General features: G+C 32.4%; 5 protein-coding genes and 1 non-coding gene across 9 annotated transcripts; 3 read left to right on the top strand and 3 right to left on the bottom strand.

The window, feature by feature from the left end:
* Positions 1-19,027: 19,027 nt before the first annotated feature.
* Positions 19,028-23,099, bottom strand: LOC25502267 (transcription factor bHLH68). Of its 2 annotated transcripts, none has more exons than XM_039829468.1 (9): positions 22,514-23,099; positions 21,895-22,180; positions 21,422-21,484; positions 21,032-21,097; positions 20,282-20,347; positions 20,111-20,173; positions 19,904-19,948; positions 19,649-19,693; positions 19,028-19,519 (listed from the first exon to the last, which is right to left on the bottom strand). In XM_039829468.1, exons 1-9 carry the CDS (start codon positions 22,750-22,752, stop codon positions 19,385-19,387), a joined length of 1,008 nt encoding a protein of 335 aa, XP_039685402.1. In that variant the 5' UTR covers positions 22,753-23,099; the 3' UTR covers positions 19,028-19,384. The 2 variants fall into 2 exon arrangements, with proteins under 2 accessions (XP_039685402.1, XP_013447321.1); XM_013591867.3 differs by having other exon boundaries at positions 20,108-20,173; positions 22,514-23,092.
* A 9,880-nt stretch (positions 23,100-32,979) lies between these two features.
* On the top strand, positions 32,980-40,780 carry LOC11409614 (NADPH:adrenodoxin oxidoreductase, mitochondrial). 2 transcript variants are annotated; one of them, XM_003630715.4, is made up of 13 exons: positions 32,980-33,290; positions 33,384-33,488; positions 34,271-34,384; positions 34,488-34,541; positions 34,632-34,748; positions 35,212-35,321; positions 35,400-35,473; positions 35,966-36,027; positions 36,213-36,411; positions 37,074-37,134; positions 37,496-37,563; positions 38,641-38,783; positions 40,212-40,780. In XM_003630715.4, the coding sequence occupies exons 1-13, from the start codon at positions 33,162-33,164 to the stop codon at positions 40,461-40,463; spliced, it is 1,488 nt and encodes a 495-aa protein (XP_003630763.2). In that variant the 5' UTR covers positions 32,980-33,161; the 3' UTR covers positions 40,464-40,780. The 2 variants fall into 2 exon arrangements, with proteins under 2 accessions (XP_003630763.2, XP_013447319.1); XM_013591865.3 differs by lacking the exon at positions 38,641-38,783 and having other exon boundaries at positions 40,212-40,372.
* On the top strand, positions 36,601-36,698 carry LOC112417604 (small nucleolar RNA R41). Its single transcript, XR_003008205.1, has one exon. It is a non-coding gene; the product is annotated as a small nucleolar RNA R41 (small nucleolar RNA).
* Positions 40,781-51,875: 11,095 nt separating the features above from the next.
* LOC11408105 (auxin-responsive protein IAA27) lies at positions 51,876-55,353 on the top strand. The gene is made up of 5 exons (XM_003630713.4): positions 51,876-52,517; positions 53,587-53,810; positions 54,449-54,593; positions 54,797-54,858; positions 54,962-55,353. The coding sequence occupies exons 1-5, from the start codon at positions 52,105-52,107 to the stop codon at positions 54,997-54,999; spliced, it is 882 nt and encodes a 293-aa protein (XP_003630761.1). The 5' UTR covers positions 51,876-52,104; the 3' UTR covers positions 55,000-55,353.
* A 1,031-nt stretch (positions 55,354-56,384) lies between these two features.
* Positions 56,385-64,868, bottom strand: LOC11416732 (tRNA-specific adenosine deaminase TAD3). 2 transcript variants are annotated; one of them, XM_003630712.3, is made up of 11 exons: positions 64,028-64,868; positions 62,484-62,990; positions 61,464-61,579; positions 61,307-61,358; positions 61,155-61,228; positions 60,585-60,706; positions 59,218-59,300; positions 58,217-58,313; positions 57,566-57,994; positions 57,106-57,263; positions 56,385-56,834 (listed from the first exon to the last, which is right to left on the bottom strand). In XM_003630712.3, the coding sequence occupies exons 3-11, from the start codon at positions 61,531-61,533 to the stop codon at positions 56,657-56,659; spliced, it is 1,263 nt and encodes a 420-aa protein (XP_003630760.2). In that variant the 5' UTR covers positions 61,534-61,579; positions 62,484-62,990; positions 64,028-64,868; the 3' UTR covers positions 56,385-56,656. The 2 variants fall into 2 exon arrangements, with proteins under 2 accessions (XP_003630760.2, XP_039684634.1); XM_039828700.1 differs by lacking the exon at positions 62,484-62,990.
* A 434-nt stretch (positions 64,869-65,302) lies between these two features.
* LOC112417569 (sugar transport protein 14) lies at positions 65,303-67,516 on the bottom strand. Its single transcript, XM_024773897.2, has 4 exons — positions 67,369-67,516; positions 66,858-67,180; positions 66,130-66,759; positions 65,303-65,991 (listed from the first exon to the last, which is right to left on the bottom strand). Exons 1-4 carry the CDS (start codon positions 67,508-67,510, stop codon positions 65,548-65,550), a joined length of 1,539 nt encoding a protein of 512 aa, XP_024629665.1. The 5' UTR covers positions 67,511-67,516; the 3' UTR covers positions 65,303-65,547.
* Positions 67,517-70,486: the final 2,970 nt, after the last annotated feature.

The following is a 70,486-nucleotide window of genomic DNA, read 5'->3' as shown; positions in this document are numbered from 1 at the left end:
CCAGGAAGGTAAGATTGGAACACGACTCTTTAAAAACCTTGAAAGTTCCATGAACTCACAGAGTTGAGTGAAAGGTAAGAACTGAAACATGGCTCTTTAAAAACCTTGAAATGTTCCATGAAATCTCCTCTTAAGGGAGCTGCGAGGAAGACACTACCTGAAATGTGACTCTTTAAAAACCTTGAAATGTTCCATGAACTCGCATGTTAGGGGAGTTGCGAGGAAGGTAAGTTCTAAAACATGGGTCTTTAAAAACCTCAAAATGTTCCATGAACTTGCATGTTGAAGGTGTTGCAAGGAAGGTAAGACCTGAAACACGACTCTTTAAAAACATCGAAATATTCCATGAACTCGCATGTTGAAAAAGTTGCGAGGAAGGCAAGTCCTGCAACATGACTTTTTAAAATCCGTGAAAGTTATGTTCCATTAAAAAAAGTAGGGTCTTGTTAACTAGTGCCCCCGAGGCACTAGTTAAGGAAACAAAAAAAGAAATATTTATATTAAAAACATCATTTTTCACACTTTTTAAATTTTGAGTACACAAGTTCCAAGATACACTTATACTATATTTTGTTTACTTAACTTGTGCCCCGGGATACTAGTTAACATTTTCCTAAAAAGTATGCCAGAAAGGGGATGTAAACACCGCTGAAAATGGTTTCTTAATAGTTTCGGCTAATGACAAATCCACTGGTAGTATGAATGGGATTACAATAAAAAATAACAAAGAACGATTGTCATCTCAAGAAATTGAAGAAATGATTAGAGAAGCTGAAGATTACCGCTTTAAAATGAGAAATTTCTTAGGAAGGCCAATGTAATGAATGCATTAGATGAATGGGTTTTACAGGTTGAGGAATGTTGTAAAGAATAAGGATATTAAATTAAAGCTCTCGTCTAAAGTAACTGACAAGATCAACTATGCAATTACAAAGACCACAAATTTGCTTGAGGATTGTTGGTTTTATGACTGAAAGATGAAAAACGTAGAAGAATAGAAAAGGAAGTTGCAGGTTGAGTGGAAATAGGAATTCAGTTTTTTATTATGGCAGAAACAGTACACTTAATAATTTAAAAAACAAAACTAAACAACACACGTTGCCAACACTTCAGCAAGTAACAACTACTTGCTCCTAAAAGGTAGGAACCACTAATTAACTGAAAAAAACCTATATAGAATAAAATAAACATAAAGAAAAGCCACATAATGCAGTCCTAAAAGCAAATAATTAACACTCCTCCTTGCTTTAGGATCTGCAAACTCCAATTTTCTGCCTTAAGAACTCAAACTTGCTAAGAGGAAGTGGTTTTGTAAATAAATATGCCAGTTGCTCTTCTGATCTGCAATAAACCAAAGTGACTTCTCCACTTTGCTGAACCTCTCTTAAGAAGTAGAACTTGATGTTGAAATGTTTAGTCTTCCCATGACATACTGGATCCTTTGAAATTGCAATTGATGCCTGACTGTCGACAAAGATTTTTGTCTTATCATTCTGCTGGATATCTAAATCACATAAAACCTTTTTTAACCATAAAACTTGATTTGCAGCAGCTGTTGCTGCTATGAATTCAGCTTCTGCAGTGGATTGTGCTACAATCTCTTGCTTCTTTGTGCACCATGAGAATATTCCTGAGCCTAGGCTGAAACAATAGCCCGAAGTACTCTTCATGTCATCAACAACTCCATCCCAATCACTATCAGAGAATCCATACAACTTGAACTCTTGACATTTTTCAAATTTGACGCCAAAATCAATAGTACCTTTAATATACCTCAGTATTCTTTTTGCTGCTATCAAATGCATTTCACTAGCACAATGCATAAATCGAGAGAGAAGACTTACATCAAATAGAATATCTGGTCTTGTTGCTGTGAGATACATTAAACATCCAATCAAGCTCCTATAATATCCTTCGTCAATTTTATCAACACCATCTTCCTTGCTAAACTTTTCCTTTTGGTTCATTGGTGTGCTAACTACTTTGCACTCCTCCATTTGAAATTTCTTCAATATTTCTTTTGCATATTTTTTTTGGCAAATGAACACCTCATTTTCATTTTGCTTGATTTCAATACCAAGAAAGTAAGTCATAAGACCAAGATCTGTCATTTCAAAAGCCTACATCATTTCTTGTTTGAACTCTTCAACCAGCCTTGTACCATCTCCGGTCACTAACATATCATCAACATAGAGAGAAACTATCAAAACATTGTTTCCCTTATGCTTCACATAAAGAGTTGACTCGGATAAGCTTTTCTCAAAGCCTATGTTCAACAGATGATCATTTATCCTACTGTACCAAGCTCTTGGTGCTTGTTTTAAGCCATAAAGAGCCTTTTTGAGTAGATAAACTTTATCTTCTTTACCTTGCACCACGAATCCTTCAGGCTGCTCCACATATATTTCTTCCTGTAAAACTCCATTTAGAAAGGCTGATTTGACATCTAACTGAAAGACTTTCCAGCCCTTTTGAGCAGCAACTGCCAACACCAATCTAATTGTATCCAATCTTGACACAAGTGCAAAAGTGTCAGAATAATCAACACCAAAAATCTGTGCATACCCTTTAACTACAAGTATGGCCTTGTATTTATTGATTGAGCAATCTGCATTTAGTTTTGTTCTAAAAATCCATTTAACTCCAATGATTTTTCTATCTTCAGGCCTATCAACTAGTTCCCATGTCTTGTTTTTCTGAATCATTGACATCTCCTCCTCCATTGCATTTTTCCACTTTAGATCTTTTAATGCTTCCTCACAACATGCAGGTTCACATATTTGCTACATTGCACCTTTGATATATGTCGGACAGCAGCCTTGCGCCTCTAATGGGAGGATCATCTTCTAATTCATTCTGACACAACTCTGTTATTTGCTTTTCAAGATGATCATTTTCAATATTGTTGAAAGATCCAATTGTTCTTTGCGGATTCTTCCAGTCCCATTGTTGATCTTCATTAAAATGCACATCTCTAGAGACAGTCACCTTTCCACTTTGAGGATGATACACTTTGTAGGCTTTGGAAACTGAACTATAGCCCACAAAGATGCCTGGAATTGCTTTCTTGTCAAGTTTGTCACACTTAACTTGTGGAACATGTGCAAAACAAACACAACCAAACACTTTAAGAAAGGATAGTGAAGGCTTATTATACCCATACCAAGCTTCAAAAGGAGTTTTATCTTTCAAAGCCTTTGAAGGAAGTCGGTTTTGAAGAAAAACTGATGTGTTTGCTGCTTCTGCCCAAAAATGTTTAGGCATCTCCTTCTCATGCAACATACATCTAGCCATCTCCATTACATATCTATTTCTCCTTTCACTAACTCCATTTTGTTGTGGCGTATATGGTGTTGTGAGTTGATGTTCAATTCCAGCTTCTTCACAAAACAAATTGAATTGTGTTGATGTATACTCCTTGCCATTATCAGACCTCAAAAATTGAATCTTGCAACCGCTTTGATTTTCCACCATTTTTTTGAACTTTACAAATACTCCAGCCACTTCATGCTTGAATTTCAAGAAAAAAATCCAGCACATTCTTGTAAAATCATCTATGAAGAGAATAAAGTAGAGACTACCTTGTAATGATGGTGTTCTTTGAGGTCCTGCCACATTAGTGTGAATGAGTTGCAACTTCTGAGAGGCTCTCCAAGTTGTTTTGGGAAATGGTAATCTGTTTTGTTTACCAAATTGACAAGCATTGCAATTTGGCAAATGATTGGACAGTATCGGTAGACCTCTCGTCATGTCTTTCTTTTCCATGTTCAACATTCTTTGAATATGACAATGACCAAGTCACTTGTGCCAAAGTTTTGTCGAACTAACATGGGTGACATAAGCTGTTTGCTCCTCATCGGTTGGATCAAATGAGAAGCTTTTAAGCCTCATTTTAACCTTTAAAATCTCTTGACCAGTTGTGTCAAAAATAGCACAATGTTGATCTTCAAAAGATACTTTAAATCCTTTTTCTAGTAACTGACCCACACTAAGCAAGTTTTGGTCAATATCAGGTACATAAAGAACATCTGAGATTGTTTTTATACCTGAAGTTGTTGAAATTAGGATGGTTCCTTTTCCTTTTGCAGCAATATAACTACCATTCCCAATTCTGACATTTGAAACTTTGGTAGGCTTTAAATCCTTGAAAAGAGTTTTATCATGTGTCATATGGTTTGTACAACCACTATCAATCAACCAACATTCTGAGCTGCTCCTCGTTGAATAACAAGATGCTGTAAACATATGATCTTCTTCATCTTGCTCAACAACTTGGGCATTGACTTCATTTTATTGAGACTTGCCTTTGCATATCACCGCTTCGTGTCCAAGCTGATTGCACTTGTTGCATTTTGCATTTGGTCTTTTCCAACATCTGAATGGCGGATGACCCAATTTTCCACAGTGCTCACAAGGAGGAAAATTTTTCCTTTTTCCCTTATCTTTGCTTTGGTTGCTTGCAGTACTTCCAACTACATGATGCTTGGCTGGTAAAGCACCTTCAGCCACATGAGCTTGCCTCATGAGCCTTCGTTGCTCTTGAGCCTGTAAAGCATGTAACACTGCTGCTAAGGTGATCTTTGACAAATCTTTTGGGTTCTCCAAGGTGGTTATTGATGCTTCTGTCAGAGTAATCTTTGATTGTCTCAGACTCTTTCATTTTCTGCATCTCAAATTCCCTCATCAAATTCAGCACTTGCATGCCTCGAATCCTCTCATCCCCCGCGTATTCTTCCTTCAAATAGTCCCAGATTTCTTTGACTGTTTTGAGGGTCATAATTCTGGTGAAAACATTTTGTGAAACACTGGAGTAAAGAACTGATTTTGCCTTTGCCTTCCGAGTTTTTCTCTCCTTGTGATATTTTAATTGAGCCATGGTAGGATTATTCGGCAGCGGAAGAACTTCATAATCCTCTTCAACGGCCTCCCAAACATCCAAAGCCTCTAGGTAAGACTCCATTCTTACTGCCCAAAGGTCATAGTTCTCCCCATCAAAGACGGGAGGAGCAACATGTGACAAACTTGTTTCAGTTTCCATTTTCACAGGTCCCGTAAGATGATAGCTCTGCTACTAATTTGTTGGTTTTATGACTGAAAGATGAAAAACGTAGAAGAATAGAAAAGGAAGTTGCAGGTTGAGTGGAAATAGGAATTCAGTTTTTTATTATGGCAGAAGCAGTACACTTAATAATTTAAAAAACAAAACAGAACAACACACGTTGCCAACACTTCACAGCAAGTAACAACTACTTGCTCCTAAAAGGTAGGAACCACTAATTGACTGAAAACAACTAATATAGAATAAAATAAACATAAAGAAAAGCCACATAATGCAGTCCTAAAAGCAAATAATTAACAAGGATAACCAGCAAAGTGAAATAGATGTTCTTGAAAATCATCTGAAGGAGCTTGAGAGTGTATTCGAACACATTATAAGAAAGTTTGTCTAGATTTTTATTCTCTCAATTGGTTTTTAAATTGTTGCAGCTGAAACTATGACTTACATGCTTCTTTTTCATATTAAGTTTAGAAGTTTTTTTTTCATTTTTATTTACGAAGCCAACCTCTCCTGACAGGCTTCCATTTAGTCTTCTTCAAGATTCTCTCCACCTTTTTCATATTATGTTTATATATTTATCTGCTTGCTTCAAAAATTGATTGGAGTAATACATTTAAAAAGTTAATCTATATTTCTGAATTAAAATCTAAAATCTTAATCCTATATTCAGCAATTGTGTAATAGGTGTGTAAATACCTGAAATGTCAATAATATTAGCATTGATGGGCATGCTGATATTAATATACCGTTAGGCGTAGAGATAAGAAAATTTGTAGGAAACTGTTGGTGCTTTATTGGCTATGAAGTCATTCTATAAGTGATACTAGTTTGTGTTTGGACATTATAATATGATAATATGATGATTAGGGTAAATGAGCATTGATTCTGTGAGTGACAAGCCACTCTTTATATCATTCTATATTTGCAAAAATCTATCTGGTGTGTTTATGCTGATTGTCAGTTACCTATCATACTTGTGTTTGCTTTGTTTGCCTCAAGTTGTTGACTACTCAACCCAAACCATAGTTTTGGTAAATACTTAATTTGGTCACTCAAATTAGGCACTCATATCAACTCAGTCCCTTATTCAATATATATTTTAGAATAGTCCCTGATTTATCAAAATATTGATCAGTTAGTCCTTCCATTAGTTTTAGTGTGTTAAAGGATGATGTGGTATGTTGAATTAGTATACACACACACACACACATACAGAACAATTACCCGTTCGGAAGCTGCCTTTCTATTCAAACAGTTTTCATTCAGCAGCTATAACCATAAAATGAAATACAGTGAGAATTTGATACGCATTCAAGTTGTAATCAGGCCGGTCGGACATAATACTCAGTCTAAAGCGAAGTGTGAGACCATTCTCTAATTTCAGTAGATGGTGAGACCATTGTCTCAGAGGTGAGAGTTGACGCCGTTATTTAAGAGGTGGGACTGAATTCACAGTTACTTTTAAATTTTAAGAGGTGAGGCCTAAAACAAGGAACTTGAGTGACCTTTCGCCCTTGTGTCGGCCTTGGTTGTAATGGAATAGTTTATCATCATATATACATTCAAGTGACAGAAAAGGTTAGCAATGCATAAAGAAAAAATAACAGAAATGGAACTAAGATTGACATGAAGGAAGGAGCCTTAAAATGAGTTCTTGTGATACTTTATATTTGTTCCATTCCATAACTCAAAATCAATTTAAGCTTCGAACATGTTCAAAAAGTTGTACATTACAAGTTTAAGCACAATTAACACTGAACCAATTATTGCTGGCTTACAACGTCTATAAATCATGGACTCAAATAAAACGAGCAGCCTTGGTGATGACTCATTCTGCATGAAGTGCAGACAAGCTTGCTGATCAGGCCTGAGAGCAGAAAATGACGCGACAGAGCTGCAAGACAAAATTCAACTCAAACTAAAGATTTTTTATGTGAAAACAAAGATAACGGGCCTGACAAGATCAATGTTATGAGATCAGTTGTTCCAGGTTGACCAAGCAAAATGCTTTCTGGTTTTACAACTCTATGAACAACACTAACTCAATGATACTATAACCTTCTTCAAGTATTTACACACCAATTACACAATGCTGGTTTTATTTGCTTGCTTTAAAAATGGTGCTTTCTTACAGGGGTAGCTCATTCCATAGGATTCCAAGCTCCTGATTTTGCACATGGCGATAGAATGGGCGGAGAATCAATTTACGGAGAGATCTCCTGTAAATGATAAGTTTAAGTTAAAACTTGTTTGCTATGTTTACAAGTTGTTGCTAGATGCGGTTGTTGTGAGTCGACTCTGGCACTGGCAGGGTGGAAGTAGATGATAAGGTGATTGGAGTTTGAGTGGTTTTTAAGAAGTTTCAGAAGGGTTAAGCATTAAACATTGTAATATGTGGGCCACTATTTTGATTTTATTTTAATTGAAATTAAGAACTGCCGGATCATTCTTCCTTTTAAATGATGCTAGTTTGTGTATGGATATTATGGTGTAACATTTTAAATGAAGCAATTTGAGTGATTAATGAACATCATTAAAGATTAATTTTTTAAGGAGTCTGATTTTGATTATTGGATGGAATAATTCTTTGTCAGACTTTACTTACCTCTCGGTCGAACTTTGGATTACTAGGGTCCTTTTTCCTAGAGAACCGAAAGGTAACACAAAAATTAGCATTGATTTTGTCATTGACAAGCCACTTCGTGTCATACTGTATTCAAAAATCTATCTTGTGTGTTTCAGGGTCGGCCCTAAGTTTTTTGATCTCCTAAGCGAATCAAGAAAGTTGGGCCCTTTTAATGATTTGAACAAAAAAGTTTTGGTAAGTGGCCACTAGTTTGTTGCAGCTGACTATTATATTTTCGCACTATTAATTAAAGAGATTTTGAGTACATGAACGGGGTTGGAAAGACTCATGCCGGTAAAAAGTTTTCTTCTTCTTCTTCTTCTTAAAAATGCATTAATAACTTAGTATACTTAATTAGACAGTAATGATACTACGAACTAACTTGTACTTAAGCTTTATACCCTTATCCGTATGGAATTCTTCACATATCGCATACCGTGAATATGTACTCGTACCGCATACCAGCACAAATTGTAAATTATGTGACTATGTAAGTGATGATGATGTGTCATGTTTGCAAGTTTAGAGAGATAGTGATGGGAGAACTTTGGAAAAAAGGAATGAGTAAATAGAGAAAATAGAGGACATTGGAAGGAGGTGGTTTTTGGAGGTTCATTTTTCTTTATAATACAAAATTCTTCCCATTTGAGGAACTCAAAAATTGTATTAGAGCATAATTTTGGAGAGTTTATATGAGTTCTTAAAATTTAAACTATATTGTTATAATATTCTTAAAATTAAAAATATTATTCATAAGTATTGATTTATCATCCAATAAAAAAATACTCTTTAAAAAAATGTGAAAGATTTATGTATTTCCCTTATATTTTCCACCCCCAAAGTCCTCTCTTCCCCTCCCCTTGCCTTCCCTCCAAACTCCCAAACAAAGTCTAAGTGAGTCATCCATTTGCTTAACAAATCAAGTCAGAGATTAAAGTTGATTTGGAAAAGCAAACCCGCTAAGCGAGCAACCAATTCACTTAGTGATTCAAGACGGTTTTAGTGATCTCAGAGACGAGCTTGAAATTACTTCACTCTAAAGAAATGTTTAATCGCTTAGTGGTCCCCATATTTTTCTTAATGAGTCTATACTTTTATGCCAAGTATAAAAGGTAGTTCAGATTCACATTTTGTGAATTGTTTCACGCATAGAAGAACCTACAAGATGGAGGAGCATCAAAACTTGGATTATAAATAAATATTTCATGCAAATTCACCTTTATTTCATTTTTTTTGAAAAGCTACCATGAGTATGTGTAGCTCATTTCCTTTTGAGTTAGGATTCTTGCTAACTATGATTTTGATATAAAATCTTGGTTTGGTTGGTTATATATAATCTCTTCATTATATAGATGAGTTGTTTATGTTCTTAATGGTTTTCCGACTTAAACTTCAAAATTGACTATTTGATTTAGAATGATTTTGACAAAGACTTTTTATCTAAGGATCTCGAATAATTTGATCTATAGATGCTATATGCTAGACATATGGTTAGACTTACGGTAATAAACCACTATTAAGTATTAATTTTATTCTAATGATTAAGTGAGTGAGACATCAGAAGTTAATTGATACATAGATCTCTCGTCGCTCCTCGGACATAAAATGTATGGTGAATGAATGTGAAGATATAACTAAAAGTGTGGGACTTTATAATCGATCAAAAGGATGCATTAGAGGAGTAAACCAAGTAACAATAGAAATTTAATCCAATATGTCTTTTAATCTGCGAAACTTTCATTACTTTATTGCATTTTAGTTTACTAGATCGCGCTCCCGTGCTATCGCACGGGTCAATTATGGTGCTTCATTTGTTGCATGGCTTAAGGGATATTTTCTATAATTCAAGATTTAAGTTGTTAGTAAAGACAGTTCTTGCAAGAAACCTCAATATGATTATGACATATCTTAATAGGTGAGTTTAAAATAAAAACATGGCTTATCATATTTGTTTTGCAAGAAACCTTGATTATGGTCATGCGATTTACCAAGTGTCACAATTTTTTTTTATGAAATAGACTGAGATTTTGTTGGAAGTTTTGTTAAAAAAAACGTGACAAAAAAAAAATAGAGTGGAGGTGGGTATGAAATAGCCTGATCTTAGATATTATTATTAGAATTGTGTTGACTAAAATGAGATTTTTTTTTGGAAGATTTGATAAAAAAAAAATGACAAAAACCAATTAAGCAAGCATAAGATATATTGATTGCAAGTTTTCTTCCTCCCAGAGATCTATGCTCCATGTGAATTTAATTAGCAATTAAATAAATTAACATACAATGCTTTTTTTTTTTTATAGATTAAATTAACATACAATGTTATAACCTAACATGACTACATGTAAATATGCAACATTAACACTGGTAACAAATGTGGCCAATGTATGAATATATAATCCACCTTTTAAGAAGGCAATGAAAGGAAAACATTAGTATACCACCTAGAAAATGCCTATTAGTAACAAAGACAAAGAGGATGTAAGTCCTTCTGTTGGCCACCATGGCAACTGTGAGCAGTGGTTCCCTAGAATCTTCATTAGCAATCTATTCCAGTTGAACACAGTTCGTGACTGTTGTAAGCAGCGCCTTAAGATATCATTACAACAACGATGTCTGAAAGAAAAACTCACCTGCACTTGAAGCAGAAGATGCTCTTGGTATTATATGCCTTCGTCTAGCATCTAAGCTTTATCTCTCACAATACTTATTGAGTTGAGTAATGATCTTGCCTAATAGTATATGAAATGCATTGAAAATTACCATATAATAACAAAACTTAACATCGAAAAGATGGTCGTCGTCACTCGATTGATAGAAGAAAATTGCCAAGGCACAAAAGACTTCCAAAGTTTAACTAAAAAAGCCTAAATCTGCATAAAAAAGCAGCAAAAAAAAAAGATAATTCTACGATAATTTTTTTCATCAACAGGAACAACAACATCAACAAAAATGAATACAGAGTCATAAATTAAATTCAATTAAAGTAATAAAAAGGGAAATCAACACATTCAAAAGGACAAATCATAGATTGAATGAGAAAAACAACACCCTCAATCTAGAACTTCCACCACAGTATTCTACCATTAGTCTACTAATATGTTCTTCGCCCACCGGTTCTCGTTTGAGAAAAAATGAAACTTCTTGCAAAGAAAAAATGAGTGTGGAAAAGATCAAAATGATAAGAACACAAACATTACTCATTAGAAGCATCTTTAGATCCATATCCATTTGATTTTCTAATTAGCAGAAAATCTACCAACTGAATTAAATAATATAAAATATAAAAAAGGAAAATTTTCTTCATAATAATATATTATACATATATTATGTTACCCATTCTTAAACTTCTCAACTTGTGGACGATCTAAATTAATGAGCAACTTTGAGTCAAACCATGCATTTGATAGATTTGGCTTATCATTGTCTACATTTAGAAAGGAAAAAAATTGTTTGAAGTCTAAACATTTGTATTAGAGTAATTTAATGAATAAGGTAGTGATGATCTAACCTGCTAGCTTGAACATGGCACTTGTTAAAATCAAGACAGTTGCACCCTTTTGTCCCTTCTGGTGTATCATAAGTAAAATATTGAAACAATGGTAAGCATGTCATAATTAGACTATTAATGAAGGTGCTGTCAGCATTATAAGATGGTTTTTTTTTTAATTAGAAAGAATGGTAGGATTTATATAAAATGGATGCATATGTTCAATACCAAACGAAATATGCAAGCAAAAGAATTAGAAAAATCAACACAGGGTGTAAAGGTAGTCAGCTGAGAACCACCACCCTTTGCCTGTGTAGCAAATTAAATGTCAAAATCAGAATAATGGAGGATTTTTGATGTTGTAGGATTTTTTGATAGATTTTGATGTTTTGAAGGTTACAAAGAACATTGCGGAGGAAGTGAGAAGTGCTTGTAACACAAATAATTTGAACATCATTCATCAAGATCAGTCTTTCATGCGACATTTTCTTAAAGTAAGCTAACAACATAACATATCATCTTACAAACTCATATTACAACTCAAAATAGAACCATGACTGTAATATTAAAAAGCATAGATAGCAAGAGGAATAACAGTCCTAATTAGATTGATATTGAGCAACTACAGATTGAGGTCAAATACATAAACAATATCAGTGAATTCAGTTTCAATCCCAAATCTCATTCAATCAACTCTACCCTATTCTCGTCAGATACCCAAACCCGATTGTGTTGTGACCCTAATCCCAAATACATTACAATTGATCAAGGGTGGCATTTAACATGGGAAAGGTGAATCTTTTCCCACCATGGAAAAGTTCACTCTAGCCATTAGATCAATTAATCTTATCATAGACTTCCAGCACTGGATTATTTATTTTACATCTCCCACCACCATTCTCTCATCCCCACCATCAGCAACATCAAACACACCACCAGCTGCTTCCACCCAACATCTCATCCCACTTCTAATTCCCATCTCTATCGTAGTTGTTGCACCTTTCCAACCCCTAAATTAATCATAGTTCTTCCAACTCTCTAACTCAGATCTGTTTCGTATTTTTTAATTTCAATTTTCTCTTCAATTATTATGTTAATTCTGAGAATCAAAGCTTTTCATCAAGGAATTGCAACTTGATACCAAGGTAGTCATAATTCACAACCTTGGTTAATTTTTTATCAAGGAATTGTAACTTTTCATCAAGGAATTGCAAATTAATTTTTCTCGCCTGCAATTTTATAGGTAAAACAAAACAGGAAGTGAAGAGGATCAATGGCATAAAGAAATTAGAAATGGGTTTGTTTCGTTGGCCATATTTCTAGACCCGATTCCAATATTCATTAATTCATTCATTCAAACATAGAACAACAAACTAATTGTGTCGTACTAGTTGTTATGCAATTCAAGAACAAACTAAACACAAAAAAATAAAGAATTGTGGCGGACAAGTTGTCACCGAAATTAAGCATTCCAAAATTTTATTTCAATTAATTAATCTAATTTCATTATCGTTATGAATTTGTTACGAATCTTCATGCATGTTTGATGTTACTGGTGGTGGGGGAGGAGAGAATAGTGGTGAAAGATGTAAAAGAAATAATATAGTGTTGGAAGTCTATGATAAGATTGTGTTCTTCAATTCATCTAATGGCTAAAGTGAACTTTCCCATGGTGGGAAATGATTCCCCTTTCCCATGTTAAATGCCACCTTGATCAAGGGGTCAGGGGTGGGGTTGAGAAATGAGTAAATAGTCAATTTCCCTTCTGAAATTGTAAGTTTCATCAATTACCCCCCTGAAATTAACAAAACTTCAATTACCCCCTGAAATTTCACAACGTTAGTCAATTTACCCCCTCCGTCAAATTTTTCTGTTAGTGAACATGACGTTTTGCAAATATCCCTGAAGTTTTGCACTTATGTGCAAAATGCCCCCCAAACTTAAAAATTTATATTATTTTTTTCTTAAAAACAAACAATTAATAGTTAAATATTAAAACTAACTATTAATTTTGGAATTTGGAAAAACTACATGCATATATACATCAAAATAGGCTCCAAAATGGGGGAAAATATGTATTTTTTAAAGTGACAATAATGGGATGATTTGTGGATTAATATTGGGGGTTGTGTAGTTTAAATGGTTTGAGCAAATTGTTGAAGGAGTTGGAGGAGTTAAAAGACTAAGATGGTGAAGGAGAAAATATAAATTTAAATCTGATTATTAATTTGTTTATAAACCTCTAAAAATAATAATTTGTCTATTAGAAATAACCATTATTGTCACGTTAAAAATACACATTTTTCCCTATTTTGATGTATATATGTATGTAGTGTTTCCAAACTCCAAAATTAATAGTTAGCTTTAATATTTAAATATTAATTGTTTGTTTTTAAGAAAAAAATAATATAAATTTTTAAGTTTGGGGGGCATTTTGCACATAAGTGCAAAACTTCAGAGGGGGTATTTGCAAAACGTCATGTTCACTAACAGAAAAATTTGACGGAGGGGGTAAATTGACTAACGTTGTGAAATTTCAAGGGGGTAATTGAAGTTTTGTTAATTTCAAAGGGGTAATTGATGAAACTTACAATTTCAAGGAGGAAATTGACTATTTACGCGTTGAGAAATCCAAATACCTACCTTTTGTGTCACATCATCGTATTTATGCATTTGCTACTTTATTAGTGGGTGAAGTGAAATGTGTATGGGTGATGAAGGATCCTTTGAAAAGTTTTGAGTTGGCTTATTAATATGGACAAGGCTTTCCTTTAGCCACTGATTTCTATTGGAAAATCAATTCAAGTTTTCATATAAGTGCAACGGAATAGAAATTCGATATGTGTCTTCAAAGAATATGAGAGATGTATCTTGACAAAACGAAGAACATGATGAATTTTGAAATAAATGCAAGGATTAGAAATTTCATGTTATTATGATATTAGCGAATATATCAAAATGAATTTTCATACCTTATATAGAGATTTCATTTACTTTATAGAGATTAAATTCAAATCATATTTTTGAAATATAAATTAAATATTGAAGTTAAAGTTTAAATAAATATAGATAACATGAATATTGTAAAAGCTAGCGAAATGGGGGGCACTTTCTTCTAAAGAGAAAAAAAACTAACGAAATGAGTGGCACTAACGTGTTTGTCTATATGTTTGTTTTAGTGTTTAATTGTATATATGTAGACATACAAATTTGGGTATATACAACAATCAAATATTTATGTCAAAATGTTTTTTTTGACATAGATAAAATAAGGTTTATAGTGTCTTATATTGTTTCTATTATAGTTAGGTTTTTCCTATTGCAATGAAATTTAACTAATTTTAAGTTAATAATTTTAATAATATTATTAAAATGATAGAATAATAAATAAATAATTTAAATGAAGGAAATGAATGAAAAATAAAAGTCACATCAAAACTACCCTAAAAATTTACACCAAAACTATGTATTTTTTTTTACAATAAAAACAATATTCATTAATTCAAATACAGTCATAAATTCAACATCGCTAAAAATGAAATGGATTAATCTGCTAACAAATTCACAACATCCAAGTTAATAGCATATGACGGTAAAATGCTTACAAACATGACAAAATTAAAGTGCTTAAAATAATCATGCTTTCAGATCTATAACATTGAAGCGTCAAAGTTATTGATTGAATATGCTTCAATGGGGTGGATATAAATCATTTGATTGAGCTAAGAAATTAAAGAAGATAAGGAGTAAAGGTTCAAGGTTCGGTCTAAGCCGAACAAATATCACAATAAGACGAGTAAGCAAACCAATTGGTGAGGGAAATTAGTGAGGGAAATTTAGTGAGGGAAAACGTAAAATCCCTCTCTAATTTCGTCACTAAATTTTGCAACCAAGGAATTTGTGAGGAATTTCATTTTTTCCGTCACTAATTTCCCTCACTAATTTTTCTTTTTCTAGTAGTGGCAATGAACAAAAGCAGTGTCATAGCAAGACAAAGAAATAGCGAAAGAGACAACTAAATATTTGCAAAAATCACTTATTTAAATGAATGAGAAGAAAAAATGATCACTACAAAAAATTTAGCATTTTGCGACACGTACTTTGTGACCCTTACCTCAAAACTGCCTCAAAGTGTACATTTGCGACGGTTTTTGCAACACTTGAGCCCAACAGCCGCAAGTTTTTTAGAAAAAATTGTGACCCTTAAGCAAACCGACGCAGCTTTTGTGTTATATCACACGTTTACTCACCTCAACATTAACGCCTGTTGGGGAACAGTCGCAAATGTACATTTGCGACCCTTCTATGACACTGAAATTAGAATTAGTTTTCTACTCGTGACTTGAGTTTTGTTTCTTTTGTCCAGCTTTCTTTCGATCACTTGAGATATCATGGTGAAAAGGACGTGATTTGGCTGTAGGAATAGAGTTCAGATTTTTCACAATGATCAAGGCAATAAAACAACACTCTTTTTTGTTGCTTTTACCGATGATGAAATCGGTAATGCTGCCATGAATCAAACCGCCACCAACCCTCAAAACACCGTCTTTGGTACATTTTTAATCCTTTTATGTGCGTGTACAATATAAAGTGTAAATTTCTTTGTCAAATTTCTATTTCTATTCTCTACTGCTTCATGTATTTAATGTTATTATTGCATTAAAGTTTATTTACAATCCATCAATGAGAAGAGATATGGTCCCAGGTAAGTGTTTGAAACGGCACAATGTCTATGTACGAATAGCACGCCTATTGAGAAGTTCATTGAAGCTAGGTTAAAACATTATTGATGGGAGTTGTTGGTACCGGTATCAATTTTCGAACCGTAGCAAAGAGACCAACTGAAAAGTAGGGAAAAAGACCGCAAAGGGAAACTAAGCCATATAGTCTTTGTTAATATAGTAGTTTTAATTTTTTTCGAGCACACCGCATTCTTGGAACAAATTAAACAATCAATATTAGAGACATTTATCATTTTAATAAGATGAAAAGTATCAAGAGCTATATAAAATTAGGTGGACAGTTTGTAAAATCAACTAACCCAATGAATACAATAACGACGTAAATAAGCCACTGCGTCCAATTAAGTTGAGAACAGAAGAGCAAAACTTATTGCTTATGTTCTCAAGATTGTCATCTTTGAATTTCATGAAGTTTCCTACAACTACTATGCTTAATTGGAAGCAGTGACTTATTTCTGTAGCTATTAGATTCATTGGGTCAATTGATTATACAAATTGGCCGCGTAATTTTATCTAGTTGTTATATTTTACATCTTGTTAAAACAATAAATACCTCTATTGAATGTTTAATTTGTTCCAAGAATGTGGTGTGCTCGAAAGAAATTAAAACTACTGTATTAACAAAGACCACATAGCTTAGTTGGCTGGCACAAATAAATGTGAACATAATTCATTCCCGTTCTGCTTCCTGCTGTCTTTTTTTCCTATTTTTCAGTTGGCCTCTTGCTGTGGTTGGGAAATTGCTACCAATACCAGCAACTCCCATCAATAATGTTTTCGCTAAGCTTAGAAGAACTTCCCAATAGGTGTGTTGTTCGTACATAAGCATTGTGTTGTTTCACACACTTACTGATGAATTCATATCTCATGCTCTCTTTATTTTCCTACCCTTGTACTTCTCCCGATCAAAAATTTTTCCTACATTTTCCAATCACCAAGGACCAAAAATTAGAGAATGATATATGTCTTTCTCTAAATTTGTTCTCAATTGAAATTTGAAACCGTCATAGTAAGTTTATGTTATCAATGGATTGAAAATTGAAGTTTTTGACTTTTTTAAGAAATAATTTCTTCATTAAGAATCTTTAAAGAGTGTCTTTATGGCACTCGATACTATTTAGATCATCCACAACAGAGCATCATAAATTGGGTGCTTAAATAGGCCACATGTGTTTACATCATTAATTTTACGGTAGTACATAATAGGTACCAATTTTCTCCAACCCAACACCTCAAAAGAAATTATTAAATAAGTTCCACAAATAATTCTATATCATTACATTTCAACAAAATTTATTTAATTTTTTAGGATTTATTAAATAGGACCAACAAAAAATGAAGAGAGAGAGAGAGAGAGTGCTTCTATAGCCACCCTTCTCCATAGGCACCCATATATTTTACTCCAAAATGGGGGTGCCTATTTAATGTGGTGCGTTAAGCACCCACCATTGTGGATGGTCTTAGAACCTTTCCCTACTCTCTAATAAACGCTAAAATTAATCATATCACTATTGGAAGGGCTAGATTCATGCAAAGCAAACTTTCTTCAAAAAAAATCACTACATTTATAAGAGTATGATTTTAGGTACTTGAAGATCAATGGCCAATGGGGATCACATTTACATATAAAACACCTATACTTCTTTAAAAGTGGAGATCAAATTAACTAACTACACAGAGGAACCGTCTTATTTTGCCGCAAGTCTCTAACAACAACACAATCAATGAACGAGGCATTTTGATCAAACATGTACAAGGTTACGAAATAAAATGAATAGCTCATACATACATGCATACATACACAAACACACGTTAACTATGAATAGAAAAAAAATCAATGCATGGAAGAAGAAGGAACCAACTCACTCGATATCAGAATTTGGAGATAAGCGGAAAAAAAAAAATTACTCTTGTTGTTTCGAGTCACCGAATCCAAACTGGTCGTGGGAGATTTGGATTCTCTCTTTCTACTCATTCTATCTTTTCCCCCATTCACCAAGTTGTATTCATCTCTCTAGGTTTTAAAGAGAATATCAATAAAGAAAAAAAAAATAGATCAAGACATAACTTGGTGAAGGAGGGAGAATGAGAGAATCAGGAGAAGGAGAGGATTCAAGGTGAATAAGAATAGAGTACCAAAAAAAAAGGGTCAACTTAAACCAATAATGATATATGATTTAGTTGAAGGTGGAGATTAAAATTATAAACGAAAAATATGTTTGGTTGAAAATTTGAAAGATTTTATTTTTTAGGGTTTAAAAACGAAATACAATATACTTATATGGATAAAAACATATTTACCAAAAAAGATTAAAATATAGGAGTATACGTATAGTTCAATCCGTCTTAGATAACTCCATTAAATAAAAAATAAAGAAAAAGATAACTCCATTAAATATTATGTGTCCAGATAGTAGTCGGGTGTAGTTTTCAAATAGTTAGGTTTGGAGCATGTGTTATCTTCCGAAGTAGGTTTTGTGTCCTTAGTCTTGTTTTGGGTCTCAAGGGTGTAGGAAAGTTAGGTTAGGTCTTCTTCTTGGTCTAACATTTTGTTGTGTGGTCTATCTGAATGGTTCAAAATGAATTAATCTCGTCGGGTTGAGTACCAACTGGTGGACATGATCAAATTCATCTTGTGGAAGTGGTTTCGAGGAAGACACTTTGTTCATTCCTGCTCCTATGAGTGTGAAATTAAATAGAACCAATTCTACATTGACTTCAATAAGAGACTAATGGAGGTGTTCGCATGGGGGCCTTGTGACCTTTTTTTTTTGGGAGTACAAGAGGACCTTAGCCCAATAGCCTTGTGACTTTGGATGTACTTGTGTTGCTTTTTCCCACAACTCGGCTAGGTTGGATGCTTTTTCTTCTATCTTGTTGTACTCTTCTATTTTTGCCATTCAAAAAAATAGATAACTCCATCAAACAAATTTGATTTGATCTGATTAAGTGTAGTTTGTCAACTAGTTTAGATTGGATTGATGGTTCAATAGAGGAAAATATTGATCATTTTTTCATTGATTGCATGTGATATTTGTGAAATACTATATGTTAAGGCTTCAATTTTACTTCAATAAACATTTTTGCGTATAAAAATATTCTCACAGTAACAATAAAGATACAAAAGTTTGTTTCAAAGAAGTTTTAGCATTCAAATGACTCATCATACAATTATTCCATAAATCTATATTTAAATCTAGCATCTGACTTCTAAATTAAGCTAATGGAATGAAAATAAATTAAAGGTTGATTATTTGCACAAATTAATGATTCTTAACAAGGGCTTGCAAATATATATACTTGCATACATTTTTATTAAGGAACCCTGCATAACATCATGAGCAATCAGCCTTAGATAATTTGATATATAGCAGATTGACTGCTCATAATGTTATACAAATTTCCACCAATTAATTGCCGCCTCTTTGTATGCTCCCAAATATTTATGAATATATGCTACACCAATTAATCTACTGAAATCCCCCACCAAAAGCAGGAGCCCAATAATCAGCTCCATTGTCACTTCCAACTTGCATTGTGCATGACACTGGAACCAAACACAATCCTCTGCTCCTCAGGTCTTTCTTTTCTTTTTCTTCACAGACCTAATTTACAATACAGTCAAAATTCACATTATTTACAAATTATTGACGGTGTTCAAGCACATTTATACACCCAACAGTCAGGGAGATTTCAAATAAACTACAAACAACTTCAATACACGCAACAATTACCTGTTCCCTAACTGCCTTTCTCTTCAGACAGTTTTCATTCAGCAGCTATAACCATAAAGAAGAAAAAAATACAATGAGAATTTGATTCATCTCAGAATAATATTCTACTAGTATATGATAACTTAAGCTGGTGACATTCTCTTTAATTGTATACTTTCTTCATGCATTTAATAACAGAATTATAAAATTATGCAAGTTGAACTTTCCAAATGAAAATTCCTCAAACTTAATGGATCCAAGGAAAAGAATACATACCTGACCAGGGTCTTCAGGGAATAAACAATTCTTCTCTCCTTGAACCTAACATTAATTATTAAATAATAATAATTACAATTAGTACAACATAATTACAAGTTAATTGGTGTGCCTGCCTGAGCTTGCACATGCAATTAGAAGACAGAAAGCAGAAAGTGATTATTCTTCTTTGTTTCATTGGGAAATGAGATTGAAACTGCTTACAACATATTGTTGTTGTTGTTTCTTCATGTTTCCTGATCCATTTCCCAAGTATGGTAAGCTAAGTGCCTGCATGATCCACGGGGAAAAAGTAAAGAGAATTTTTAGAACTTCAAAAACTAAAACTAAACGTGAAAATCATATGTACTTTTAACAGTGTCCCATCACTATTCATACCTCAATTTGACTCTGAAGGAATCTGATATAACCAATAGATTCTAATAAGACAGAGGCTGTGTCAGTCTGCAAAAGTTTAGAAACACCACACCATAAAATTATCATAAAGCAAAATTAAAGGGGATGGGAAAGATGAATTATTTAAGATTGTTTTTTATTCTTTCCGATGCAAATTTAAGATTGGTACGTACCTTCTTCAATTTTATTCCAATTTTGAGTAAAAGTTAAGTTAATGTGCAATAACATCAAGCACAAAAGTTTTTTTTTTTTTACTAGATCAAATCACATTAATACTTAGATGTGATATTTTTAATGTTCTCTCATCATAATTTCACACACATGATCCATCAAAAAGAAAAAATTTATCACACATGGACTGTGTGTTAGAATCATCTGAAAAATTTAATCCACACGAAACTCACTAAGTCCCCACAATAACTCTCACAATTGATCATTTCTCACAAATTAAGAAAAAAATTATAAATAAAAGAAAGATGAGTAGTGATTTTTCTAATTCACCCTTATATATTAGCCATTAGTTGATAACTTGGAGTGATGCACTTAATATTAATCGGGGGTACTATAAATGAAAAGAAATAAAAAATAATTAAAATTACATTGAAAACTAAAGTGACATACTTTATTTTGTTTTTTCAAAGTTATTATTATTATTGGATGGAGAAGAATGTATTGGTGAACCTAAGTTTTGTTCTAATATGAATTTAATAAATTAGGCTTGTATATATTTACCTTTCCAAATGGGGAAACGAGCTGATGAAGGGCAGTAATTCTGTCACCTAACTTCTCCTTCCTAACCTGAAAATAAAGAGAAGATCAAAGAAATAATTAAGATGTATACATGTCGTGCAAGTTGATATATATATATATATATATATATATATATATATATATATATATATATATATATATATATATATATATATATGTCGGTTATATTCTTCATCTTGAGATAAAATGTGAAAGAAAGTTTTAAAAATGACATCATGATATTGAGAACAAGACAACCAAGAAAGACAAGAGTTACAGCCCACATATGATGTTTGTGAGTGTGTGTGTTTTTGTTAAAAGAGATTTCAGGGTTGGAAGTTTGTGTCTAGAATTGTTTGCAATAGAGTATACCTTGAATGTAGATGATTGAACCCTAGCTTTCTTCAATGCCCCACCAGCTGAAGAGCTATTACACTTTTGACAAAGAAAAAAAACTTTCGTTATTTAAAATTACAAATTAAAATGTTAAAGAAAACACAGAAATTAACCAAAAAGGATATATAATTTTTGTTGCGTATATTTAAAGAAGATACACAGAGAAAAGCAAACCATTTTTTTTTTATCTATATGATACAGAAAGAATAGAAGAACCGTTTTCCAAAAAAAGTTGGAGGACAAAATCCATTTCATAAAAGTAAGATTTCAATTGACAATTGGTTGAATTAGTAAAGTTTCACAAAAATTAAATACATGTGATGTAATTAACTTGTAGAAAGAAAGAAAGAAAAAATCTAGCTTTGATTAATCATGAAATTAATATGATCTTTGTTAAATATATATATATATATATATATATATATATATATATATATATATATATATACCTGATCAGAAGATAGATCTGATGGTGGAGATCTTATATCCGTTTTAGTGTTAGAGAAATCCAACATGCTAGTACTGGTGAAACTTGTTGCACAGGATTTGGAGGAGGAAGAAGAAGGCACCGACACTATTTGAGACCAAGTAGAATTTGGTGTTCCATGAAATTCTTCATTTCCATAGACATAGTTGTTCACTGAACTTTCTTGTTTAACATGATCAACAAGAGAAGCATTTGAAGGAGGCTGACTTAGCATACTAGCCTTCTCTTCTTCATACACCACACCATTCCTATATTTTCCAAAATCATCAAAAATTAACACAAAAATCAATTATATATCTATATAGATTAGTTGATCCTTCAAAATAATCAAATCATTTTCTTGACATGCAATCATTAGGTGTACTATAAAAAGTTAAATTATGGACGGAAAAAAAAAAAGAGAACTTTTAATTCGATCGTTAAGTGTTAGAGAAACAAAAACTGAAGATCGAATTTATTTTTCCATCACTAATTTCCGTCGGTAGTTCAACTCAGCTTTACCATTCAAAAAAAAACTCAACTCAGCTTTTAATTTCTAGTGTGTGAGTGATTGAGAAAGAGAGAGGGTGTTAATTAATTACATGAGGAGGTGACTCCATGACTCAGGAAGTTGATCTTGATTTTCATGCCAAGAAGGAAGAGGAAGAGAAGATGCATGAGGATATGGAGTTTGAAAATTAGAATTAGGAGTAGTAGTTGAGAAGAAATTAGGTTGATGATGATCAGGTGCAGGAGGGCGCATGGTGTTCCACCAGTTGTTAGGGTTTCCAGCCATCATCTGTTGCACTGGTGAGCTTTGTAGATAAACACCTCTATTCATACCTTTTCTCTTCTCAATTTCCTTTGATCTCTTTCTAGCTATATCTTTCTTTCTTGATGATTCAAATAGGGTTCACCCTTTGTAGAAACTTTGATAGATGCTTCTGTGGTTGGTTAAGTAGCTATAGGGGGAAGGAACACTATTGTTGCTTGGTTCTATAATTTTTTTGATAGAATTTGAGTTAATAATAATCATGGAGTTTTAGAACCTTTTGTCTTTTGTTTCCTCTCTTTTCTTCCTTACCTTTAATTTCTTTATTGCTTTTCCTTTTTTTCTTACTTTCCTTTGCTTTTTTATTTGTATTTTCCCCTACCTAGCTCGCTTGCTTTTGCTTTATCATAAAGTGAGAACAAAAGGTGGCAGCTATTCCTCCGTAGTTAATTTAATTAGATAACCATCATATTATAACCAGTCTAACCCATCGAGTGTACGATTTTCCTTTTCTTACGACAATGATGGACGACAAAATGCTAAACACTATTTGAAAATTCACATATACAAGAAGAAGATCACAAACTCGAACATGGATATCTATGAAAAAAATGTTTAATCTAACGCTTTTAATATTGTTAGTTGAGTTAGGCGTTACAAACTATTCACAATATTATTAATTGTTTTTCGTGTGTAAGTGTGTTCAATTTTGACTTATCATCTTTATAACTAGATTAATATATTCCTTAAAAAAAAACAACTAGATTAATATATAGTAGGTCAAATGCTACTTTTGGTCCTTTTAGTTTGACATAATTCCTAAGTTAGTTATTTAAGTTTCGAAAGTTTCAATTAAGTCTTTTAGTTTCATAGAATTCTCAATTTACTCCTTTAAGTTTCAAAAGTTTCAAATAGGTCATTTTAGTTTGACAAAATTCCCAAGTTAGTACTTTAAAGGATTAACTTGGGACCCAAATAGATCATTTTAGTTTGAAATTTAAAGGACTAACTTGGAAATTTTGTCAAACTAAAATGACCTATTTGAAACTTTTGAAACTTAAAGGACTAACTTGGGAATTTTGCTAAAATAAAAGGACCTAATTGAAACTTTCAAAACTTAAAGGACTAATTTGAGAATTATATCAAACTAAAAGAATCAAAAGTGGTATTTCGCCTATATAATATGAATAGGGAGTATATATATGAAAAAACAAAAACTTAATTTTCATATAACGGTATAATTATTTATCTATCTTTTTCTCGATTTAGTCCTTTGCATTTTAAAATGTTAACACTTTTTCATTTTTTTCAATTAAGGAATATAGCTCGGTTAAATTGGGACAGAGGGAGTATATTTTAAGGAATCAAATTATTTTTCATTCGTATTCATTTAGTTATCTTTTTAATCTAACACAGTAGTAGCAGATACTTTACCTTGTTGATGATTGATACCTAAATTATTATTATTGAGATTTTGGTGAGCACTATCTAATAATTTCTCAACATCGTTGTCAAAGATAAAAGTATGTAAAATTTGCAATTTGGCATTAAAAAATCTTATAAGTTGAACCAGATAGTCAACTCAGAGTCCGAGGGCAAGATTTGAAATTCTGAACAATTGCAGAAATAAAACTGAAGAATTTATATATCAACATATATACTGTCTAGCCAAAAGTGATGAAAAAGACATTTGACGTTGATTCACATATTAGAATAACAACTTGAAAAATACAGGTGTAAATAGAGGCAATTACGAGCTTAGTTCCAAGATCTATATCTCGCTCTAATGATAATAATCTTAATTCAGTTTTTTTTATTGAAGGTCGAATTGTCATGCAATCTTGGAGAGTGAAAATCCAAAAAATTACTAGTAGTGAAGTGTTGCATGTCATCTACAACCATCAAATGTTCAAAAGTTATCAAAACTTCGACGACGAACCATCTTACTATAAGTTTCTACTTATGTTGAGCGACATAGATTAATGAGGTATGTTATTTGAACAACCACTTTTTGTATAATTTATGGGACAACCAATAATATAGAAAAAAATGTATATATATTCAAACGAAAACCAATGCAATAGTGAGAGAAAATAAGAACATATCAAAACACTTCTCTCTCTCGCGCGAAATAAATAAGTGCAACATATTTATTATAGTTTATAAACTTTTAAAGTTGGCTTTGCTTTTGTGGGTAGAAATTGCAAGTGTCGAACATGTTTTTTAACTATGAAAGTTGTGAAAAGTCAATTATGTAACAAAATAAGTGATCAGTTGCTGAATGACCGTCTTGTAACTTATATAAAAAGTAATATTCTTTTAACAATCAGTAATATTGTCATTTTAGTTCATTTTAACAAATGGATAGGAGACGATTTTAATTGTTACAACTTATATAAGAAGTAATGTTCTTTTAACAATTAGAGTAATGTTGTAATTTTAGTTCATTTTCAACAAATAGATAGAAGACGATTTTTATTGTAATTGTATTGCATCAAACAATGTTATTACTTATTTTTAATATAGTTTGCATTCTTTTTTTATTTTTATTTTTTAAAAAATTTAGCCACACATACACCGAATGTCTAGATCCGTCTTTGGAATATGGATGACTTTTTGAGCTCTTTTTAGAAGGTCAATAATCTTTAGTATTAGAAAACCAAAAGTGTCAAACAAAAATGATATAAAAACATGTTAATTGTCGGTGCACGTTTTCATCTTTTTAGTCACTTTGTTTAACACAACTTAGAGGGTTGATTGTCCTAGACACTAGCTCAATAGTTTATTTTTACATTTTTTACTTGCGACTACGTTTAGGATGGGGAAATAACTCATGTAATATACCATAGACCAAATACACAAAAACGGTTTTAAACTCTTAACATTTTTTTTTTCCTTCAAAAAAAAACTCTTAACATTTTTTTATTGAGACAAAAAAATTGACACATTATTTAAGAACAAATGTTAATAGTTAGATTCATATATTTACTCATTACGACCTTCAATTCTTCATACATCAGCTCAAACCATTTGATCTAACTATTAATTAATTTAAAAAAATAATATTTGTACAACCATTTTATGACAATTTTTTAGACAACTATTTCTCATAAACTTATTATATTCTTATTTTCTCTCACTATTGCATTGGTTTTTGTGTGAATATATATACATTTTTTTCTATATTATTGATTGTCTCATAAATTGTACAAAAAGTGGTTGTTCAAATAACATATCTCATAGCAATATTATATCTTATAATTATAAATGTTGTGTTTAAGATAATTGTTTTTATCATCTAAAAAAAGGTTAGCGACATAGTTTGTTGTGTCATGCAAATGTAGATAACTTCACTCAAGATGTGTGAATGTTGATGAAGAAAAAAGTGGCATCCAATGGAATTCTCATGGATAGTTCATTTCCTTTGAAATGTATTAAAAATATTAGAAAAGAACAATGATTAACTAAACTTTTTTTTAAGGATGCGATTAACTAAACTTTATTATCCATAAAAAATACTAAAAAAATTATCATCACTCTAGTTATTTGGTGATAAAGTGGCCTAGTGATTTGGGGAAGAAGGTGAGAGTCATTGTAAGAAAATCATGGATTCAATTCATAACCTTAAAAAAATTGGTGATTAGCATTTATCCCAAACGTTTTATTCAGTTATATTATAGTAAAATATTTTATAAATATTCAAATATGAATTATCCACCACCACTTAACAATGTCTAATTTTTAACAAATGAATGAACTTTTTACTACTTGAACCTTACATATTAATCCGATCATTGTTTTTTTGAAGGAAATCTGATCATTGTTAATTTGCAATAATATGATGAGATAAGAAGGTCTTAGAGGCGGTTTGTGGGACCGGGTTGGCTGCTAAGGTTGAAAAGAGTTTCAAACAAAGGGAGCTCCTTTCTTTTTGGGCTTTTCATGTTGACAATGACTTCTAAATTTGATTTGTGTTATCTAAACAACTATTTATTTGGTAATTTATGGGATAATTATAGATTTACAAAAAGAAATAAATATTGACATAAAAAACAAAACAATAAAAAGAAAAAGTAAAAACATAATGTAAGTATAAGAGAGAAAATTGTCACAAATTAGTTGTACAAATATCATTTCTCTTTAATGTAGGTTTAACTAACGAATGTATCTGAGACACTCTTTAAAAAATTTAAAATAAGAAATTATTTTTTAAAAAAGTTAAATATTTTAATTTGTAATACATTTATTATACAAATTTTCATAAAAACTTAACATTTAAAGTACTTAATCGTTAATATTTCCCTTTAAGATTTTGGAAATCGCTCTTCGGAGTTCATGCATTTAACAAATGTCAAATGATACAAAGTAATGTTCAATAATTTTTAAATTAATTTAACCGATTTAAAAGTATTATAATTCATTTAAAAAATATTAAACGATAATTAAATATCGTTTGGTAGATGTTTATGGCCTAAAGAGTAAGGAAGCAGTTTTCTTTTGTAACATTGTAAGATATGTGACCCATCCGATAAAATACCAGAGATAGAGATTAAACTATGTAAAAATTAACAAAACAAATCTAAAACATTTGATCATTTTTCTAAGACCTAGATCAACCACTGCGTGAAATTGCGAGCAGAAAATCCAGTTTCAAAGAGTAATCATCCAAGTTTTTGGACACAAGTACTCGATCTTAGTGTGTGGGCCTTATCCATAGCCCCCTTTGTCTCCTTTCATATTCATATAAAGCAAAACGGCAAAAAAATTACACCTCTTTTCTTTCTCTCACTCTCATGCTTTTTTTAAATAAATATTTTCTCCATTCCAAAATCAATCCTAGGTCCGCAATATAATTTATTTATTTATTGAATAAAGGTCTACATCCTTATTTATTAATTTTGTTACATCTGCATCAACTTAATCTAATTTTTCCCGCTCATTTGCTTTATTAGGTTTACTATTTAACCTAACAAATTTCATCTAAAATGCAGGACACCAAGGCTTTGTTTTAGCACATAATAACCTAATAAGTGATTAGCTGACTTTTCATTTGTAAACCAAAACGTCAAAATTTATATTACCGTCTTTTAGAATACTCACACACGCTTGGCACCCCTCTCTCGGACTCTCTGAAACAGAACTGTTATCACCATTGACGGTGAGTTCATCTCTCTCTCTCTATCTATCTCCCTCCCCCTCCCCCCCCCTTATAATTAAACAAATGAAAAACATATTGCAATTACAACTTTGATTGTAAAAGTTGAGAAAACATTTGATATGGTAGAGCGCGGATTCAATTCGCCGTCAATTCTTCACTTTTCAACTTAAAATTGTTCAAGTTTCAAAGAAACACAATTCCCTTTAGCTTTCTCATTTGTCATGACTATTAACAAGAGCCAAGGGCAATCATTGAAACATGTTGGATTTTATCTTCTGACGTATGTATTTTCACATGAACAATTATATGTTGCTGTCTCAAGAGTTACCTCCAGAGAAGGATTGAAAATACTGATAAATAATGAAGATGACAAAGATATTGATGCACCGTCTAACGTCGTGTACGAAGAAGTATTTCGCAATGTTTAATGCTCCCTAATATATGATGCTATGTTGTCATTAAAAACTGTTTAGATATTAGTTGTAATGTTAAAAGTTTATTATACATTATCTCCTGGTACGGTACCTTCAGTTACTCCGATAAATTTTGTATTTGTATTCAGACTTTATAAATTCCACTCCAACATATTTCATATTATTATATACTATCATTTTATAACGGCTCATTAGACCTGTGCGGCGCACGGGTCGGCGTTCTAGTTATAATTATTTCGCTTACTTTTATTTTTGTTTTTTTATCCTTAAAACTCATACAACCACGTGAATAATTATATTTAAACATTCTTAAATATAAATATTCATTCAATATCCTATTTTATTATCTCTCATTTTTTATCACATATTAACGCATCACGTCTGTCATATCACATTTTCTTAGGTAACATTTAGATGACATTGGGGTGCTAAGACCATCTATAATAGAATATGTTTCATCTATTTAGCACCACATTAAATAGGCACTCCATTATAGAGTATAATATATGGATATTTATGGAGAAAGGTGGCTATGAAAAGCACTCTCTCTACATTTTTCGCGGATCCCATTTAATAAATCTTAATAAAATAAAGAAATTTTGTTGAAATGTAATCATACATAATTATTTGTGGGACCTATTTAATAATTTCGTTGAGGTGTTGGGTTGAAAAAAATCGGTGTTTATTAAGAATTACCGTAAAATGAGTGATGTGGATGTAGAGAACCCATTTAAGCACCCAATTTGAGGTGCTCTGTTGTGGATGATCTAATGTCACATGACATTGGTCAATCACAATGTCACAAATGACTTTCTTCTCACTCTTACAAATTTTTTTGTTTTTTGTACACCTGCGACATTGTGGTTAGCCAATATCACATGACATTGACACTCCAATGTCACCCAAATTCTATCCCATTCTCAATGCATTAAACACACAAACTCTAATAAAAACTTACTAATTCAATTCTTTAACGAGTTCGTGTAAGACATTCGTTAGCATTTAAAAAATAATAATACTAGCATGTTGTTTGGGTTATACGCTACACAATTATTCTAATTACATTATTTTCTATAAACGTGATATACAATATTGTGACTCTTGCAAAAAATATGGGTTTTCTTAGTTAGACCTGCGAGCTGCTGCATATATCATATCATAAGCGGTCTGTAAATTAACTTGGTGTGGTCACATGTGAAGAATGTTTGTTCTTGAAAAGGACAGAAAGCGTTATATAGTACTTTGTTTAATGTTTTGCCATTTGCAAGTTTGTTAAGCAATGATCATTCTTGAGTTTTTTTTTTTTTTCTTTTTCTTCGCGTGCGCATCAGAATCCCACCAAACAGTACATGATTGCCTTTTACTTACGAGTCATACGATTTTGAAATTTTAGTTGATCCCCTTCCATGACCTGTGCTGTGGGAGAACTTCATATATCATATATTGATTTCATATATCAAATATTGTTGACAAATGAGATCAAAATAGTTTATAATTATATTATTCAATATTGTTTCTATTATTTTAGATTTATTCATGTTTCAATAGTATTTAACTACAATTAGTGATTTAAATAGTATATGAAAGGAAAAAAAATAGTACACCAAATAAAAAGACACTTTGATGCTCAACATATAACAATATCTTGAGGGGAATCTCAAGTTCTATTTTTCAAGGTGCTAATAAAATCATCTATCTTGACTTTATTTGTTGTAGCACTCAAGATCATAGACGTTGCTGCTAGATTTCTTCGGAGCAAAGGTGGCCTTGACTTTCGTACTCTTAACACACCCTAATAAGCTCTGGGTCCAAGTTTTTCGTCCAAAAATATGGTTGTCAAAAGATACCATCCTGCCTTCCATCACTCATCATTGTGAAGCTACTTTGTTAAGGCCTGGCCCCGCACTGAAACTAATCTCTCTTGGGTAATCAACCATGGTCACATAATATCGATGAGGTAGTGGAATGCCGGACCTCAAACTCGAAGATTATATGATTCCCTTCGATGGAAGTAACTAAATTTACAATAACTTCATACTCTATTATACTCTAAATTTATAATAACCGAAACAAAACATAGGAGATTAAATTGATACAAATTATAGTTAGGGGATTAAATTAAGACAATCAATTAAGTTAAGAGACCGAATGATTGAATAAGCCTTAAAAAAAATTGATTTGGCCTAGGACATAGAATAAATTGGGGCTTGTATGAAGAACCAGATGAAGTTTGTCTAACTTATTTATGATATTGTCTTGTTTTTGTTTTTTGTTTTTAATTATGTTGTTGTGTTTTTTTTTTTTTTTGACAAGAATGTTGTTGTATTTATTTATTAGGCTTAATTGATCAATTGGTCCCTTAACTTAATTCTTTTTTTCGAATTGGTCCCTTAACTATTAAACGTTTCAAAATGGTCTTTTATCTTTGTTTTAGTCATCATTTTAGTCCGATTTTATTAATTTTAAACCCCTTAAAAAGAAGACTGTTGGATAAAGGAGATCCATCGGATCTTACGGTGTATCAGCAACACGTAATTTATATTGCTTTCTTCCTCATTTTCATCTTTTTCATCTTCTTCATATAACCATCATCAACATTCATAAACCAAAAACCCAGAAAAATCATGAATCAAACTCAAGAACTAACAAATACAAAAAATCAAAATCAATCTTTTCCCAACAAAATAATAGGTTCATGAATTTTCCAACTCATAAACCGTACCCTTATTTTCTAAAAACCCAACGATTGTTACATGCCATGTATGTATTCTCTAGCAATTTGAAGGTGCTTCTTGAATTGATATTGATTTCACTTTTGAATCGTTGTTTCTTCTCCAATTCAATGTTTGTGGGTTCCCCGTCTTCTCTCTTCCCAGTTTTGTCGACAATGGTAGTTTTTTTATTTGTTTAGAACAGTTTTGATTGGGAGAAGTTGTAGAGGAGACAAAAATTCTAATATTTGTATTTTTTTTATTGTGATTGTGTTTGTGTTATGATGTTAATTAGGGTTTGGAATTGATTGGAGTAAGTTTTTGTTTTTAATTAAAATTGAAAATCAAATAATATAATTAATTAATTTGGGAGAAGGTTGTAGAGGAGACGAAAATTCTATCTATCCTTATAACCAAATCAAGATGATTCGTTTATGTAATAAATAAGTGGCTTGAGAATCCGCTGAGTTGTTTATGGGTATTAAGTGGTAGATAGTTGCTTGGAAACGAAATCAGATTGTTTAATAATGTAAATGCTAGGGCGTTTTGAACCTGAAATCTGGGGGCTAGATTTAGCATTTTTGTTCTCATTAAAACTTGCAGAGGTGTATTGGAATGAATATTTATATAAATTCAAAGATCAATAATGGTGCTAAGCTTTTCTTGTTTGGAACTGCATTTTCTCCCAAGTACTAAGATATCATGTTGTTCCTCTTCTGAAATTCTTCGTTAAATTTTTTTGCTTGATATGCCTACGGCTTGCCTTTGTATCCTGGAGATGACTTGGATTGGATGGTGATAGGAGTAAGATGTAATCAGCATAATTTTTCATTTTACTCGTGATTTTTCTGGGTTTATGGTTCATGAACGTTGATGATGATTATATGAAGAAGATGAAGATGAGGAAGAAGATGAAGATGAGGAAGAAGAGGAAGAAAGCAATATAAATTATGTGTCGGTGATACACCGTTAGATCTGATGCACCTCCTTTATCCAACGGTCTTCTTTTTAAGAAATTTAAAATTAATAAAATGAGTTATGATACATAGACATCCTTAGATGGCAACACACCCTTTGACACCCACACAAAAATCTAACACGTGGTCACATGGATCCCGCACAAGCACACTTTCTCTTTTCTCTCCTCTTCTCTCTTCCTAATGTATGGGGTGTACAAGGGTGTATGGCAATAAAGGGTGTCTATGTAACATTTTCCTAATAAAATAGTACCAAATTGATGATGAAAACATAGATAAAGGACCATTTTGAAACGTTTAATAGTTAGGGGACCAATTCGAAAAAAAGAATAAAGTTAAGGGACCAAATGATCAATTAAGCCTATTTATTACTATTGTTTTTGTTTTACATTGTTGAAATTGTTATGAATAAATGATAAATGATGTTGATGTTATTGAAGTAGAATACTCCTGTTAACAATATAAATTACAAAACAGAGAAAGAGAGAACGATAACAATAAAGACGGTTAGAGTTTTATAAAAGAACAATAGTTGAATATTACAAAAGGTTATGAGAGAATATATAATAAATTTAGCGGACTCTAACTTATTAATATAAAAGTTCAATAACTTAGTCCAATACTTTATTATTTAACAACTCCCTCCATGTCAAATTGTACGTCGCTTTAGGAAAAAAAAATTTGTCTCAAATTATATGTCGCTTTACAATATCAATGAAATATTAATGTTATTTTTCCTATTATATCCAATACCATTTATTAAAGACAATTTTGTAAGGGATAATGCACAATTTGTGCAGGGGCTGGGGTTCGAATCCCAAACACCCCACTTATTCATCTTTAAGGTGAATTTCTCTAGCCACTAGGCTACTTGACCAAAAAAAAAAGACAATTTTGTAAAATAATTCATAATATCTATTTTTCACACAAAATTAATTAAGCATGAAATGCCTAAAACATAGTACAATCTGGGACGGAGATCCGACTCTTTTATGTGTAGTGAACACTCGTGAGTAGGGTGGGAAAAGAAAGTCTCCCAAATTAATCCCATTTGAGCAACAAAAAGCCAAAGCCCAAAATCTATCCTTCACGTCGCCGTCTGTACGTAGTAATCTCGTCCTCGCGCCGTCGTTTCTGTGCCGCCGCTCTTTGCACTGTCGTATTGTCTTTACTCCAGCCCCTTTTTTCAGATAAGAAAATGCTAAAAAGGAGAATTTTCCAATCAAGAAGGTGGCTTTGTAGAAGCTTCTCGAGCATTATTCATTCAGAGCCTGTGCGAGTGTGTGTTGTTGGAAGTGGACCTGCCGGTTGCTACACTGCCGAAAAGGTAAGCTAGCTTTGTCAACTTTAGATTTTGTGATTGTGAAATTTTCAAAATGAGTAATGAAATTGTGTAATTGGTTTGATTGCGTTGTGTTAGATGTTGAAGGCAAGTCAACAAGCACAAGTTGATATCATTGATAGGTTGCCTACGCCATTCGGGTTGGTTCGCTCCGGTGTTGCACCCGATCACCCTGAAACTAAGGTCTAATTTTATTACTATTATTTTTGCTGCATTCATGTATAACTGTTGAACTTCTAATTTAGTGTCGGTCGGTATAAATTGGTTTGTTTGAGCTTATTTACTACGGTTGTGAGATAGTTTGATAGAGCTTATGGAAAGCATGTTCATAATCTGTTTCAGCTTATTTCCATAAGCTCTCTAAGATATAGCTTACATGAAAACAATTTTACTTTATTTCCATAAGTTTTTATTTTTTATTTTTTTAAGAATGATCACAGATGCAGGCTATATTTGTCATGATCAGTTCTTTGGGATTAACATATAACATTTTGTGGTTTTTTGGAATGAGATGGGATTTTTGCATTCCAGAAACTAATGTGCCTGCTGTCAAATATCTTAGGGCTGGGTTAAATATTTAAAAAAAAAACATTTTTTATTAATTTGATGCTGGGTTAAGGTAGGTAGGTCATTTTGGGTTGCCATGGTAGAAATTAGAAAAGTTTCCTTTGTAGATTTATAGAAGCAATCACCAGTAAGGAGGGTTGTTTATTCAGAGGATGGTCATAATAAAAGATAGAGGAAGACCAAGGAAAACTATGTCAAATTAGTGCTAACCAATCTATCTCTGGATTTAGTACTTGGGAGGACATTATGAGTCATTTGACCCATTTACTTGACGCCACGTATTGGACAAAAGGCTTGGTTGTGTGTTATTATTGTTTGGTAATGGGATGGGGTTATCCATGTTTTTCTTTGGTGAGAGTAACTTTATTGAGCTTAATTTACCAGAAAACTTGCAACAGATTGTCGTCAACCAATTTTCAAGGGTGGCGCAACATGAACGATGCTCATTTTTTGGAAATGTGACGCTTGGATCAAACGTATCTCTTGCTGAATTGCGCAAGCTGTATCATGTGGTGAGACTTTGATTCTGAATTTGTTATGGTAATGGTGAAATGTTAATGTACATATTCGTCTGTTTTACCATCTTTTCGATAATTCGTGCATGCCTTCGAGCAGGTTGTCCTTGCATATGGTGCTGAAAGTGACAGAAGTCTTGGAATTCCTGGAGAAGTATGTTTGATCTACTGATTTGCTATTTTCCTGAATTATAACTTATAGTTTGTTACTTTTATTTAAATGCCCATTTTTTTGTCTTCTCAGAACTTAAAAGGAATACTATCAGCCAGAGAATTTGTTTGGTGGTATAATGGGCACCCAGATGGACGAAATCTTGATCCAGACCTGAAGAGCATTGATACAGCTGTAATTCTTGGTCAGGTAACTATACCTCATGTATTCTTACATGCCTTAATTTTATAGACTTTTAGTTGAGCAAATTTTATGACATTTTCTTCATAAGAAAAGACCTGTAGTAAGTGAATGTTAATTACATACTTGTGGAGTTGACTTTCCAAAATACAAAAAGTAAGTTGGTGCTATTAAACTCCCGCCATGATGGGGTACATATTAGGATCGGCCCATTGTGGCTATGTTATAAGCAGTCTTACCTTGTATTTGTAAGAGGTTGATTCCACAACTCAAATCCTAACCTATTAGATGGCTTACACATATTTGTAAGAGGTTGATTCCACAATTCAAATCCTAGCCTATTAGATAACTTACACATATTTGTAAGAGGTTGATTCCACAATTCAAATCCTAGCCTATTAGATAACTTACACATATTTAATTTTTAACTTCGATTAAGGTTTTCTCGTTAAATGGGTTTATTTAATTTCAGGGGAATGTTGCTTTAGATGTTGCGCGAATTCTTTTGCGACCTACTACAGAGTTGGCAACAACTGATATTGCCAGTCATGCTTTGTCTACATTAGAAGAGAGCTCTATCAGGTTTTTAATTGCATTATTTGAAACAACCAAATATTTTTATTGATATTCAGTATGTTATTTATCAGTAATATACTACAGGGTAGTTTATTTGGTTGGAAGACGTGGTCCAGCCCAAGCTGCTTGCACCGCAAAAGAGCTACGTGAAGTTCTAGGTAACTTTTCCATAAAATCCTATACCAGGTTTATTTTACCCATTCAGTTTTCTTATGCATATTTGTTTGATTATTTTTGGTGTTGTCCTATGGAATTGTTTGGGAAGGGACCACGTTGGCTATATGATGTGCTACATAATGATTTTCTTTGTTAGACATGGATGTTTCCTTTGTAAACGGGTACTTCTCATTATACATAGCTAGTTTACACTATCAAATTGGCTTCTAACTCTCCATTGATTTCCACGATTTCAGTCTCTTATTGGTATCTTTTTGCTAATATTACTTACTGGTGCTAGTAAAGGAAACTGTTTGAACTGAATAATGGGGTCTTGATCATTTTTTTTTGGCTTACCATCTGATATATTATATCGGTTTCTCATCCTAAGCTGTATTGGTTATAGTTACTTGAAATAAATTTACTTGCCATATACTGTTGGTCTTACACCATTTTCTCACAACATTAACCAAAGCTTCATCATTTATTTACAGGTATTAAGAATCTTGATGTTTCCATACAGGAATCTGATCTACATCTAACTCCAACTGATGAGGTATAAAATGATTCTATTTTATTTCTTTCATCGTTATTTTCCGATTGTCATCCCGAGTTTTCTATTTTGCATCTTCTACCCAGAATCTAGATGTTTTTGTGTAGATGTTTTTATAATTGAAAAAGGAAAATTGAGAATTCTTTTCACTCATGTTATCTATGTATTGATGTTGTCATTTGGCAAAGGAAGAGCTTAAGAGCAACCGAATACACAGAAGAATTTTTGAGTTGCTATCCAAGGCAGCTACCTCAAGACCGATACATGCTGGTTTAAACCAGCGTCAACTTCGTTTTGTCTTCTTCCGTAAGCCAGATAGTTTTCAAGAATCAAAAGACAGTACTGGCCACGTATCTGGCGTGCTCTTTGAGAAGACAGTTCTTAAAGGTAATTTGCGTTTTTATAAGAATTTAATTTATAATATAATATACAATTGTTTGTTTGCCGAACAATGATACAGCCTCTTTTTTTTATCTTCAATTTATTAACATTTCACCTTCCCACTTTTATTCGTCTTCTTGCTATTTCTTATATTTTTTAGATTTTATTCTTTATGTTGAACATGTTTTAGTATTTTTGGAGGCAACGATGTTGAAAGTTGTCTATTTTATGAGTGGATAGAAAATTTCCCTTGTGATTTTCAAAACTACCAATGGATGCTTCTTTGCCTTCTAATTTTCTTTTTTAACATAATACTCCCTCCGGTCCTTATTATTAGCAACAAATGACTTTTTCGGTTCATTGAATAATTAATGTACCTCGTTATAAATATAGACTAGATACATTACTTATACAATGAACCTAAAAAGTCAATTGCTGCTTATAATAAGGACCGGAGGGAGTATGATACAAAACGTTCAATAGTTAAAGTTTGGCATAAATTTATTGTGGTAACTGGTAACCCAAATGTACGTAGATACACTACTTTGATTGTTAGAAATGTTGTTTAATATGAGTTTTTGTTGAACCTTTGCTAAAGACTAGCACATTTATGCCTATGGTATTCTTGTGCAATGAATTGCTTTTGATTACTCAAATTAATTTTATAGGTGTTGGCCCTGGAAAACAAATTGCCGTTGGTACTGGAGAATTTGAAGATTTAAAATGCGGGTATACCCAAGAAACCATATTAAATTACAAAGATTTTTTTTGTAAAAAATCTTACCATTTGGCACAAAACCTTCTCTACTGGTATCATTATAATCAAAGATTCATTTGTTACAGTATTACATATCCTATATAAAGTAAAGAGATTAACATTATGTTCTGCAAATGACTGACTACAAAACCATATTAAATTACAAAGATTTTTTTTTGTAAAAAATCTTTACCATTTGCCACAAAACCTTTTCTACTGGTATCATTATAATCAAAGTATCTGCAGCCTCAAAAGATATTCATTCTTGTGATATTATCACAAAATGTTCAGAGTATTTACTGATTACATTGCCACTTGCTGGCTTGTTTGTAGGATGGTTCTTAAGAGCATTGGTTACAAATCAGTACCGGTAGATGGCCTGCCTTTTGATCATAAGAAAGGTGAATGAATAATGAGTATTCCTAATTTAATTACTTTTCGTGCGTATTCTTGTTAATTCATGATATTTATTTATTGTGACAAAACCATGTTTTGGGAAAATGGTATCCGGTAAAGATTACAGGCTTGGGAAATAAATGTTGTTTTGTTGATCCTCCGGGTTAACTGTAAAATTAGGATGAAATCTAAAATAACATTTATAACAATTTTTTAGCCTTTTATATGAAGTTTATGTTCTTTGAAAATAGTATTCAGCATTTTTTTACCAGGACGTGGTTTTGCTAATGGCTGGATTTTGATCTTGATATTGTTTGATTGACTGTGACCATATCCGACTTAGGCTCTGTTTGGTAAAAAATAGTGAATAGCTGATAATCTAGTTTATAGCGGATAAGCTAGCCGATTGAATTTGTAGTGTTTGGTAAAATTAGTAATTGAACTAGCTTATAAATATGAAATGACAAAAAATTAATATATATTTTTTTTCAAATTGAGATTACAGGGGTAAAATTGAGAGAAAATCATAAGCTATATGCTACTTGAATTAGCTTATCAAAAATGCTATTATCTAGTGAAAATAAGTTATAAGCTCATGAGAAAATGATGGTTACCAAACGACTCTTTTTTAGTCGTATGAACTAATAAGCTATAAGCTCAAAAAGGTGTCTTGCAAAGAGACCCTTAGCAGTTGATCAGAGATTTAGAAGTTTTTAAGTGAAAACAAAACAGTAGGATGGCCCAAATGTCTAACCTTAAAATCAAAATTTGTAGATTCCACTTGCACTTGTGTATTCACTGTATGTAGGTCCATGTAGATAGGACTTGTAGATGGATTCGGTTGCTCTTTTGTGATGATGCAATTTTATTTACTTTCTTTCCTCTGTTCATTGTAGATTAATGGGATTGGATCATTCAGATCTTCCTGCTTTGTAGTCTTTCCTCATGCTTTATAAAAAAAAAAAAAAAAAAAAAAAAATCATACATTGACCTAGAATTAACAAGCATGATGCTTTGGGGTATCTAGATGTGTCATCTGACAGTAGCTCATAGTTAATATATATATGATGGGTACCTTTCAGGTATAGTTCCAAATGATAAAGGTCGAGTGTTGAGTGACACTTCAGATACTGCAGTTCTTGAAGAGGGCTTGTATGTATGTGGTTGGCTGAAGAGAGGACCAACTGGAATTGTTGCGACAAACCTATATTGTGCTGAAGAAACTGTGTGTATCTCTCCCTTTTCTATCCATATTATCCCTATAACAGTTAAACTGACAGAAGTAGCAAATCATACAGTTTTCATGTTTGCATCAGAATTCTTGAAGTTGAGTCTGAGTTAGTGAGCTCAATGTGAGCTTTTAGCAATTATGTTATTACCCATTTAACTTGATCTGTATTTTAAAGGTTCGACTTCAAACATATAATTCATTTTTCTCATGTTATGTACCTGAAGTTCTTCTTCATTGTTCCTATGTGTATATTAAGAACCTTCAGCATTAATGCTAGTTAAATTAAGCTTGACCACTAATATCGTGTCAGAGCTGTGCTTCAACAGCCTCTTAAACCCTTATTTCTCGATTCCCAATTCTAAGTTCATTCAAGTTCTTCGACTTTCTAATTGCTTTGATCCTAGTCAAACTCTTGTTTTCTCATTTTCAGTTCCATGTCCCAGATCCGGGATAGTTCTCCACAATATGTCCTAGGTGTGTTCATCAAGAAGTCATTTACACCATCCTTTCCTTGTTAGATTAGTGGACAAGACAGATTATAATAGGTCCTTTCAATGGCAATTACATGGCTGAAAAATCCCCTCGAGGCAGAGGAGCTAGGATGTAGATCTTAGGTCAATATGGAAGAGGGAGAAGAGAACACCGCAAGATGAGAACATTAAATACTTATTTAATAAATAATTCTAGGGTGCTTACATAATGCTTATTTATAAACTATTCTAGGGAGTTTACTAAAATATAGCCATTTCAAGCAAGTTATTTTACAACTGTATTGTAACTTGAGTACAAGTACTTATAAGATTAGTCTAGATAAGGTCTTCCAAATGTCGACCAAATCCCACTTCACGAGGAAACATTCCGTTTTCCTCTTGGAGTTCTATTCTTCTATTTCAGCAGCATGCATATTGGATGCGATATTGGGGACACTGATTGTATGTTTCTCACTGTCGTTTTCTTGTAATAATTAAACTGACTGTCATCAAGCTGCTAATTTTGTATTACTATCACACATATAACTTCACAAACTTCATGAACCACAGTTTTCTTAGAGACCATATTTGTATTACTATCACACCAAATTTCTCATTTCAACTATGTCATCTAAGTCACACACGCTTCACTGTAAAATCCTATTTCACACTTCTAAACGCATTATTCAGGACATCATACATTGACTATGATTGGACTTGCTTAGAATTTGATTTGACAATCATGTGCCTTAATTGTTAAAATAATAACTGGTTTCATTTAGCTATAGTTCTTTGTCGTTCCATCATGCATATAAAAAACCTGTATGCAGCATTAGTATTAGTTTAATTTTTTCGCTCAACTTTTAACAACAGGGAAGGGGGAGAGGTAGCTAAAGTTTTTTTTGCTCAACTTTTAGTGTATTGTATTTTCTGCTGACAATTGACATGGTAGGTTTCGAGCATATTAGAAGACCTTGAGAAAGGTGGTTTGATTTCATCAACGGCTGCACCAAAACCAGGCAGGGACGGTCTCCTCAATCTTTTGCATGATAGAAACGTTAGGACAGTTTCATTCAATGATTGGGAAAAAATAGACTCTGAAGAAAAGAGGCTTGGTAGTTTAAGGAACAAGCCTAGGGAAAAACTAGCCACCTGGAATGAACTACTGACAGCTACCTCAGAAGGAACTGATCATTCCACGTGATACATTTTCTCATGCACCAAGAAAATACCAAATAATTGAAAGAAAGCTTTCACATTACACACTCATTGGTCAACAAGGAAGTCCTATCCAAGTGTTCTCTTCTGAAATGTTGTAATCTTTGTTGTGATTCTTTGCAGAAAGAAGCATGAGTTTTGGATTGCAGTGATAATCATGCACACTTAGCTGTTGAGCAATGATATTTGCATGGTTATTTTCTTATTGACACTTTCAATTCCCTGTATACTGTTTTGTATTAAATTAAATAAGTAATGATATATTACAAAGATAATTCACAATAATTGTTGAAAAATTGAACACTTATTTGCTCCATAGTTCATTGTACACATTAAGCAAAGTTTGCAGTACAGACTGTACTCACCTACCTATATGATATGATGCACTAAGATCTTAACATCAACCAAACTGAAGTAGACCATCACCAAACGGTCTGTTTCAGATTGAAATTATTGCCTCTCCACCATATCTTCTATAACGTTTGACTTATTTTGAAGTGGCCCACGTTGTGGACCCAAAAAGCAAAAAGAAGTGACCCAACAAAATGATTTTCTGAAGATTATGTCTGGGTGGCTCTGCCTCTATGGTTCCAACACAGCCTGTAAGGCACATGCGGTGTCCTGTGAAGGAAGAATATTCTTACATATTCTGGGTGTATCACATTTAACGGCTTATATTTTACTATGGTTCATTCAACGGTATAAATTCAATGTGTCACATGCTATGTTTGATTGGATTTAAAAATTACATAGTTATGTTTCATTGTGCTGATCCTAAGATAGTTATTCAAGATTGATTTTTGTCAAATCCATCATTTTTTTTGTCTTAACAGCGTGCAATGTAATCATTCTAAAGCAGGGTGATCAAACATTTCTCTATCTCACAGTTACCATTGATTCATTAGCATCCTAACTTTTGTATAATAAGTTCCTGACCAAAAGACAAGTCTTTTGTTTTTGTGCCTTTTTTGGGTATGTACTATCCAATATTATAAAGGAAACAAAGAAACAAGTGTGTGTTGATGCAGATGCAGTAGTAGGAGGCCTGATTATTTCATTAAACGCTCTAAAATAGGTTCCCAGTTTGGTTTTTGGTGATTCCAAGGAATCCATTAAAAACAAAGCTTAAAAAGTAAATTATCCGATTTTCATCTATTGGTTCCTATCTGAGATTAGAAAATCAAATTTCTGTCTTTACAAATGATTCAGAAGAAAGTTGAGTGGCTGAGGTGAAGTAGAGTGGACATGATTTCAATTCTATGTTATGACATGAAATATAGTCCACAAACCATGACTCATTCTAGAAAAGAAATGGGATTCCCACAATTCTCTTTGCATGGCTCTAAACTACGTCCATCATTCAGGCCTTTCAAGTGTTCCATTTTTGTCTGTTTTGTAGGGTTCTTGTATGAATTTTTTGCATACCAAAATGTATGAGATCAAACTTCTTCAAAGAAAGTTGGGTACGATATACAATATAAATGTTTATTGAAACGATCATCAAAATTGAAGAATCAATATATTGGAATACGAATCTTTAGCTCTGATCTTAGTCACATGATCGTATTTTCAATGGATTCGAGTTCTTACACTTTATGCAAAATCCATTCATATGTTAATTTAAATATTTAGTTTGTGATCCATTCAGTCAGAGACTAATCTTGTTAACCATGTATTTCACAAACCAACAAACTCCTTTATTAACTAATTATATTATTATACCAATCATTATCTCAAGCTCCATATATACTCCAGTTAAAAAAATAGGTCGGAAGTAATGGAGGCATGTCTTTCTCCAACATCAGTATCTTTATTTTTTATATTAAAACTAAATGATTAGTTTCACTTGTAACTTGTAAGTCAACACTATCACTCTTAACTTTATGGTTATGTAGATAGAATAGAGAGATAGCATAGCCCTTCGGTGTAATTAAGAAACATAGCTTGATATCTGCTTCTATCCACATGTCAATTATAACCCTAAAGTCAAATTCCACTAAGCATTGCATTTGTTAAATTTTCTTCATAAACTCATATGGCTGCTCAACTCTCAAAGTCTTCCAATATAGAATGTTCAAAGTCTTCCATAGTCTTGCACCAGCACGTCATTCACTGCTTTTCAAATATTCCTACAAAGAAAGTGTTCAATTTTACATGGTATAACGGAAAACAAGATTTTGAATTCTGGTTACGGTTGTCTGATTGCAATCAGATCCTTGACATTGAGAAAAATTGCGGACAGATGTGGTCGAAATAAGAGTAGTGATATTTGAACAACTATTTGAGACAACTTTCGTGACAACTTCTCTTGAAAGAATAAGAACATAATGTAAGTATGAAAGAGAGAGTTGTCAAAAAATTGTCATCAAATGGTTGTACCAATATAATTTCTCATAAAATTACCCATATGAATATTCTTGGTTAGTTAGTTGGGTTACCACTTTTGGTTACTTATTTACCCAGTACAGATTCATGAATGTCTCCACCCTGTGGACATAGACAGTGATTTTGATAGCTTCCATCTTTTTTAATCAAGCTCATTCTATATTGCAAAATATTATGAGCCACTTTAGGTGCTCTATGGAAAAGATAGAGTGTAATATTTTTCACCTTATTCTGAACTTTTAAGTTCAATGCCACTACGGTTGACTGATGGAGACTGGTCACTTGATTTTCTCTCATTATACATGCTGCTTAATGCTTATTATACATGAAGTCAACAACAATACAGGCAAAGTGTATATACTATTTATTTCATTTAGTGTGTTACTACAATTTCATGTTTCACAATTCTTATTTTTTTTTTTTGTCAAGTAGTCTAGTAGCTAGAGCTCACACAATTTAATTGTGGAGAAGTGGGATGTCCAAGGTTCGAACTCCAGCCCCTACATATAATATGCAATATCTCTACCAACTGAATTAAGCTCATAGGGATTGTTTCACTGTTCTAATAGCGGCTCAAAATTTAGGGAATCATTTTCAATTTTTATTTCCTAAAATTTATGTAGTTTTACTCTGTCTCTTATTTTGTACATTTTCTAAATTAGCTTTACTGAAGCAATGACACAAACATATAAACACCGAACAAGTAAAATCAAGAGACCGCGTTAAGTCAATAACATACAAAATTAGTGAGCTGCTTCCTCATATATTAATAACTTGTTGGCTCTGCAGAAAAGAACGTCTTTATGTACTAAAAGCTCTCTTTTTGAAAGATCAGGTGCTAGTGGAATTGAAGTGGTAATATTCTCTGTCCTTGTACGGTATCATGGTACACTGCACTAGCCAATTAGTAAAGCAAAATCAATCAATTAAAACAAAACAACAAATATTCAAAAAAATCACTAAATCTATGCATGGGTCCATTGCATTATATTGCTGGTGATTCATAAGTTAAATCATAGTACTTAGAGGGAGATGTAAGCCACAATTAGGTGCCAATAATTTGGATCCAAATCTAAATTATCTACATTAAAAGAAGGAAAATGCTAAAAAGTGCAGTTAATTAAAAAAAAAAAAAAACACGTAGTTGCACGCATTAATTGATCTTGATCGACTTACATCACACTTTTACTAAATACTATATAAATTATTTTTCACCTTTAATTTGAGAGTGGATAACCAAAATCAATAGATGCAATGCAATGCAACACACATTAAGTGTAAGGAATCAAAATCCCAATAATTCATTTGATGCATGCAATGGAGGGGCCCTTTAGCTTGTTGGATTGAAATTGGAATTCATTTGCAACTACAAGGTGCTGGCTTTTTGAAATATCCCACAAATTATAGTGCTAGATGACAAGATTGAATGACCTTAAGAACTCTCTCCTGTAGTAAAATTATGAATGGGAATTCCATTGAGCACAAGACTTGGATAGTGGTATGCTTAATATATCCATATAAAAATGTTTTTATTTTGGTAATCCGTTCACATGCATAACAAAAATTACAATGACTAGATTTTTCTCATTTTTTGTATATCAAACATTAGCATTCTTTAACCGTAGCCTATACTAACATGTTACTGACAATATTTCTGATTCACAAAACCCCTCCCCACTGATTGAAAAAAACAAACTAAAACAGTGGAAATATATGTAAGGATGTGATTTCTGATTGACAGTGGAAATTAGATGGTTCATTTTACCAACCTTTTAATCTTAAAAGCTAGATTATAATTGCATTTTTCCCACCGATGGTTGTAAATTACATAATCTATATATTTTGATTATGTTGACGTGAATTTTTAAAATACACATTAATTTTTTGAAACAGATTCCCTCAAGGAAATGTGTCAAGCAATTAATCTCGATTGTCCGATCAAAATCGACCATGTGGATGGTTTAATATTGATTTATTGAACACGGTTTTTAAGCTATCTAATCTAAAATTAATGAGTGAGATTGATCATAACTTGTAATCATATGGCTTTATCGCCGCGGTGAATCTATGTCCCAAAAAAATTTCCATGTTTCATTAAGCTGTGAGTCTTGGTTTCTATGATTTAGAGTGTGGTTGGATGATGAAATATTTTTAGTTTATATAACTTTAGATGATAATTCAATTTTTTTATGTAAATTCTATTGTTTGATAGATGATAAATTTAAATAATTTTTAAAATTGATATATTTTATAAAGTATTTTGTCTAAACTAAATTTGGAGAATTTCAAATACCACCTAAAATTAAGAATTTAAAACTTCTTCTTTACTTTGTACATTGTAAATCTCATATTGGTTAAAATTTCTATCCGAACAAAAAAATAAATAAAAATGAAGGAGGATCCAATTGAATTCCCTAGATAGAATTTCCAATTATCCAATTCAAAGAGTCTATTGTATATATGGAGTGAGAAAATTGTGCGATTACTAATAGGTGTCTATTTAGACTATGATTGTAAAAACCGAATCAATGACTTAGAAAAGAAAAATCAGAAGATCAAATTTAAACTAATTGATTCGTTTTTTTTCATGTTCAGATCAAAACTAAACCACTCTAATTACTTTTATAGGTTTGGAGATCGATTCCACGACATTCAAAACCCGATAATACGAGATTTGAACCAAACCAATATCATTATTTATTTTATCTCACACCATATTAGTAGTGTTATATAAAAAAAGTATTTTGAATTCATGTAACTTTTAATCATCGGAGCTTAAGTACATGCATTATAATTTATAATGGTATAAAAAATCTATAGGACTTGAAACAAAAAAAGTAGAGTTTTCTTAGATTTTTTAAGATAAGTTTATTAAATATTAGGTTAATAGGTCTTTACCCTCTCTAATATAGGTCATTTTCGGTTTTCCCTCCTTTAAAATATTTTTTTTTATTTATCCCCTATATTTTTATTTTTATTTTATTTACCCCCTAATAGGCCAAACAAAAACGAAAATTTTTTTTTTCAAGAATTTTTCGTTTTTGTTTGGCCTATTAAGGGGGTAAATCAAAACAAAAAAAAAATTACAGGAGGGTAAATAAAAAAAAAAATTTACAGGGAAAAAACCAGAAATGACATATATTACAGGGGGTAAAGACCTATTAACCCTTAAATTTTTAAAAATTTCAATCCAATTGAACTACACCAAACCAAATTGTTCTTTGTTGATTTAGTTTGAATTTCAGGAAAAAAATTTGTAAAAATCAAATCAAACCAAACCAACTATTTTTTATTGGTTCGAATGTTTTTCTTCAAATAAAACCTAATTAAATCGAAAATTTTCACCCCTATTTAAGACTGTAAAATTGGAAAAGGTACGTTGGTATTCCACTTGATGTATAATCAAATCCATGATGGGGTCAAGAGAATTGTTTTTGAAGATTCATGCTGTCTTCTACCTTTTACAACAAAAGTCTTTGGTCCGATTAAGACAACCATTTCACACGTTAGTGTTGGGCTTTATTGAAGTACCTGTGACTGTGTGAAAGCTGTAATTCTTCTTTTCACTTTTTATTTTGTGCTGTTCTTTTTGGTATGTTTTTGGCTTTTTACTAACAAAACAAAACCTGGAACACTGTAGAGTATGATCCAGCTGCATTGCATGTGATAGGTAAAAGGATGATCAACACAGTCAAAATAATGATTATTACTTTGCTTCATCATTTCCTCTTGTCTCAAAAAAGATTGAATGTGTTTGGGTTATTTTATTTTTTATATATATAAGAGGGTTAATTAGATTTTTTGTTATATTAAATCAAAGAAAAGTATTAAAGAAGAGTCTTAGCATATTAAAGAATTAAAATGCATGAATTAAATAGAGTATATATGCATGAAATTCATAGATAAATAGAATAGATGACAATAACATGCATGAAATTAAGCACATCTAATACCGTGCTGGTTGCACTTGCATGAGAGATTTCACCATTGGCACCGTAAAATAAAGCTACAATGATGATTGATAAGGATTATTACTAGTTATGGTACATAATTTGATGCCAAAATTGGATGAGATGCTTTGAGTATATATTGTTGATGAAAAAAGGTTAAGATCCTAATAAGTGCGTTTTTGAAAGCTGAGACTTATCTTATTATCTTGTTATAGCATGGTGGCATGATGGTAGGCAAAGTGCATGGCAAATTGGACCCCACAACCATCAAACATAGGAATGGAAAGATTAGGATATAGTTGAGCTTGGCCTAACAAATTTACAACCATTAAAAGCCTATTGTTACAAAACATACATTATCGAATGTGTAATCATGATTTGTTTGAGGAGAGGGGAAAATCTAAAGAAGCTAAAGCACTTAGCAATTAACAATTCTGCTGGCAGTGCTTCTTTTCTTATAGGCCATCAATTCGGAGTAAGAATTTTCATAATGGAGTGATGTCGGTCCCTTCTTAGAATTATATTGTTCATTGTTTTGTTTTGTGGATCATCATTTTCCTACTACTCTTGGATGGTGTTACTATATTGTTCATCTAATCTTTGATTGAATAATAATATAAATTGATTTTCTATTAATAGATGCAAGAATTGATTTTCTTCAAAATCATCCAAACACAAGATAATCAAATAAGAAACAACGACGTTCAGACACATTTAGAAAAATGACCTAAGCTATAAATGATCCCAACATGATCATTTTCTCGAATTTTACACATTATAAGTGTATTTTCAAACGTAGGATAAAAAATTATTCCATGTAGCAACAATTTGCCACATTTTTAGAGAGGGTAATCATTACGCGGATTTTATACCCAAACTTAAAGCAAGTTCGAATGTTGAGTTGCTCTACCATATTTCTCCTCTAGTTGATCTCTTGAACTTCCTTAGAATGGACGCGGTTGGAACTCTCTATTCTAGAGAGTAGTTCCTTCGTTTTTTCTTTCTTGCTTCTGTTCTTTTTTTTTCCTGCCTTGTAACAAAAAAATAAAAACTCGAGTCGGAATGAAACCTCAATTGATGCGCTCAAAGAGTTGAACATAGACCCGTTAATCAACCCATTAAATTGTCAATTTGATATGGTTTCCAAATTTTGTTTAGCAAACGTGAAAGGACTGGGGGTTTGCTAATTAATGGATGCAAGTAGTAAATCATATAGGAGCTCGCTAAGTTACAAACTTAAGAATGGATATAAATTAGTAAACTCCACAAATAAATATATATTATTTTGATTATATATATCAAAATTTCCACTCAAAAAACTATATATATCATAATTTATTTAAAAGAGATAAATTTCTATTGAGTATTGACTATAATTTTTTTATGCATGTATCGTCGTCGTGTCATTTTTATAGATTAATGAGTAAAAAAGTTTTAAACTATAGGTTTTTGTCAAAAAATAAAAAGTTTTAAACTATAGGCGTGTACAAATTATTAAATCCAATTTAGAAGCTATATAAACTATCCCTAAGAAAAGCTATATAAACTAAAAAATTTGATTAACTCGTGATTATCGTTTGTAAATATAATAAGATGATACACTTTCTTTTTTAATAAGATGATACACTTTCTATTATCTTGATAAATAAAATGTATTGTATTAGTGTGAGTTATATATCTCATATCGGATAGAAAAGTAAAGGTTGAACACCTTATAAATAAGAGGAGGACCCATAAATTCATTGCCTTAAAGTTTTGGATAAGAATGTGGCGTTTCTTTTACTAGTGCGGTTGCTCTAACCTCGATGTGGCGATCCCCCGAACTCACTTATGACCCAACAGAAAATACTATTTCTATTCTAGGATCAAGGCAACATCACATCAAATCAAACCTTCAACTATATGATTTTGTAAAAAACAAAAGAGATGTGTTAATTGAACATCCATACATGTGACAGCTTTTGTGACAACCAAAATTTTACAAAGAAAATGAGATAGTGGCACAAAAACCAAAGTAATAGAAAGAGAAAGTAAAAAAATAATGTGAGTATGAGAGAGAAAGTTGTAACAAAAGTTGTAAAAAATGGTTGTTCAAATATCATTTCTCAAAACAAAACCCTCTATAATTTGAGATGAATGTTATTTGAACAACTATTTGGTTGACAACTTTAGAGACAATCATAATTTACAAAGGAAAAATAAAGTATTTGCACAAAAATCAATGCATTAGAGAGATAAAGTAATAATTAAATTGTAACAAAAATAATGTGATTATGAGAGATAAAATTGTCACAAAAATTATAACAAAGTGGATGTTCAAATATCATTTCTCATAATTTAATGTCATAATTAAATCAACCAAATAAACTAACCCTCTTGATCATCTTTCTATGTGGCTGGATATCGATTTAAGCATGTTGTATTTGATAACGATTATTGGTAGTAACCACAGAAAACAAAGACGCCGTTCACTTCTCAAAGTAACGGCGTTTTGTCTCCCACCACACTACTCCATTGATCAAAAGACTACATTTTGCAAGAACAAAGCCAAACAAAAAATAGCATCCACTGCACAATAATAATACTTTTAAAAGGAAAGGAGTCTCCTTTGTTATACTTTAGATATATGAGAGTATATATATAATAATGTCATTTTTTTAAATTAAATGTGTGAATTTATTTATTAAAAAATAAAAGATTAAAGGACATAAATCTAACACAATAGAATACAAAAGACAAGAAAATATAAAATAAAATAAAAAAAATAAAAAAAACCTTACATAAGGATGTCCTTCATATATTCTTGATTATAGTCATTCTTTGTGATTGCATCACTCCAAACACCAATAATATGCATATCAGATGATGCATTACTTTGTTGATCTTCTATTTATTTTCTGGCTTGATTCTCCGTCAAATTTGTAGCATGCAATTGTACAGGAGTGTGTACAAAACTTGTTCCTCAGTGATACATAGTAATGACTTTGACCGAGACAAAATTTTAACCGGACAAATGACAATGAGATTACTCTTTTCTTCATGTCTATCATCTTTATTTTTACATGTCTTAAATCAAGCTCAACATAAGATTTCTACCTCTAATTTATTACAAACTCTAGTTTGAGAGTTAAGGCCCGGTACAAAGGCTTGCGGCCTATCATTCTCTTCAAACTCACCAAAATTTTAATGCAACACGTTAATCACCATTCCTAGAATATTTATCTAATGACCTCATCAATATTAATAAATTTACCTGCATTTACCTCATATTTTTTTTCCTTTCATATCTTCACGATTTTTTTACTCCTAAAATTTTGGTTGAGATGCCTCACTCATTTGCTTCCGCCTATCATGTCTTTAGACCAACATCTCGGGACAAAAATATGACAGAATATCTTCCTGATTTGTTTGCGGAGTTTTCTCATGTACCAAAGAGATATTCACCGTAGAATTCAGGTTTACCGATTGTTGCACTTTCGACTTTCGATACCTGAACCGTACACAAACTTGCATATCTTGTTGCAGACTCCGTCTCTTTAGGTGAAAAAAACCCTCGCAAGATCATAGATTGGGATCTTATTCGTCTCTTTGTTTGTGTCAAAAAGCTTGTTGTATGGACAAATTCCAACCTTGTGGCCATATCTTTTCCACAACCAAAACACATAACATGTAATCCTTCATATTCAAGATTAAGAACAAAACTTAAATCACTCATAGTGAATTTTGGAATGAGTTTCTTGTCAATATCTATTTTCACACAAATACGAGCCAGTCGATCACGAGATTGACTAGAAGTCAAGTGGTCTACTTCAACATATTACCTAATGTCTCCCCAACATGCCAGAGAACATTCATATTATAAAGCTTCATTGAAAGATCAAGAATCCTTACCTATTCAACAACACGTGTAGTTGGGATTGTCATTGCTCCATACAAAGGTCTCAAAAATTGAACGATCAGACAATGATTTAGTAGTAAAAGACACCATATAATCACTAAAATTAAACTAGTAAAGAATTACATAATATCTCTGAGTTCATTATTTGAAACTTTGTATTCTCATAAATACCATTATTAAAAAAACGTATTTATATTAAATCATCATATTAAAACATTGTGATTTTAATAAATAAATACTTTTTATTCAAGAACCTAAAAAAAGTCCATTATTTAATTAGTATGCTTAATAATATGCCTCATTTTTTTTTTATATTATAATTTCTTGCCTTCTTTAATGCATCTTTAGCTTTATTTTCATCAGCTTAATTGTAATTTTAGTTTCTCAAATATACGATTGTGCAATTTTAACCTCTCATCTTTCTATCCTATTTGACCCCTTGTATTTTTCTCCTTTGTGATTTATAGTCTCCACTAAATTTGCATTGAAGTGATATCATTTAACTCTTTTACAAGTTGATTTTTGACATGTTAACCATGAGAATTGGATGAAGCATGAATAAATAAATATAATGTTACCCTTAACTCAAATTTTGAAGATAATGAGATGAAGGACTACCAAATAACAAATGCGAATAATGTGAGAGCCAAAATCATTAATAAAAAATAGAGGAATAAAATTGGACAATCCCAATACTTGTGTGAACTTAAAAGTTGAACCAAGTCTTTTATTTTTACGTAGACAATCAATCCAAGAAAATATCTATAGCTTGTTTGTTATCAACTTATGATTCCTTGCTCCCGCTTTCCGCCCTCACTGTCTAAACACCTTTCCTCCAAACGCTACCCAAGGCATTTTTGTTTTGTTTCTCAAACAACACATTCTATAGTACAAATTTTTTTTAACAGCTCTATTTTAATTTCCTTTTACTTTAGAGTTTATTTAATTTTAAGTTGAATACATTATGATTATACTACCTTTATTTAACCACACCATTCATGAAGCATAATACTTCTTTTCCTTTTTGAATTATAAAATAAGAAAAGTATGCCGGTACTTTCTGTGCGTTGTCGGATTAATTGCCCACAAAAAGATTCACCTTAATTTATTAAAATCTAAAAATTAAAACCACCAAACACAACCTAAAAAACGTATTTAACACTTGAATAAATAAATGTTCCTATGTTTATGTTTTTTCTCCCTCCTTTGAATACAAACACAAATACTATACTACAATACTAGAATTTGTTTAACATAACAGAAACAGCATTTTATTTATATAAGCTACAGAGAACATTCTCTTATCTATCTTTCTCAAACATTGTTTTGTGAATTTTGAACAAAGAAAAAACAGTGTTTGTGTGTGTTTTAGAAGAAGAATAAGGTTTTTTTTGATGTCTGTGCCAGTGGAACAAGGTTATGGAGAGGTTCCTTCAATGGAAACCAAAGAGAGAAGCATTGGTTTGAACCTCAAAGCTACTGAACTAAGGTTAGGGTTACCAGGCTCTGAGTCACCAGAGAGAGAAAATGGTGGTGTGCTTAAGAGTTTGGTATCTGGTGCTAAAAGGGGTTTCTCTGATGCTATTACTGATGGTGGTTCTGGGAAGTGGGTTTTGTCTGGAAATGGTGGATCTGAAGTGGGGTTGTGTAAAGATGGAAACTTGTTCTCTCCTAAAGCTAAAGGTGTTGGTGAATGTAATAACCAACAAAACCCTTTCTCTGCTTCAGTTGTTGTTAAAGAAACTGTTACACACTCTCCAAAGCCTTTGCATGATAACAAACCACAGGTTTCTCCTCCTTCTTCAAAGTAAGATTTCTTCTTCTTATTTATTTATGTTTGTGTGATGCTAGTTTCTTTTAGTGTTTATAGTTTCTTCTGTGAGTTTACAAAATGTTGAAAACAAGAACAAATTATGTTGAATTTGATGTTTCTTTTGGCGTTGAGTAATTGAGTATGCGGATAATTCAGAGGAAGAGGTTTTTTTTTTTTCTCCCTCTCTAAAATATTTTCTACATTAATTTTTGAGTTTGATATTTGAACAGAAGTCAACTAACTCACTTGTTGATTGGCACTGGTTGGATAAACAACTTATCTTATATCTTATAAGTGCTTATGTATAGCTGTTTCTATAACAAAAGATACAATAAGCTCAAAGGGGTTTCTTTTAAGCTATAAGCTTTTTTCATAAGCTATTATGGAGAGCTTATGCTCATGTCATAAGTTGTATCTATAAGCTCTCCCAAACAGTCTCAAAAGTGTTTTTGCAAGTAGATAAGCTTAAATAAGTCAATCCAAATAGGCCTTGGTGGTTGTTGCTAATTATATTCGTAGATAAGCTCAAATAAGCCAATCGAAATAGGCCTTGGTGGTTGTTGCTAATTATATACTTATGTTAGCCTCTGGTGTAAAAGCTGGCGTTGTTACCTGTAGTTGTATGTGCTCTAGTAAATTTCGGGATTTTCTTTGTGCTAATCTTTAAAATTTCACATAGATAGTTACTTTGGTTATTCCTTAAATTTTCTTCTGCATGTTGATTGTGTGTGATTTATTTATGGGAAATGCTAACTTCAAGTTTAGAAACTAAACATAGAAGTTTATTCTTGGAAATGTTGCATTCAATATCTTAAAAGTTTAAAATTTTATCTTAAAAGTTTTTTCTTGTGCCCTTATGTATGCCCTGGGATTTGATTTTGTCCAGTTAGCCTTTTCATGTCTTCTGATGCTGAAAGGTTTTTACTCAGCTTCTGTATTCATTGATTTTCACCAACACATGATGATATAAATCTGTTTTAGCTTGATTCCTTTGTTTTGAATTTATGATCGCTGGCTTTAAAATTGATTTCTTTTTTCTCAATACTGTTTTTATGTGAATCAGGGCGCAAGTTGTGGGATGGCCTCCAATCCGATCTTTCAGGAAGAACTCAATGGTTTCACAGCCTCAAAAGAATGATGCTGATGCAGAAGCCAAGTCTGAATGCCTATATGTAAAAGTCAGCATGGAAGGTGCTCCATACTTGAGGAAAGTGGATCTGAATGGTTTTAGCTCTTATAGGGAGCTTTCTTCAGCACTCGAAAAGATGTTCAGTTGTTTTACAATCAGTGAGTTTTTATCTGCTTGTTATCGTCTTCTCAAATTCTCTGTGTGTCTTGATGTTTTCTCCGAGGCATGATCACAAATGTCTTGGTGATGTGATAGTGATCATTTTTGTAAATGTATTGTACTTTGAAGAACATTTTAGTTAAATTAGCAAAAATATTTGAAAATCACAAGGTCAAGCTAGTTGTAAATACGAGGTGTGTTTTGAATGGCTCAATAAATTCTTTACTAGAAAAAGTTCTTTATATAATTTAATTGCATATGAAAAAGAAAACGTAATGAAACAGATGTTAAACTCAAATAGTTAGCTCAGACACACACATTTTGCCTATACTTTGACCGTACAATTGTTGATGACATGAATTTATGAACATCCGTCAATGTTAGGGTTGTATAGAGTTTCAATTGAAGAGAACTGTTGCCAACACACTCTCTTTCAACCATTTTCTCTATTGTTGGTTGAAATTATGGCATAGAAAAACTATTATAGAATATGCATGTATTTATATGTCACAGGTTCTGACTGTGGTGCCAAGTGCCAACATGGTTGAGAATGAAGATTACCTATACAGTCATGCCTTTGCATGCCTTTTTTGCTTAAATAAAATGATTCTGATGATGTTTTTGTTGACAAATCCAGGTCAATGTGGCTCATATGGAGTTTCTTGTCGAGAAAAAAATCTAAGTGAAAGTAGATTGGTGGATCTCCTTCATGGTTCAGAATATGTGCTTACCTATGAAGACAAGGATGGTGATTGGATGCTAGTTGGTGATGTTCCATGGGAGTACGTCTATTTTCTTATATATAATTCATAAGACAATGTCTAATGTCTTAATTTTTCACTACATTAATTAACAATGATAATTGATGATTAGCTATGTTTGCTGAATTGATAGTTAGACTTATTTTGTCCTATGAACAATGTTAGAATCAACAAAGAGTGATTTAATTCTGATATCTGAAATGATGTTATTTTTGTTGTTTTAGGATGTTCACTGAGTCTTGCAAGAGGTTGAGGATAATGAAGAGTTCTGAAGCAATTGGGCTAGGTAAGACCAATGTTTGTTATATTAAAATCTCAACATTACTTCATGTTCATGTATGATACCTTAATATTTTTTGTCGGACTCATGTATACTCTTATTCCTGCAGCACCTCGAGCCATGGAGAAGTGTAAAAGTCGCAACTAGTGCGATGCAATGTGCCAGTTGTATACTGATCCGTAAAGATCGAAGATCACATCTACTTAGCATAAAATACCTTCTTGCTTGCTTATGTATGTATTAAGTCTATCATGTATACAAGAATGGAGCCTCATACTCCTAAACTTTATAGTAGGCCAAATATATTGATGACAATATATTAGGCATGGTGTAGACGACTACAAGTCATTTTGGTGTAGACGTTTCAAGGCTTCTTAGGTTGTTCACTTTAATCATAATCGTTATTAAGGCTGCCATTAGTATATAAATTTTGTATTTCTCTTAACTTGTCACCCTATCTCTTCAAGTTAATGTAAGTGAGCTTTTTGTTTGTCATAGAAATGTTAGAAACAAAGAACTTCATGCTTTGTTTTTTTGTTATTTGTGCCATTTTGTTTCTTATTGTCCGGTTAAGGAATTTTCTAGTTAAAACGTTTTTTTTTCTCTTTGACGTGTGATCATTTGTTTCAGTACATCCGAAGTTGTTTTTATAGTTTTATTTTTAAACATTCGGTTAAAATGGAACTACCAAAAGGAGGAACATGTTAACTTTTGAATTTTAAAAGGTGACCCTTTGTACAACAATGTATAAAAAGAAAAAATCTCAGGTATATTAAGATTTAAGAGTAATATGTAATTACACTTTTGATCTTTTTTATCACATTCACAAAAATAGTCCTCTTTAAAATTGATTTTTTGCTTCCCTCAAATTTCACATTTGTTAAATTTTTTGTCCTAGTCCAAATTTTTTACCTTAAAAATGTTGATTTTGGTTCCACAAGTGGAGATTTTTTGTTCCAAAAGTGGATATGTTTAGCCTCAGGTATTTTCTATTCATAATCAAATTTGGGACTGTAAATCATCGCTTCTGGAAAACCACCATTTTTTTAGACAAAAAAAAAGGTGGAACCAGAATACATTTGAACTAAAAATATAGATTTTAAAAAATGAGACTATTTCAAAAATATGTAATTTTTTAGTTTTTATCCCTTTATCAATGTAACAATAGCTTCTGAATCCGGTAAAAAAAAAAAAAGAACAATAGCTTAGGAGTATTCATGGGACGGGACGAGTAATGTTGCCATTCATCATACGTTGAGCTAGATGAGTTATGAGACCGTCCATGGTCCATCACTATATAAGTAGTTGATGTAGACTAGCTGTCATGTGTGACTAAAATGGTGAGTGTGAAGAATTCAGACTTTTAGCATTATGAAAAGATTCCACACATTTACGGCGGCTCAGATTCCATCAACAACTCAAGAGTCATTGGATCAAAATATTGGACGGCTCTAAATTAAAACTTTGTAAATCAACTTTAATAGCAAACTCAATTAAAACCTTTCAATGGTGGAAACCAGTAAAAAGCATACTTTGGTGGGAAAGAGAACAGCATATAAGTAAATTTAGTGTCATGCAATTACATTACTTCTCACATTAGAATGGCTATTAGTCAGACATAATTAAATTTCGAATACATATTGGTGTACAACAGTAGAAGTGTCAATGTGACCCTGTTTTCCTTGACAGCGACAAAAAATGGTCTCAAAACCGATATACAAATGAGAATCCGCCCTAGAATTTGAAAAGGTTATATCTGCTACAAAATAAATAGTTAAATATCAGTTTCTTCAGCTTCTGCAACTCACGTATGACATTTATGGAGGGCTTCTTCAGGTATCAGAACTCTGAAAACAGCATAATGATGGTTTAAGCTCTTTTCTCCCTGTAATCTGTGAACACTACCAAGGGCACCTGTTTTAGGGTTTGGAAAAGCATAAAATATCCGCCTAATTCTCTGATGGACAAGGGCCATGGCACACCTGAAATCATAGAGAAAAGCAAATATATCAGAAAACAGTGACTTATGAGGAAACATTAACCATCAGAAAGTGAAATTTGGAGAGAATATCTCCATTTCATGAGGTACAAGGCATTCAAGAAGAAAAAGAGAATCAAAATGCTACTGACAGCTAACTTCTTTTCATGACATTCCCTTTATAGACGAGTAGCAAGACTAGTTCAGACATCAAATAAATTCAACAGACAATGAAGTGCTTCAAAGTTATTGAAGAATCTCGTCTACAATCTTACATTGTGCAAGGTTCCCAAGCAAGATATATGTCATAACCAGTGCATAAGTAAGGTCGTGCAGACAGCAGATCGGAAGTTTGACTATGAATATTTAATTTATCACCGTCCTCAATGTGATTGGAAGTTTGACTATGACCATTCAATTTATCATCCTTAACCTGAAACGTCATACCAATATAAAAATAATGCTTTTTACATAATATATTCAATTGAAAATGAACAATTATAATCAAGGTAAATGCCATTGCATTTGTATCTAAATTTCCGTATTGCCAATGTTAAATTTGGTGTGAGATGCTTTATTAGACCTTAGATTTTAAGCAGGAAGAAATGTCAGCGTTCCATTACGGGTACTTTTGCAATAACCCATCATGCCCATCACCGGTTGTCATCTCTACAGGCCAAATTCCTTAAATAGGCATAATAAATCAGATGTAGGTAAACTTACAGTTGCACTTACAGTTTTTTGCCTCTTCAAAGGAGAGCTTGTAGAAGGGCTTTCGTGATCCAATTCCAAATATTTTTCTCTACTGCCCTCATTGTTGGGAAAAAGATGCCTATCCCTGGCAGCAGATGATTCTATAGCTACAATGGCAGCATGCCGCAAAGGATGGCAATAATATGAACTCTGTGAATGTGATTGCTGCTCAGCCCATTGCCAAGGATATAGACAAGCAACACTTCTATATGATTGTTTGAGATGATTGCAGGAACTTAAATGCAAGGGTTTCTCGGGATCCAAGCTATTGGAAATAGATTGAGCACTAAATAAATCTGGTTTTCTATAGCAGCTGTCGTCTTTGCAAGGGTTCCAAGCAAAAACCAGATCACGCGCAGTTGAAACTATTTGCTTTGCTGAAGGATCCACTATCACTGCAGCATTGACTACCTAGATTGATCAAATTTTAAGTAAGCGGCAGTTGAATGTGAAGTTTAATAGTATGAAATTCTAGCCTTTATTAATTCAGCAAGTGATAGAGGGGACCAAATAAAACATAGCTCAAGCTGTGGTATAATTAGAAGAAATAAAGCAACAAAAGTTCAGCCTGTCAAGTCAACGCATTTTTTCTTGTCACAAAATTGTATCAAAAGGTCAGATTTGTACACTTACCAAGCCATCAGATGTTGCCAACTCTACTGCAGATTGCATAAACTTCAAAACTGATTGTGAGTCCTCCTTGCTAAATCCAGTAATGCCCTCAATGCTGCTGTAATTTTATTAAAATGCCAAGCCAACATCATAAGCAAAGTCAACTATTATCATACGAAATTTTTTGGCAATTTAATCAAGTAAGCTTATTGACAGCAAAAAAGATGTAGAATCTCCCTCCCAAAAATAATTCAGCATTGGTTATTTATTGTAAAGATTTCACAACGAGCATAATTTTTCCCGAGTGTCAAACAAGCATGAGAGACTAAAAGATCTTGTTGCACCAGACGGTCCTCAATCTACCACATGTCCAATACTTGCACAGTCCAAATTTTTGACAAATACCCTTTGATCCTTTCCCATTTGAACTTCCTCAGTTTCTACCCATAGAACATACAGCACTTAGATTGTTACATAGAATACATCTCTTCTAAAAGTAATTGCAAATCTAATGCATTAGATGCTATAATCACAGGAAACATCATAAAAATGTAAAAAATCCTGGGTTTATTCACTAAAAGACAGAATACAATTTTTTTGAAACAGAAGACAGAGTACAATAATTACACATTCGATATTGTAGACACAACGGTGGTCAGTGGTCGCACTTTCATCTACGAAGCCTCGCTAATGTATATATTACCCGCTACCAAGCCAACTAGGCACAATGGATAACTTGTAACTCTCATCTCATGTATATAATCTTTTATATTAATCTCTCGCCATCATCCAAATCACACTTAATCAAAATGAAGGATGTAATTATTGGACTTGGAATTTCATTTAACAGTACATGCTTTAATATGTATTCCTTTCTTCATCTGATATTCTGATGACAGATGTCATATATAAGCTACTTCAAATTTCAAATACTTAAATGAAACCAACATTTTGTAATTTTGATAAAAGCCCGCAATGATATTCCAAGTAAATATATAAAATAACAAGAATTTGAAGCTTACTAAGTTCTTGGATGATATGATGTTGGCCAAAACTTGCATTGCTCTTGCCACTCTTCTTTCGATGTTGCTTCATATTTGCAGACCTAAAGTCAATTGAAGTTGATTTAGCATGCAAACTAAATAATTTGAAGACAACAAGGACCAAGTTCCCTCAGGATCCGAACCAAACTTAAATTGATCTCTTCAATAATCAATAATATTACTTTGTCTTGACATCTGGACCCTAAATAAAGTATCGGATAACCATCTAATTATCATGTTTAGTCTTAAACCTTTGCATTATTAACATTTGATAAACACATAATCAAATTAAAACTCCGCTCATGTATATACTACTGATTTTTAATGTTGAGGATTTGTTGTTTCTTTCTTTAAAATGGAAGATTTAGTTAAGAAGACATTGAGGAGCAAAAAAAGTGACCTTCAAGATTAAAATTCAATGCTTATTTTAGTACTAGTACCATAAACTAAAATATAGAATTATTTACAAGAAAATGAAAAGTAATTGACCACCCATAGTCCCATAACACTATAAACATATGATGTATCTGATGTTTATAGTGTTATGGGACCATATGATGTATCTGATGTTCAACACAATTGCAAAAATCGATAGCTTTCAGATGGCCACTATCCTGAAATTTTTATATTATATAATAGGCTTAATACATCATATGGTCCCTTAACTTATTTTTGGTTTTCAGTTTGGTCCCCTAACTATAAAATGTCTCAATTTGGTCCCATAACTCTTCTCCCTTTACCTCTTTAAAATAACATACTACATACATAAAAACTCAACTAGTTGTGACTAACCAATGAGGAATGTAAAAATTTACAGCAGGAGTGAGATAGAGTGAGAGATGAGAAGGCCTGATACTGTTTTGGTATTTTATAATTGTAAATACCTAAATTACCCACACCAAAAAGCCCCAACATTTGTATCCTAAGAGCCTTTTTGGAATTTTCTGTCTCATTATGAGGGGAGGTATTACATAGCCTGGACAGCCACTATTTTGACCACTACTGTGTGTCTTGTAGTGGCCAGGGGAAAAGCTTTTCTATGATCAAATATTTTTCGTTTGAAACTATAGGTATCTGAAAGTCACATTGGACCTCTATTGACCCGACTGAGTCAGGATGAGTGGACTGACTTATAGGGAGCAAAGCTCTCTCAACACCTATCTTATCTTATTTTCTAGTCATAAGTGATAACACTCAAATCTAAGACCTTACTTAACAGAAATCAAGCTCCGTACACATGGACCAAAAGGCATTAGTGATCAAACCATAATCTAAGCAAACATTAGCATTAACCAATGTGAAACATAAAAATAAAATAAAATAAAATAAAATAAACGAAGACCCACTTTTGTAATAAAAGGACTCAACTGATAGGAATTGATCAGCTCTTGAAGATGAGACGGCACACCATACAATTGATCGCCGCCTTCATAGGCCAGGCACAAGACCACCGATAGCTGTATTTGTCCTGTCAAACATTCCCAATGTCACCAGCAATTGACTTGGTCTATTAACCATATCGCAATCTCATATTATCAGAGAACAAAGCAATACAACAGTACATGGTTCACACTAATGTTCACAAGCAAATAAGATCTAACTCCAACTACATGGATGTAAAATCCCTTGTATTAACTAAACCAAGCTTTCTTTGCTATTCAGGGTCTGTTTGATTGAATTGACTTATCTAAGCTTATCTACTGGCATAAGCACCTGTGAGACTGTTTGGAAGAACTTGTAACATCTTCATTGGCGTTTTCAGTTTATTTCCATATGTTCTCCAGGACAGATATAAGCTATAAATAGGTCATTTATGCTATAAGCTGTTAATTAAGCTGGTTATCCAAACAGGGACTTATTTATATACCCCTACATTGTCACTATAGTATAGCAATTAGTTTAGCGATGAAAACTACCTCCTTCTAGAACTTTCTTCTGAATTCGTTTGACGTGACGAAGATTTTCGAGCGGCGCTATCTGATTCAAACGCCTAACAAGAAATTAAAACAGAGATTAGTTGACAAAGCACAGAGAGTTCATAGAAAGTAAGATTTGAAACGAAGCTAACCTAACAATTTGGTTGGCATGCTTTGGATCGATAGATGAAGCAAAAACACTAACTGCATAAAACAGAAACAAACGAAAAACCACAGTTTCAAGTCAAGAAATTCTAAATGGAAAAAACGTTTTAGAATTTTGAAGTGAAAGGTTAAGATAATGTTGACCAGTAGGTTGATTGTGAAGGTCGTGTGGCTCCTCGTCTGGGATGTGCACTATTAAGTCGTTATTTGACATTCTACGATCGCCGGCAGTTGAGGGAGGACAACGACAGGACTGATGTCTGCTAGGGCAGGAGGACGCCATTAAATTTAATTGTTATAAAAAAAGTATAAAAATAAAAAATTCCCTTGTTTATCTGAAAAATAGGCCCAGCCCCAATAGCATACATTTGGGTCAATGACATACCCGACCCAACAAGAAGAAGCTCGAAACAGTCGTATCTTCTATAGATTTTTCCCCCCACAATTAGGGATAGCAATGAACCGAACCAACTCGAAAATAGTTCGAGATTCGATTCGATAATTAATTCGTTGAAGTTGGTTCATGAACCAAATGAGTTGAACTTGAGCTATGTATAGTTCGACTCGTTTGATTCACGGGTCAGCTGGGTATATCTATATATATTATTACTTAGAATAGGCTACTTAATTGTGTTCAAGACTTAGAAATTTCACACTTAAAAAACTCTCGTCAATTTCGTTATTGTATTATTATTTATTGATGTTATTACAAAAATATGCATATATTTGTTCATCTTTACACTTTATATTTCTCACCCTTCAGTACGTGGTTTACATTTATTTGTTGTTGCATGTATATACACTAGCATAGAATGTTTACGGTTGTAAATGAATTAATCAAAAAAGAAAAAGATTGAGACTAAAGTTCTTTTTTTATGGATTACACTTGAAAAACATAGAAGCCTGAAAGAAAGAAAGAATAAACGTGAAGGAAATAGCAAAAACAAGCAAATTGCATTTCTTGTAAACGACTAGTCCCACATTGCTAGAACAATTCCATAACATGTATATCACGCATAAAACAATCAATTCTAAACAACATCATTATGTCACCCAAAAGAAGCAAAAAACAATTCACAATATAATGTTTTATTCCTATAATTTACGCATCCAATTTTCCAATTAACAATTCCCAATTCTAAAACTCTAAAACAATTAGCTTACTTAAAGTGAGTGAGAGTGAGAACAGAGAGTTGAGTCGTTTAGCAGCCAAATAGAAAGAGAGATTGAACAGTACGGGCCAGAGGCGAGAGTGAGAACTGAAGAAGAGAAGTTCTCTTCTGTCTGTCGAGGCGAGAGAGTGAAAGAGTTCTGACCTAGTCGAGCGATTTAGAAAAACTTGGCAGCAGCAATCGTAAAAACCCTTGCAGAGCTATCACAGTTTCTCAAATCGTTTTTGTATCACTTGCGATCGTTTTCTCAAATTCCCAATCGTACAGAGCAATTGCAAACAATCGTTTTTCAGCAGCATGCAAGAACGATTAAAACATCAAAAACTGAATCGGTGTCAGTTCGGTTTAATAGCAGCAATATCAAACGGTCGATTCTAAATATCTTCTCTTCTTCATGGTTATCTCACAGAGAAAAGGAAAGCGATTCTGCCGCAAAGTGCCACAGCGATTTCACAGTAACTTTAGTCGGTCAAGGATTTGGATGGATCTATTCATATCGCTGCACAGTAGTTGAAACCATAATAAATTGCAAAAAAAGAATATAAGTAAAGATACATTTTAGTCTTTAAAAAAAACAAGTTTAAAGGAGAGAAAAAGAATAAAAAATGAGATGATTATTTAATAGTTTGATACGAAAGAAAATAAAAGTAAATTCTAAACGATAAAAGTAAATAATTGTAAAAAAAAAAAAAAAAGAAGATAAAAGTAAATAAATATGTATTTACAAAATGATATAAATGTAAATAATTGTCAAAAAATTAGATATGATATAAAAATAAAAAAAGTTAATTGCAATTTTGTCTTTTCTCCCACGCTCACTCAGATTCTTGAAGTAAAGAATGGTGATGTGGTGTGTTTTAAATTACATTACATTCAATTTGATGGTTTAGAGTCATTCAAATGGATTTTAATTATATACATGTTATCAATTAAATTACAAAAATGAATTCGGAAAAAGGTTTTAGGGTATTTTCTTGCAATTTTAGGCGTTTTGATCATTCCATGTAATCATATTATACTTTGCATCACTAGACCTTGCACCCGTGCGGCGATTGCAAACAAAACATGCTATTATGTTGCAATTAATAATTTGTGGGTGTTTAGCTTCTTCAAAAAAAAATAAAAAATTCTTTGGGTGCAAATACAATGTTAAAAATAAAAGGGTTAATGGTGCTTTACCCCCTGTAATATAGGTCATTTTTTATTTTCCCCCATGTAAAATATTTTTTTTGATTTACCCCCATGTAAAATATATATTTTTTGGAATACCCCTCCTAATAGGTCATAAAAAAAACGAAAAAATTCTAAAAAAAATAAAATAAAGTCGTTTTTTTATGAACTATTAGGGGGGTATTCCAAAAATTATATATTTTACAGAGGGGTAAATCAAAAAAAATATTTTACAGGGGAGAAAATAAAAAATGACCTATATTACAGGGGGTAAAACACCATTAATCTAAAATAAAAATACACAATAAAAAAAAAACGGAACTATTCATTTTGGTACATTACGAAAAATAATAACACCATTCTCACCAGTCATCAAAATCTTCAGACCACTCCTTGATGTAACTCTGGATATTGCAACATAAACTTGACCGTGAGAGAATACGGGTTGAGGTACGTACACACCAACTTTTTTGAGTGATTGTCCTTGACTCTTGTTGATTGTCATAGAAAAACAGACTGATAGAGGAAACTGCCGACGTTGGAATTTAAACGGAATCCTTGTATCGGAATTTAAACAGAATCCTTGTATCCAAGTGTACTAAATCCTTGTATCCAAGTGTACTAAGTCAATCCCAAAATGTCACTAAATGAGTAATTTGAAAACCAATTTCTAGTATGCTGAAGCATTCCATAGCAGACCACCAACCTCAATCACTTAATAAGGACCATCACTTTATGCTTTCAATTCCACAATAGCTAGGAATTCTTCAAGGCAATTAACATCAGACCGTATACTTCAATAATCAAACCATAAAAATCTCAAGATACCAGCTAAAGTCCTAATGTATGCTGATTCTACTACACCACGATTGCAGATAAATATTTCACCTATCGTATCGCATAACACTTAAGCAGCTTGATCCAATTCCAAGACACATAAACCATCCTAACCACTGCAAAAACACCTATCTTTCAATTTAAATGTCTTCTAGTATCTTAGTCTTGCATCAAACTTACATATAGGGCATGATAACTTATTGTTTGGTTACTGCAGTGATGGTGTGGATAATGAATGGTGATAGTGAAAAGAGAAGTGTGAGAGAGGGAGATGGAACAATGAGAAAAAATGGTGGATAGAAGTTGAAAAAAAGATGGTGGATTGAAGTTGAAAAAAAATATAGATGACACACATAAAGTAACTTTTTGGAAAATGAAAAAGAAATTAAAGTGGGAGACACAGTTATAAATGCACCTTGGGGGTTTTGTAAGAGGTATCTGTGAGATTTGAATTTCAAATTCAAATTTAAAGAGCATTTTTCCCGCTACATAGGTTTAGGGTTCATATTAGGTATGCATTGTGAACCTTCGTATTATATATTAAGATTTAAAATAGACCACGTCGTGATAACATGGTGGCGTGATTGCAAACTTTGTCTGTCTCATTACACTCTTTCCTGTTTAATTTACAGTAAAAAGTGTAATTGAAAAATTAGAGTTTCTTTAACAAAATCAACCGTGAGATTCATAATAAATAAATAGATAAATAAATAAAACATAAGAGAGATTCGTAATATATAAATAAATAGATAAATAAATAAAACATAAAAATATGACATCTTTATGTCAAGGTGCAAGGGGTCAACTACTTAGTCCTCAACTAACTAGCCATAGTTTTCAGCCCTAGCTTCCCTCCCTAAACCAATATACATACTATGGAGAAAGGAAAAAGAAGCCTACAACTGACACTTTTAATTCTTCTTAGCACTCTTCCAACTTAAGATGCCAACAATATATTACATCCAACAAATTTTGTTGTTGAATATCTTTATGTAGATAAATAATAAATCCAACAAATTGCTGTTGTTGTTGTTGAATTTCTTGACATCTTATGCATGTTCACTTGATGATCTCTCTTGATTTCCATCTGTTACATATCTCTTCCAAAACCAATGGTTCTCGAAGAGAAGATAAATCTCTTCAATAGGAACTTGCTTTGTTTCCGGCAATAGAAAGAATATAAAAAGACTCATGACGAGAATCAAGCCAGCAAAAAGTAAGAAGATTCCATATTTAAGGTGGCAGAGTGATACAAGGAAGAATTGTGCAACAATGGCAGTGAAGATCATGTTAACACAGACCACAACACTTTGTGCAGCTGACCTTATCTCTAATGGAAAAAGCTCACTTGGAACCAACCATCCTAAGGGTCCCCATGATCTTCCAAATCCTAACACAAATAGGAAAATCACAATAACCAAAAAGACACTAACACCAAATGATAATTGTTTGCCATCGCCAAACCCTAGAGCCAAAACAATTGCTGCAGCTACCTGCAAATCAAAATGGTCTCATATATTAGCAATTGAACACACTGATTAGTTAAGTTCTTAAATGTAAGTTATCTCTTTAAACAAAGGAAAAAATATAGTTAAAGTTATTTATAAGTTGCAAGTTGTAAGAGTACTTACCATGCACAAGAACATTTCAGCACCAGCTTCCAAAAAGAAAGCTCTCCTACCAAACTTGTCAACATAAAACATTGAGATCAAAGTGGCAAGAACAAGTGCAATACTAGTGATGACAGAAGAATAAAGAGATGCAGCAGATCCAAATCCAAGAGTTTGGAAAAGGACAGGTGCATAGAAGAGGATGGAGTTGTTTCCAGTCAGTTGTTGGAATGCAGGAATAGCCAATGCACCAATTACAAATTGTGGTCTATTCTTTCTTAAAAGAAGGTTCTGAAATGGATTCTTGATGGCTTGTGCTTCTCTGCTTGCTTCAACAAGATCTTCAAATTCAGCATCAACATTGGGCGTACCTCTAACTCTCTCCAAAACCTTTCTTGCCTCTTCCATTTTGCCTTGTTCCACAAGACTGTTTGGTGTCTCAGGACACAACAAACCACCAATAAACATAACAATTGCTGGAACTACTGCTAAACCAAGAGATAATCTCCATCCCCATGGATGAATTCTCTCGGTTGCATAATTTACCAAGTTAGCTACCAAAATTCCCAAACAAGTTGTTAATTGAAAGAGTTGGTTCACTGCTCCTCTCACTTTTGCAGGAGACATTTCTGACAGATATAAGGGAACAGCCTAAACAATAACAACAAGAAGTTAGTTCATAACACACATGTGTGTGTGTGTGTGTTGACATAAACACATTATTTATCATTTTGAAGCATTCAAGTTACCTGGTTACCAAATCCAATGCCAACACCAAGGAGGATACGACCAATGATCAACATATAAATGTTGAGAGAAGCAGCATTTAGGACAGCTCCAATGAAGAAGCTAATGGAACCAACAACAATACTGGCTCTCCTACCTTTGTTTTTTGTTATGGAGGACGCAAAAAATGTGGAAATCAAGGCAGCAAAGTATAGAGATGAGGTGAAAAGTGTCAACATTTGATCATCATATTTACAATAATCTGTTTCTGCCAAGTGTGCATGTTTCCTCTCATACACATTTGGGAAGAATTCTTTTAAGAAATCATCCATAGAAGTAACTCCACCTGCAAGGATACACATTTGGGACTAATTTAGGTCTTCACTCAAATTTAATTGGGACGAGAAAATCCATATTTGTTTAAGGTGTCCGAGTTTCTTACACCGAACATTGGTATGCTATGTTTGGTAATTTATTAGGTAATATTTATATGACAATGTGAGAATTGACAATTGATAAAACATTCACTCTCACCTGAAACACCAAGATCATATCCAAAGAGAGAGCCACCAAGAGCACCAACAATGCAAGAAAAGATGAAGTACCCTGTAATCTTGTATTCATAAAGATGAGCCCTTTTGAGATTTCCACCATCACCAAATCCTCCACCTGCCATATTTTTATGTTTTATTTATTTATTTATTTATTTATTTTTATAGATATTCTCCTTTTGTCTCCCTTATTGTTTTTATCATATGAAAAATGAGAGACAAAAAGGATATAAGTGTTGAGATGAACATCCCTTTGTGAGGGTTTATATAGAAGAATTTACATTCCTATTTTAACCAAAAACACTCTCAAAATAGAATTGAAGAGATATGATAAGAAAACAAATTTTGATATTATTTTACGATACAAGTGCGTTGATTTTGAGCCTTATCCCTATTTGATAGGTAAAGAGAAGATCAAGGGTAATTGTTTGATATTATTTTAGGATATAACTGCGTTGATTGTGAGCTTTATCACTATTTGATAGGTAAAAGAGAAGACGGGTGACTGTTCGATATTATTTTAGGATATATGTGCGTTGATTTCAAGCCTTATCCCTATTTGATAGGTAACAGAGAAGACCAAGGGTGATTGGCGATGACATTGTTTTCATTGAATAATAATAACCATTAACAAAGTTTCTTGGATCATTTTTTCTAAGGAAGTTTCTTCAATCATTGAAATGCACATACACACTTTATCATAACAACCAACGATACAATGCACATAATTTTCTTAATATATATATATTTTTTTGAGAGAGAGAATTTTCTCAATATAGATTTTAACTATGTACTTTTTTTTTTTTTGCTAATTTCAAATATGCATTTACCTTCTTTAAAAAAAGTATTTTACACCTTTTCAAATATGACACTTTAACGTTTGAATAAAAAGGGACATTTAAGTGTTAATTAACATCTCCAATGTGTTTTTTCAAAATAAAAATAAAAAAATTTCCAATTTGAAAATGCTAAAGTGCCTTTTAACATGTAACAAATCATGTCGAAGAACCAAATAGAAAATGACACAATTTTTTTCATCCCCAGCTTCGCATCGAATGAGTTAAAGAGTACTTAAATAATGTTTAAAATCAGTGCTTAAATAATGTTTAAAATCCAATCCAATCATGCCACAACTTGCATTGAATGTGCCACGGCTTCACGTTCGTACACATTACAATATGAACATTATCCTTAAATCGTGCCACAATTTCATGCTTCCATTTCACGGTATTTTCAATGGCTTGCTCCAAACTTGAGAAATAAAATCGTGTCATGATCTTCAAACCATGTGTCACGATTTTATTGAAAAACAAACATTGAATTTTGAGTCAAAACTCAACAATACTCAACTATGTTTTTTTATTTTGTTTAAATTTCATTGGGTTAAATAAGTTATTGGTTCTTGTAAAATGTTCAAATTTCACTTTTTAATCCGTCTAAGGCTATTCATCAAGTTTTAGTCTCTCAATATTTTTCCCTACTACTTTTGATTCCTACTTTTAACTAAACTTGTGTGTCTTTCATATATTTTTAATTAAATGTTAGAGAGATGATAAGAATATTATAATAGTCTCTCACATCAAAATGTAGAATTTAAAAAAAAAAATATGAATTAAATATAAATTTCGAATGATAGATTTAAACCTTAAACTTAAAAGTTCATATTTAATTAATCCCTTGTTAAAAGAAATTAAACTTTGGTAAGATAGATTATAATGTACTAAATATGGTTACAAAAAATAATTCAAAATTTCAAAAAAGACATAAATTTACTTAAAAGCAGGGACTAAAAAAAATGACGAAAAATATTTAAAGAGGGAAATTGATGAATTTTTTTAAAAAACATTCAAATTTTTGACAAGAACTAAAAACTCGACCCTATTTATTGTTGAAGTGAAAAGAGTTGTTTGTATGAAAGAAGAGGAGAATTGTTGTTGACACGTTGCATAAGGCTGAGGCACACGAGTAATTTACGTTTTTGCCCTGCCGAGGAATTCAAAAGCCGGCTGCAATTAACTGCCGAGGAAAACAATTATGCAGACAGTGGGTTCTACATAATTCTAAAGCATTTCCAAGCCATTTTTCGGCCAGTTTTTACCTGTAATTAAACCAGAGCATTTCCAAAGGCAATATAAATCATACAACATTGAAACTCGGTCATAAACAAGAAAAATACAATATCTTTTACAATTGTCCATAATTAAATGAAACCGAAATTTGGTTCAAGTTACACAAACGTTTGAAATTCATCAAAACGTTACAAAGTGTCCTTAATTAAGTGTCCATAATTAAACAACTCATTACACATCATTAAATTAAATTCCTACTTACATTCAACGCAATTGCATATGGAACGAACATACATATATAATATATTATCTTCCACCATATTCCGAAACATAAATCTGACGTCACTATCGTCGCGAATAAACCAATGCATATAGCTTGCCGTTTTCCATGCGTATTCGTCTCTATCTTCTCCTAGGTCTATGCATGGCATTTGACCAAACAAGTAACGTGTATATTGATTTTCACCAAGATGCTCAAAATAAGTGTTAAGTTGTGCCTTCAAATCATCAAGAAAGTTCGTCAGCGTTATCATAACCTTAACCGTCTTTTTAAAAGCGGAGTACCTAACACGGCCTTCAATTTTTGCAACCTCGAACATGTCTCACTTGACAAAAGCTTTAAGAAAAGAATCATAGATTAGAACAAAATTAAATGAAATGTAATAACGAATAAATCAAGTGCGTAAACATTAATAACGAATAAATAAATATTGCATTAGTTTCACCACATAAAAGTCATATTATCATATATATCAATATAAATTACATAATGTTAATTATATATTGGCCACAGAAAATTGGCGTTACAATTTCGACCCCAAAATATACGTCGGTGTAATTTCTAAAAAAAAAAAGGACTAACACCGAAAAAAAAATCACTCATTAAAGACCAAGTGATTGGAGAAGATCAAGTGACATAGAATTTTCCTCATCTTCCGCAATAACTTCAAATTGTTGCTTTGGTTTTTTGAAAGTGTCCAAAAAAATAGGTGCCGATTTGTTTGACTCCTTTTGTAGTTTCGGCGGTTTGTT

This window comes from Medicago truncatula, chromosome 8 (assembly GCF_003473485.1).
Source record: "Medicago truncatula cultivar Jemalong A17 chromosome 8, MtrunA17r5.0-ANR, whole genome shotgun sequence".
Lineage (NCBI taxonomy): Eukaryota > Viridiplantae > Streptophyta > Magnoliopsida > Fabales > Fabaceae > Medicago > Medicago truncatula.
The sequence above is the reverse complement of the archived record's forward strand: the minus strand, read 5'-3'. Positions and strand labels throughout refer to the sequence as shown.

Coding starts and splice junctions, on each gene's coding strand:
- LOC11408105 (XM_003630713.4), top strand. CDS start 52,105: ATGTCTGTGCCAGTGGAACAAGGTTATGGAGAGGTTCCTTCAATGGAA. Junction 53,811..54,448: donor GTTCAGTTGTTTTACAATCA/GTGAGTTTTTAT, acceptor TGACAAATCCAG/GTCAATGTGGCTCATATGGA. Junction 54,594..54,796: donor GTTGGTGATGTTCCATGGGA/GTACGTCTATTT, acceptor TTGTTGTTTTAG/GATGTTCACTGAGTCTTGCA.
- LOC11416732 (XM_003630712.3), bottom strand. CDS start 61,533: ATGTCAAATAACGACTTAATAGTGCACATCCCAGACGAGGAGCCACAC. Junction 59,301..60,584: donor TGAGTCCTTTTATTACAAAA/GTGGGTCTTCGT, acceptor AATTGACTTTAG/GTCTGCAAATATGAAGCAAC. Junction 56,835..57,105: donor GCTTGGGAACCTTGCACAAT/GTAAGATTGTAG, acceptor CTATGATTTCAG/GTGTGCCATGGCCCTTGTCC.
- LOC11409614 (XM_003630715.4), top strand. CDS start 33,162: ATGCTAAAAAGGAGAATTTTCCAATCAAGAAGGTGGCTTTGTAGAAGC. Junction 34,749..35,211: donor CAGCTGTAATTCTTGGTCAG/GTAACTATACCT, acceptor ATTTAATTTCAG/GGGAATGTTGCTTTAGATGT. Junction 36,412..37,073: donor TGAGAAGACAGTTCTTAAAG/GTAATTTGCGTT, acceptor TTAATTTTATAG/GTGTTGGCCCTGGAAAACAA.
- LOC112417569 (XM_024773897.2), bottom strand. CDS start 67,510: ATGGCAGGTGGAGGATTTGGTGATGGTGGAAATCTCAAAAGGGCTCAT. Junction 67,181..67,368: donor ATATGATCTTGGTGTTTCAG/GTGAGAGTGAAT, acceptor GTATCCTTGCAG/GTGGAGTTACTTCTATGGAT. Junction 66,760..66,857: donor GCATTGGATTTGGTAACCAG/GTAACTTGAATG, acceptor GTTATTGTTTAG/GCTGTTCCCTTATATCTGTC.
- LOC25502267 (XM_013591867.3), bottom strand. CDS start 22,752: ATGAATAGAGGTGTTTATCTACAAAGCTCACCAGTGCAACAGATGATG. Junction 21,098..21,421: donor TTCAATCATCTACATTCAAG/GTATACTCTATT, acceptor CTTTATTTTCAG/GTTAGGAAGGAGAAGTTAGG. Junction 19,694..19,903: donor TCCCTGAAGACCCTGGTCAG/GTATGTATTCTT, acceptor TTATGGTTATAG/CTGCTGAATGAAAACTGTCT.